The 72089-nt window shown below is 47.6% G+C and overlaps 1 long non-coding RNA gene across 1 annotated transcript; it reads right to left on the bottom strand.

Annotated features, from left to right (window-relative positions):
* Window positions 1-23230: 23230 nt before the first annotated feature.
* LOC144162017 (uncharacterized) lies at window positions 23231-50556 on the bottom strand. The gene is made up of 3 exons (XR_013320572.1): window positions 50358-50556; window positions 31022-31173; window positions 23231-23339 (listed from the first exon to the last, which is right to left on the bottom strand). It is a non-coding gene; the product is annotated as an uncharacterized LOC144162017 (long non-coding RNA).
* Between the last annotated feature and the right edge of the window lie 21533 nt (window positions 50557-72089).

The following is a 72089-nucleotide window of genomic DNA, read 5'->3' as shown; positions in this document are numbered from 1 at the left end:
AGGAGCGGAAACTGAGGTTTGATGCAACAGGTCTGATGGCGGGTGCCCGTACACCTTCTTGGTGCAGGTTTTCGCAAAAAATATTTCATGATTCAAACAATGAAACCCTGTACTGAAGTTTGCAAAGATGGCTAGGGTAAGAAGTTTCGATTCAATATTCTTTCGAATGCATGCTCAGTAGACCTGCTTCCTCTAAAGCCATAAAGGCAGTCAACCACCACACAGTGCTTACGAAAGGAGAATTAATAGTTCATGGGTGAAAAACTACGATTTTGAGAGGAAAGGGAAGCATCAAAATTTCTCTATAGTGTTCAGGTGCATTTTAATCGTCGTTTTTTGTAAATTTCCGCTACTCTTGCAAGTTGCATTCCCACAGAAAAGTGCCCCAAAAATGGGTGCTGAGTAATAGATATACAGAGGCAAGTGCCGGTTAATGGCAGGACATACTTTACCGCTCGGCTTTTAACATTACATAACATCGGCTTTTAACATTACACGTTTCAGACTATTTCAAGCTGCAAATACCTTGACTTGGTTATTAGGTTCAGGAATCAGAAACACGCTGGAATCACCCAATAAATAAACGGGACCGAATTTGGCCCATCAGTGATGGCCCAACACATCCCTCTATGTTCTTCCTCTGCGTAGCGCTTTACCCCCAGATTTATGAAGGTCGGCTTTGATGCTATAGACAAATTCACTCACTGTCTCGAGAAAGCACAAGTTTGGTTAATGCGAGAGATTGCCTCATTATTATCATGCTGTCAACACTTTTAACGAAAATTAGCTGCAATGAGCTCTATAATTACGAAAAAAAATGCAATGGCCATGGGTCTTTCTAGCTGATTTCCGGCCCTGTAACATATGACATGATATACACAGCCGTGTGATTGGCTGAGGCCACCAAAAGCAAATGCAAGTTAGCCAGTGCTTATCCGCCGGCAGAACGAGTGCTTTTCGCCTAAATGTAATGCATTTTCATTTCATAGCAGCACCAATGGAAGCGAAAGCAGTGGAAGTTTCGAAACTTACGAAAGTGTCCTGATAACCGAGACAAACCTGTATTCCCATTGTATAGCTTGCATTTGTATGATTACTTGTTGTTATTGTGATTAATAATCAACCCCCTTACAAAAATGCCCAATGGGCGCTGTGGGTATTTGGTATATAAAAAAAATAATGTACCAGAGCGTACCGCTGTTGGTACAGCGCACACTATGATTGTTCTGGCTGTACAGTAGGGCGGAGCTTTGGGGTTTTCCCACATTCCACTGTCCATTTGGCGTACCGACATTATTTCCCGTGACCCTAGTGCCCAGCAACTCCCATGTTTCACGAAACGATTACTACTTACCGTAAGAAAGACAAGCCAGATGAAAATAATGTCAGAAACAAAGCACATGCGCACAGCGGTGCGGCCCACTACAGTGGCGTCATCTAGGACTGATGGTAAACAAGGTTCCCCAGTCCCCTGTTGACTTAACAGCGTAGTAACGTTCATTTCAAGGCCCTTTCTTGTAACGTCGTCCCATACATCCCGAAACACGATTTGGCTGGAGAACCAAATTTGTAGCTGAAACTGGTTAATTTTTTTAAGTGAATCAAGCATAGTTTTTTTGCCGGACAAGCGCTGGTGACACTACAACACTCCAAATATTTCGAAAACAACAAACTTGTATTCTGTCTGCATGACCTCTTTAAGTCCGCGCTGCTGTTCATGTGTTGCGACTGCCAACAGGAGGCTTACTGCGCTTTGTGATGGCGTTCTTTCGTTTGAAGAACCAAACGCATTCTGGATGTACGGCATCTCAGGTGATTCAGCCGTGCATAGTTACTGGCCCGTAGGGCCATCTTACACTCTTTGTCCTAGTTCTCGTTTTAATTTGTGCGAAGGCGGCAGCCGCCTTTCGGCATTTGTTTCTTTCAGCCTTTGTTTAACGGTTTAGATTTTCACATCGCGGATGACTGTTGTGTTTTAAAGTTATCACGTGCTGGCGTATTGTGATGCCTCTTGTTTAAGTGATTTTCTCCGGGCTACTATTTATGCTTTTGTATATTATACTTAAGTATTTGTCCCACGGATCGACCTTCAAAGTCATCGCTTCGAATTTGATTCGGTCAAATGACCACCAGACGGTGATGGCCTGGCAGCGTGGGGTGTGGTTTTGCGCCTGGGAATGCAAGGCCGGCCTGGACCCGGCCCAAGGGTTGACATTGTCCAAGAATCCTGCTGTCGGCAGCAGACGTGAGGAGGCTGTGGTTTATCTGAACAAAGGAGGTCGACCCATAAAGTTTGAGCCCTTCTGTGCTTCTCGCGGATTTTTGGCCCTTGAGGGAAGGTACTCGTCAGACTTACTTTCATGGTACGGAAACGGGAGTTCATCCATCGTCGTGAAGCCTCCTCTGCGAACGCAAATTTGGGACGAGGTCGTCCAGCGCTCATCCCCACGTAGCACCGGTACCGACCCGCAGCAGGGTTGATCAAGAAGTGGGGCGCCCTTGAGAGGAACGTGGGTGTGTCAAGCAATCTTGCTTCCGGTGTGCCGACAACCTGCTCCAACCACCCCACATACTGTCTACAGTGATTACGCCAGCATACAGTTGCACCTTACACCTGCTGGCCGGGCACCCACAAACGACATCCAGAGGCCTAACCCAAGGTCAAGCAGCCTGGTTCGTCGAAACGCCGGGGTAGACCAAAGAAAGTTTGTGCTGACGGACCTGCACGGTTTCTTGAAGGGTGTGGAAGATGTGGGGACCACTTCAACGACCCTGCTCGTCGGTGACTCTATTCCCTATAGGTTCGACTTGCAGACCACAAGAAGAGCATTGCTCCATGTTGAACGGCCCTTCTACATTGGGGGGGGGGGGGTGTAGGGAACGGGGGGTTCAGTGCGACAAGAAAAAAAAAAGGAGAGTTGTGTGAGCGGGTCGGGGCACTGACGAACACCTCCTCTGTGAATGAGCTGCCTTTGTGTGGATGGACAGGGAGGTAGTCGGTTATTGTTATGAAGTGTACTGTAAAGACAGCGATAATGTAAGTAGAGAGTTTTCTTTCAGGACCGCCACGTGCCTCACTCTTTGGAATGAGGCACGAAGTCCGCAAGTTAAAAAAACTATCTGGTGAAGAGTGCGATAAAAATAAATTGAGCGAACGACAAAAAGTTAACTGGAAGCATAATAAAAAAATTCGACGATGAATACAAAAGAAATGCGTGGTGATCACTATTGCCCAGTTCGAGGATGTTGGGAAAAACCGATGTGCGAGTAGCGTGGAAAATAACATAAACAAATCATATATTCCTCCGTTCAACGATGACGATGGTTGATTGCGAAGCGTTCTCGTGGTGATTTCTTTGGTTGTCCCAGCACAACTTTTCTAGAACTACCACAACAACTCTCGGGTGTGCACTCCGTAAGCCTAACGTTTGGGCTTGAGGTGTACGGCGCTAATTGGTACTTCCCTCATGGCGCTCGCTTCGACCACGCGTTGAAAAGCAGCAATCGGATAGACGCCGGCTTCCTAATTTGGAGGACCCAGGTTCGATTTCGCCACGGAGAGCGTCTTTTAGTTCACTTAACCCACGATCATTCTTCACCGTTCTCAGAGAAAGTTGGATTTTCTGCAGTGCGAATTGGCGTACAACTGCAATACTGACGACACTAAATCTTCGCTTTAAAATGAGCGCAGTGAACGGGCGCTGCAATAAATAAAGGATGTTAGAAGCTCGGTAAGGCTATTGGTGTACGGCTCGAAGACCTTCGTGGAAAGGGTTTCCTGAGAAGTACAGCGATGATTAATACGGCGTAACAAAGAGAAGTGTCTCTGGATGTCGGATGAGTCATAAAGCGGAGTACGAGAGAAATCACAATTTTTATTATTGTATGAACTGGAGTTTTGCCACTGTTGCTACAACGGGCCTGAGCCCACGAGAAGTGGTGCGACTTATATATGGAAACGCTCGTTAATCTCAACTTGTAAAACGAGGTACTTTGCCACTAAACCCTTCAAACAATTGGTAGAGTTATAAGCGACCAATGTAACCTCGCCGACAGCTAACTTGCTTCCGCAGAGCCGGCCGTGAACGAGGACAAATCGGATGACATAGGCTTACCACAAATATTCAAGTCGATTTTTGTTGTCGAAAAACGGTATGCAGGTCACAAGACCGGAAAAAATTTGAGGCAAATCCTGCGCGCAGAACGAATTCAGAGAAAATAACCATGCCACGAATTAACTCGCCCTTGCTTGTTTATACGAGCGTTCCCAAATCTTCTGCGCGAAATGTTAGTGGGTGCACGTACAAGAGTTCAAAACACTTCAAACAGAACATCCATCAGCTAAACTAAAAATCACTAATATAAAAGAATTGCACTAGCACCCCACAAGAACAAATATCATTTGCTTGTTTATTTGTAGAAGGTGGATGATTGTAGTCTTTGCAAGTACTGTTAAAAACGACTTTTAGTTCTTGTTTTGTACCACACATGTCCTCGTACACTTTTAGGCAGCTCTCCGGCATTGTACCATTCACCTTCGGTGTTATAAATACTAGGCATGGCAATCCTGAAACAAGAACATCAGGAAATAAGCAGTGCTTTAATATGGGGAGAAATATTTGGTAATCCAGCATGATGCACTGTTGAACAGAGGCAAGGTAACATGTCGGTATAACTTTTAGCAAGGTGTTGTTCTCAAACAAGCAAAAGTAGCCAGCGCGATGTTCTTATTGGCAGGCCTCCCTCTATACAGGCAATTTTTTTTCGCGCTATTTTACACATAAAGGAAAAATGAAGACAAAACCCTGATAACTTTAGAAGTCGTACCAATTGAAATTTATCGGGTGTAGCGTAGACGTGGCTCATTGACCCATGCTTTGCATTATTAAGTGCAGGGAAAATGACCAAGGCAATAAAAACTGAAGTGAATGAATCAGAGACAACTACCTAGAAAAAGAGGATGGACGCAAAGACGTCCATAGACATTACAGAATCGGGCAGCCGGGGATCACAAAGGAAAAGTTCTGTGATAATACCAAAGAAAGCGCATTGCTTTTTAAGCCCGGGCGGGTTGCTTGCTGACAAATCCACCAGCCGGTGCAGGTAGGGAGCCGCAAACTATGCGACATATTGCAACTGAGTGCAAAGGTATCCGTCCAGTCCTCAGCGAAGAAGACATCCAGCTTCCGGAAGCCCTTGGTTCCAAGGCTAACCGAAAAGTGAATTGAAGAGCAGGAGAGGTAAGTAAAAGAAGGCTGGAATGTTGGTTGGAAAAGAGCAGAAAACAACCTGAGAAGACATGCGAACATAGAAGCCAGACTAGCACCAAATTTTCATAAAGGGACTTTCTTTCTCTTTTTGACAAGGTGATTGTACAGTGGCGTAAGGACTAAAGTCGCTGTGCAACCCCACCATGTTACAACGTGGAAGCCGCTAGGCATCATCATCATTATCGACAAAAGTAATTTTAGAGTAGTGTAGGGTTACGCGATGCACGCTAGTCTTCGTAGTACAACTATCATCTTTCAACGACATTTGCAACAAAGTGAGCAGGTACTAGGGGAATTTTTTTCATTATGAGCGCGTCCGCTCGATGACGTCAGCGGTGCATCTGCGAAATTCTGTAGTAACGTTAGATTAGAAATAAACATCGACTACAGATCGGTTCCCGGTAACTATTTTATTGCTGCTACCTTTCATCCGCATTGTCTGAGTGTGATTAAACTGTCCCAATGTGTTTGCGCACCCCGTTTGCGAAAAGTTTTAAAAATGGCCGGTATGTTTAATTATTGGAGTACCTTGGCGAAGCGTAAGGGTCTTTCCATAACGGACGTGAGGAACTACTACTGCAAATAAACGCGCAATTTTTTATCCGTTAAGCACTGACACCTCAACTGTCTTTAGGACGATACCGCCAACTTGAAATACATTACGAATAGCTTTACCTCGGCTGGACGAGACTCTAAGTGGCCTTCACTATTACCGTTACACATCTTTAGTTCTGATAACCTTAAGGATCTTGAAATATTACTTAAAAACACTGCGCATTCCAGCTAATGGTAAATGGTACGTAACAAAATGGGGCCCAGATATTTATCGGGACTTGTTGATTGCATCATTTTATCGAGTTGAAGCGTTACTCGGCTAGGTCTGTGAAAGTGTGCACCTGGCTCGTGTCCACACTAGGTACAGTCTTTGTCGACATTTTCTAGGCCAAACGAAAGCATTCTGGAACACAAAGACCTCAAAGAATAAACCTAAGTTTTAACTCTCACCACAAAATTTTATAACTGTAATGGAGAGACGTTTTTGTGCAGCTTTACGGCATAAAACGTTTCAGCCTCGCTCAAGGCGTAATCTCGTTAAATAATGTTTGTGCGGCCTTTGCACTTTCGGAATGGCCTAGAAAATTTTGACAAAGAGTGTGCATCGGTCAGGCGTCCACAAAACCCGCATTTGGCTGCCGTTCCATAAAAACGCCCACAAAGCGCCTATGCCCCGCCGTGCGCTCGTTTCTCATTTGCTGCGACACCGGAGATAGAGGCCCACGCATGCGAAATGGTAAAGCACAAAGCCCAACTGCGTGTGGTGAACAGTAGTGTACCTTAGGAAAAAACAAATCTCCAGAATTTCAGAGAATCGTCAACTAATGCGTATCATTGTTATGCCGCTTCTCTTCAGTGTTAGTTTTTTACAGCCAATGTTTTCGTTTTTTTCTAAATTCTAACCAACTAATTATCGCTCTTGACGCTATTATAACGATTGCAGGTGAAAATTTCGCGAAATCTGCGTTTTTGTGTAAATGAAGAGCGTTGTACGGTTCGCCATTTGCCCTATTTAAGGCATTTTTTTCTATTTTTTGGTTTTTCTAAATTATGTCCGACCAATTATCTCCGTTTACGCTATTATAACAATTAAAGGTCGAACTTCTGCCAAATCTCCATTACTGGACAAATTCAGGGCATTACATGTGTCATGTGTCAGGGCACCGCCCCTGAAGGGGATGCATTAAAACCATGGAAAACGAGGAAAAACAACTAAGGAACGGCCATTTGAAGTGCGCGCCAGAAGCACGCCTATCAGCAATCGCCAGCGCCGACGCACCGAGGAATCATGGGCAAAGGTGTCAGCGCACTGGTCGGCCAATCAGGGAAGGCCACGCATGGGACAAGTGGCGAGATGGCCATATAAGGACAGGGAGGAAGCAAGAAGCCAATGGGAGTGCGCCACGGGAGAGCCCAGAGGGTATAAAAGCGGGGCGCATAAAGAGCACGGGGAAGCAAGAAATAGAAGAAACCAGGAGGCGGCCGGAGCACGTGCGCTTCAACGAACGAGCCAGGGGGACGCGGTCAGGCCATCGACCACGCCATCCGAGCCTGGGCGGGAGCGGGCCGACTTCGCATCGGCACCGTCATCCTAGGTGTACCACGAACCTGTGTCTTCATGGCCCCAGCGGCATCGGTCGGGCACCAGCGGCCAGCGTCCCCGCTCCGTCGACGTTCGTCTCGACGGCCCCGAAAGGCTACGTTCGGGCCGAGCCTACCTGGAACCTCCAGCGCCAGCGGCTACCAGGGGGTAGCAAGCGAGGAAGCACGCCGCCGAAGGGATGACCGCGCGCGTCGAACGCCGGCATCAAGGACATCCAGCGAGAGCGGCTACGAGGGGGTAGCCACAGAGGAAAGAAGTGACACGGCCGCTGGATGAGGGCGCTGCGCCTTTCATCCAGCGGCCGTGGAAGTGAGCACGCGCGGAGCCCACGCCGTCCAAGGAGTGACCGCGCGCATCGAACGCCGGCACCGAAGCGAGAAGACGGCTACCACCGAGTCGCGGCCACGCAAGGGTGCGACACGTCAGCGCCGACGACAGCGGGGTAGGCCAGTCCAGTAGGGACGCAGTTGTAAAGGTCACAACTAGGGAGTTGTGGTACAAGAGAAATTAACTAGAACTTGGTTAAGGAGTGTATTTAGAGTGTACTTAGTGTAGGACGTTATTGTAGAGACTTTTGAGCTTTGATTTGAATTGTATATTGAGCTGTTAAGTAGGGGTTCGTATGTGAGTTGTGTTTTGGGATTGTAGAGGTTTGAGTGTTTATCGTTTGTGTGTAGTTTAAATATTGAGTGCTTTGCCTGAGGGTTTTTTGTGTGTGTATTAAATGTATGTTGTTAAACTCGTCAACGGCTTCCCTGCGTCCATTTCTCCGAGCTGGTAAAGACAACCTCACCATCGGTTCACGTGACAAATAATTGGCGAGCCTGCCAGGATATTGGCATATCAACTGCCAGGATTGGCCCAGTCACGTGTCTTACCAGATGGGAGAATGGATTGGGAAAGGTTGTTTACGTTGGTTCAGACGTGAGGTTTGAGCAAAGAACAATTCGTCGAATTGTACAATGAAGAGAGCCGCAAAGTCAATCAGAGATTGGATGCAAAGATTGAAGAATCTCGCAAAGCAAGGCAAAGGCTTGAGGCCGAGGAAAGAGAGTTGCAGATTCAAATGGTAGAGCTGGAAAAGGAACATGCAGAATTAACGCGGTGCCTGGAAGAAAAAGAACGCAAAAAGAACCGTGAACGCGCTGCACGTGAGACAGAAGGATTCCGCGTCGCTGACCTCTACGAGGCACGTGAGGAAGAAAGCACGCAGATCGGCGGCAGCGAAGGAGCACGTGCGTTTGACAGAACGCAGGTCGCGGATCACGATGAGGCCGCGAGTAAAAATAAACACAAAAAAAAACGATTGTTTGTTCGGACAACCTGCTGAGAAAGTAGCGTTCGAAGCGCAAGACAGTGAACTGGGCGGGAGTGGTTCGACCGCAGGCCAGGCGCTTGGCAATGAGCGCACCGAGAACACGCGAGTCGAGGACAGCTTTCTGCCGCCTTATAGCTCTGATAACTCAGTTGATTTCAAGGTTCCCGAACAAATATTGGTTGAGACTGAGGTTCCCGCCACTCAGTGCGCGGGAAGGGATAGCATTCCTACAGAAGGTTTTAGTTCGGGTTCGTTAGAAGTGCGCATGAGTAGTTAGAGTAGCCTCACCCTCGAAACGGCTAGTGCGACGCTGTTAGACAGGGAAGCTGGTAGCTCAGCATCTGAAGTGTTCAATGCAGTCACTAGGGCGCAGCCGAGTACGGTGGTTGTAGACCAGCTAGGACAGCACCTTCAGACCGGGCTATTGGCGGTCGATGGAAAGCGAGAACTAGAGCAGTGTGAAAGAGATGCAGTGCAGGGGCTAGTGGTTCCAAGCAAAAATGGCTTGGGCGCTCGAAATACACAGGTCAATTCGGCACGGACAAAAATAAAGGAAGCACAGGAATGCAGAACCGTTCAGCGGTAGTACGGGCGCGAAATGCGTGAAGGATAGCCAAATGAAATTCTGTCTGGCTGAAAAAACGGCCCGGTTCGGACACAGTGTGGGGCTAATGAGTAGACGGAGGGCCAAGGGGAGAGTAGGCGAAAAGAAGGCTCAGGCTGAACATGGTGAGCAAGGCAGCTCACGTCATAGAAGAAATGACGGGCTCAGCGGCTGGCGAGCTAGTATGGTGCCAAGAGTAGCGTGCAAGCGCAGAGAGGCAGGTGAAATTGTAAGGCGTTGCTTGCCAGCAAAACCATTCAGGCAGGCTATGTGCTACTGGCACGGAAGTGGTGGAACTAAAGTCGGTTGTCATAGCCGAACTGATTGTGTAGCGAAAGGTGCTGAGTGGTTGAGGCGGAAGAAGGTTAAGATGAAGCCATAGGTCAACGAACCTGATGGAAACCACGGAGTTGACTCGGAAAGGAATTGGACCCATAACGGTGACGAATGATTGTGTGTTGTGGTAGAGCCTCAATAGTGGAGTAAAGTGAAAAGGCAAGCTTAGTGTAAATGTATATAATGAGAATAGTGGTGTTTAATATTAGATTATCGAAGTGTCTGATTTTTTTATGTTAGAGCAAATTGTATGAGTAGTTCGGTGTATGTGCATAAAGCGTAGATATGAAGTAGTAGTTGCAAAGTGCGGTTGAGGAGTAGCAGGAGGAAAAACGTTAGTTTGTGCCGCTTGATAGAGTGTTGTCCAATAAGAGTTCACTGAAGTGTTTGATTGCTGTGATGTGCTAGAGGAGTGTGTTTGAGTAGATTGGTGTTTAAGAGTATTGGTGATAAAACGGGAACGTTGTGTAAACCAAGCGTGTGTGTTCAGGACACAAGTGAACTTGCAGACAAGGGTGAAAAAATTGCTGTAGTGAAGTGTGTAGTGAAAAGGGCGATGAGAGAAGTGAGCAGTTGTGGTGAACTGTGGACTTATGAGAAGTGACCAAGGGTTGTGGAAGAAGAGGACATCGGCGGCAGAGACGCAGCAGTTTTTTTAGAAAAAACTCTTAAAGCGGGGGGTAATTGTCATGTGTCAGGGCACCCCCCCTGAAGGGGATGCATTACAACCATGGAAAACGAGGAAAAACGACTAGGGAACGGCCATTTGAAGTGCGCGCCAGGAGCACGCCAATCAGCAATCGCCAGCGCCGACGCACCCAGGAATCATAGGCAAAGGTGTCAGAGCACTGGTCGGCCAATCAGGGAAGGCCACGCATGGGACAAGGGGCGAGATGGCCATATAAGGACAGGGAGGAAGCAAGAAGCCAATGGGAGTGCGCCACGGGAGAGCCCAGAGGGTATAAAACCGGGGCGCACAAAGAGCACGGGGAAGCAAGAAACAGAAGAAACCAGGAGGCGGCCGGAGCACGTGCGTTTCAACGAACGACCCAGGGGGACGCGGCCAGGCCATCGACCACGCCATCCGAGCCTGGGCGGGAGCGGGCCGACTTCGCATCGGCACCGTCATCCTAAGTGTACCACAAACCTGTGTCTTCGTGGCCCCAGCGGCATCGGTCGGGCACCAGCGGCCAGCGTTCACGCTCCGCCGACGTTCGTCTCGACGGCCCCGAAAGGCTACGTTCGGGCCGAGCCTACCTGGAACCTCCAGCGGCAGCGGCTACCAGGGGGTAGGTAGCCAGCGAGGAAGCACGCCGCCAAAGGGATGACCACGCGCGTCGAACGCCGGCATCAAGGACATCCAGCGAGAGCGGCTACCAGGGGGTAGCCACAGAGGAAAGAAGTGAGGACGCGCGGAGCCCACGCCGTCCAAGGAGTGACCGCGCGCATCGAACGCCGGCACCGAAGCGAGAAGACGGCTACCACCGAGTCGCGGCCACGCAAGGGTGCGACACGTCAGCGCCGACGACAGCGGGGTAGGCCAGTCCAGTAGGGACGCAGTTGTAATGGTCACAAGTAGGGAGTTGTAACTTGGTTAAGGAGTGTATTTAGAATGTACTTAATGTAGGACGTTATTGTCGAGACTTTTGAGTTTTGATTTGAATTGTATATTGAGCTGTTAAGTAGGGGTTCGTATGTGAGTTGTGTTTTGGGATTGTAGAGGTTTGAGTGTTTATCGTTTGTGTGTAGTTTAAATATTGAGTGCTTTGCCTGAGGGTTTTTTGTGTGTGTATTAAATGTATGTTGTTAAACTCGTCCACGGCTTCCCTGCGTCCATTTCTCCGAGCTGGTAAAGACAACCTCACCATCGGTTCACGTGACAACATGGTCCTGGCTGGGGGGGGGGGGGGGGTACTCAGCCACGAATGCTACGCATTAAAATGGCTCCGGTTTAACACTTTTAAACCTAGCTATCAGATCCGAACGCACCGACTGTGCGCCCAGTGTTTCGTGAAAGTTTGCCTTTGCTTGAGTGCAATTGTAGCCTGCCATGTAGTTGTCTATACTGTACCATTCCATTCATACTTTCGCTTGCGCTGAAGGGCACACACCTACAGCCCACCCGCGCGCCATCGAGGGCGAGACTCACGAACCATGCGCCAGCGAAGCAGCGGGCAAATCTTTCCAGGGCGTGCATCGCCTGCTTCTCTAGCTCCTGTAAACTCAGTCGGCGCACTGTATTCATACCACTGCGTACCCTCGCCTAGTAATGTGGATCGTTGGCCCTCAACCTCGCGCACAAATGGCGCAGCCGCCGCTGGGCCATTAGACAGAGGAAAAGTAGCCAATTTAGCATCGCTTATTCACGTGGTTCCGCAGTGGAAAAGTTCCAAGCAAGCGAAGCGATAAGAAAGCAAGGCACAGCTTGCGTTCAGGTGGCTGAAGGTCATTGCGACGCGATGAATGACCTTGAAAGATGTAGCAATACTGAGCTCCCGCTCTAAATTACAAGAAAACACTGCGATCCGACTTATAAATAGCCCCTCATTCTTCATTAATTGTAGGTCTTCTGGCCATCCAGAATGGTTTATCCGTCTTAGAGCCCCGCCGTGCGTTTACCTCTACCCAGACAATACACATTAAGGTCCGGAAACCTGACGCGCCGACAAGTCTCTCTACTGGATCTGCTATGTGCACCGTATCGTCAACTCCCTCCCATGCCTTGTTCGACTTCTGTGGAATGTATGCTGAAAATCTCGAAGCGGTCAAAATTAATCCCGATCCCGGCACTGCGATGCCCTTCATAGCCCAGGAGCCGCTTCGGCACATTAAACGGACCAAAAATTTAATTTATACGTTTGAGTGGAATCGACGATCGACACGTGCCCACACCGATGCTGACGCAGGCTGCCACCCCTCAATGGATGCTCGTCCAATACCATTGCTTCAGTTTTCAAGGAGCGACACATTCTTCTTCCACAAGGAGTCTCTCCATCACTCGACGCATTCTCTAGCTCCTCAATGTGGGTCGCACCTACCGAACGGTTTAACCCGCAGAGACAAAGTGGCACAGATTCCTCCGGACACATCTCTTTTTTGTACAGCCGCTGCCCCTGAGGTGACTACGGACGACCTCTTGAGAACATTTGCGGATCTTTAGTCAGCGCGACTTCGCCACAGGCGGTACGTCGGCTATTACCCAAGACGGCTGCCTGATCTCCGCAGCGGGTTGCACGCGTTCCCATACCGGTTTCTTGTGAAATTCGTTCTGGAGACAAGGCTAGTCAATTTCATTCAGGTTATTCCTTAGGGTGTGCCAGGGTAATAATAAAAATGCGTCCATTCACTTCGTACGGGATTGATGGTTGACCAGCGAACCTGTAACAGGCTGCAGAGTTTGCAAGGCCTACCTGAGCTCGTTTCCGTTCCTGCTGGCGGAGTCGCTCATCATTACCTGCTGACTCCTCGGGAGTTCATATGACGCGTGGCCGATCCATTTCCAAGCAACGTGCGGCCGGTAATGGCCATTACCAGCCACGTTAACGCAGCTCTTCCGCCCCGCCGCTGCCTTTACCCTTGTTGCCGCTTTATCTATGCTTCACGCAGTAGCTCACAGCGCACGCTTTGCTGCCAGAGAGATAAACCTAGCTCACTATCTACCCTTACCTCTAACTCACCTCATTTTGTGTTTTAGGGGCGAAGCTCCTCTTGCTCGGGACTAATCCCTCGTGTTCACTAGTTCTCGAGGCGACCTCTAGAGGCGCAGCTGTGCAATAGTTCATAGGTCGCCCGCTAGATGGCGCGCCTACTCCTGCGTCTCCGCTGCTACGCTGCACACTCGGGCGTGCGCGCTACTCATCATGAAAACTTTGCAAGCGAAAGCAGCGGCGTGGAGAGCTCGCAACGCGGCTGCAATGCGGGCCCGCTGTCAAGACCCCGCGGTGAGAGCTCGCGAGGCAGAGGTGGCACGCAAGCGGCGGCAAGAGAACCGCGAATCGGATCGGGCGCGGGAAGCAGGTGTCAATCGCCGAAAGCGGTCGCTACCTGATTTGTGGCCGAATGTTGCATGGTTTTACCCATAAGTATGGGAGCTTCGCTCCACTCATCATCATTCACTTCGTGGAGATGGCGGGATTTTTTTTTCTCGTCATACTGATTGGGTTGCGGGGGATAAGCAGGACCGGCGGATTTTTAAGCAAAGCGTTAGTGTTCTCATTGATGGCGTCTGTAAGGCGGAAACGCCGAAGTGGCAGACAAAAACGCTTCCCGTGGCCAGAATGGAACCTGGGTCTCTTGTGTTACGAGGCCAGCGTCTATTCGATTGCTTCATTTCGATATGGTCGAAGGGGAGTTGAAAATATAGACGACAACCAAAGAATACTTCAAGAAGAATACTTCAACCAAAAAATCCGTCACGAGAAAGCTTCGTGTTCGACCGTCGTGTTCGACCATTTTTCCTTCACCTAGCTATATAAAGCTTTGCTTTAAGTAACTGCCCACGTACTGTTAACCTTCCCTTGAAATTGTGCACTCTAGGAAATAGCACGAAGCTTTCTCTTCTTCTTCTGGGAATATTTTTGCACTTCGCAATGCATAAGTGCAGACGAAAATTTTGTCCTGCGAGGGAGGCGCGACATGGCACTGCGTTTTATTTATGCTTGCGTGTCTGGGGGCCGCTGCATATCTTCCATATCACCACGTTCCGTTTCCACGGTTACGATAGTGGTTACATTTATAAAAGCTATGGCCCGATTTGTACGCGTTTATTCCTTTAAAAACTGCTTGTGCATCCGGCTGCTGGCGGACTAACCTCATAAAGTCATGTAGGGTAGGTGTAATAAGCACGTCAGATATGTGCCAATTGATACTCCGTCTGAAAAAACACCTAGCTATGCTCCTAACGGCAGGGCCGTGAGAACCGTTGTTGAAAAAACCTAAGTATGACATCTAGTTGCTTATTTGTTTAAATTCACTGGTTTGTCAGATGTCAACAAAGAAGCAGCTAGATGAAAGCAATCGACTGAAAGAATGAGCGGACCGAGGTTTTTAACATTTGGACAAAAACGACTAATATATAGCGGAGATATTAAAAGAGAAATATCGGTGCCGCGAAATAGGTAGAGGTTTTTCTTTTCCTATGACTTGGTTCGACATCTATATGCTGATGAAGTTGTGGCGGCGCCCCAGCAGCTTGCGTCGTCTGCTGCCGCAAACGGGCACGCTCCAGGAACGATGACGCTGGGGCTGAGCCACGAGTGGCGAGTGCTGACCACGCGCTTGCGGTGCGCGCTGGGCACGAGCGTGGAATAAAGCGGGGCCTCCAGTTTGGGTCCACGGCGCTGTGGCGTGCAGACGTGTGTCTTCTCATCTCTCTGTCGCCGTCGCGACATTGGTGACCCGGACTGTGCAGCAGAGCCACGTACTCAGAATGGACCCTCCCCGCGACGCCAGCGGTCCTTCTGTGTCCTCCGCTGCCTCTTCACCTGGCATCTCCGCCGTCGCTTGCCGTTTGCCCCCCTTCAGCGCTAAGAACCCCGACGTGTGGTTCCTTCAGGCCGAGGCAAGCTTCCGAGTGAGTCACATCACGTCGCAAGAGACCCGCTTCAACCATCTACAACAGTCATTGCCTATTGTGATCGCGGTTGAGGTTCGTGACATCCTTGCCAACCCGCCTACCACGAACCCTTAAGACACGTTGAAGGCTGCCATCTTGAGCCGCACGAGCCCTTCGGAACGGCAGCGTTTCCAGGGGCTGCTTCTGCAGAGGAGTTGGGTGACCGTCGACCTTCGCAGCTCCTTCACGAACTGCAAACCCTCCTCGGCGATGCACCTTCTGCCACGGACTCCCGTTTGTTGAAGGAACTTTTCCTGCGACGGCTCCCCTCTTCTGTGCAGATGATCCTCGCGACTGCTTCTGACCTTCCCTTATCCGCGTTGGCCGCGCATGCTGACAAGATAATGGAAGTCGCCACGTTGCATCCGCCTTTGTCCACGGTGGCATCCGCTTAATCTTCAGACCATACCACCGTGGCGGCGCCTGCTACTCTTTTGCCCTCACCGCTATCCGACGACCTCGCCGCTCTCCGAGAGCGCATGCAAAACTTGGAGGAGCTTGTCGCCTCGGCTGGTTACAGCTCGCCGCCGCCTCGCAACCCTCGAGCTCGCCGGTTTTGCCCTTCTCGCCGTACCCCGTCTCCGCAAGTATTTCGCCAGGAAGGCACAACGCGCCAGCCACCTCAACACCCTGATTCGTTGTGCTGGTACCATCGCCGCTTCGGTGCAGCGGCGCAACGTTGCACCCGTCCTTGCGGCTGCCCGGGAAACGGGACGAGGGATCGTTAGCGGCGGCGACCGATTCCCAAGCCAGCGACAGTCGCCTCTTCTACATCACAGATGCAACCAGTGGTCAACGTTTCCTAGTTGACACTGGTGCTGAAGTGAGTGTGCTCCCCGCTAATTCCTGTGACCGCACTCAAGCACCACTGTGCCATCTCCAAGCTATTAACAAGTCCAGCATTCCCGTGTACCGAAAAAAATCCCTGATGGTAAACATCGGCCTACGCCGTGCGTTCCGCTGGATTTTCCTCGTGGCCAACGTGAGTCACGCCATTCTAGGAGCCGATTTCCTTTCGCACTTCGGCCTCCTGGTTGACATGGCCCGAAAAAGAATCTTGGACGCCACAACCGGCCTTTCTGTCATCGGCAAATCGTCTCCAGTCCATCCGTTCGCATTCACGCTTCTTTGCGACCTACCTTCTCCGTACCGGGAATTGCTGAACGAGTTTCTTTCCCTGACTGCCCCTCCAGACTGGACAAAGCCAGTGAAGCATGACGTCGTTCATCAGATCATCACCACCGGTCCACCTACGCACGCCGTGGCGCGTCGACTGGCTCCAGAGAAACATAAAATCGCGGAACAGGAATTTCACCACATCATTGAAATCGGCATTGCTCGCCCGTCATCGAGCAACTGGTCCTCGTCGTTACACATGGTCCCGAAGAAATCAGGAGACTGGCGACCCTGTGGTGATTACCGCTCCCTGAACGTGGCCACTGTACCCGACAGGTACCCCCTACCTAATATACAGGACTTCACCAATAACCTCAGTGGATGTACCATCTTTTCAAAGCTTGACCTCCAAAAAGCCTACCACCAAATCCCCGTAGCCCCGGATGACGTCAAGAAAACTGCCATCATTACACCGTTTGGCCTCTTCGAATTCACTCGGATGCCTTTCGGGTTACGCAACGCAGCTCAGACTTTTCAGCGCTTCATAGACGTCGTCCTCCGTGGTCTACCTTTTGTTTTCGCCTACATAGATGACGTTCTTGTCGCCAGTTCATCGCTATCTGAGCACCTGCACCATCTGCGGAAATGTTTTCGAACGCCTAGCAGAGCATGGCCTCATCCTTAATAGCGACAAGTGTGCGTTCGGGTTGCCGTCGTTGGAGTTTCTCGGTCATTTCGTTGACTGCAATGGAATTCGCCCTCTGCCAGACAAAGTGAAGGCCATAATCGACTTTCCCCGACCTGAGTCCTTGCGCCAACTGCGCCGTTTCCTAGGGCTGGTGAATTATTATCGACGGTTCATCCCGGAATGTGCGGCCATTGTTCAACCTCTCGAAACTTTCCTTCAAACTCCCGAGTCTCCTGAGTGCAGTCTTGAATGGTCTGAAGCCGCTGATCGCGCATTCACTACCATCAAGGAGCGCCTGGCCTCTTCTACCCTCCTCGTGCACCCGCGCCACAACGCTCCCACAAGCCTGATGGTAGATGCTTCCCACTGTGCGATTGGAGGTGTACTTCAGCAGCACATCCGCGGCAGCTGGCACCCGCTCGGTTTCTTTTTGAAGAAGCTTTCTCCCACTGAGCAACGCTACAGCACTTTCGGACGGGAACTCCTGGCGGCATACCTCGCTGTGAAGCATTTCCGCTTTTTCCTCGAAGGCCGCAGCTTCGCGATCTTCACCGATCACAAGCCTCTTACGAACGCCTTCAAGTCATCGAATACTACATATTCTCCCCGAGAGACGCGACATTTGGCTTATCTTGCAGAGTTTACGACGGACATTCGGCATGTCAAGGGAGTTAACAACATTCCAGCCGACGCCCTTAGCCGTATTTCCGCCATACAGGGCCCGGTTTCAGTTCTCAGGAGTTGGCCCAAGCCCAAAGCGATGACGACGAGCTCCGAACTCTACGTTCTTCAAACAGCTCCTCTCTGCAACTCGAGGACATTCTATGCCCTGATTCGGGAATCAGCATCGTTTGCGACATTGACCCGGTCTCAGGCCGCAGACGGCCGTACCTTCCTGCGTCTCTCAGGCGCATTGCCTTCAACTCTATTCACCGTCTCTCTCATCCTGGAGTTCGTGCCTCACGGCGTTTGATTGCCGAGAGATACGTCTGGCCGGGCATGAATACTGACGTACGCGCCTGGGCCCGTTCCTGCCTCACCTGCCAACAATGCAAGGTCTCTCGGCATACCACATCGCCTCTGGCTACTTTCCCACTACCGGACTCAAGGTTCTCCACAATTCACGTGGACCTTGTTGGCCCACTACCACCATCTAAGGGCTGCCGCTACATCTTGACAGTGATCGACCGTTTTACCAGCTGGCCGGAGGCTTCTCCAATCGACGATATTACGGCTGAGACTGTTGCTTCCACGCTAATGTCGACGTGGATCGCCCGTTTTGGCGTGCCGCCAGAGATTATCACAGACCGTGGCCGCCAATTTGAGTCCGCTCTCTTTCGCCACTTAACATGCCTACTCGGTGTTACTCACCTAAAAACAACGGCCTATCATCCTCAAACCAACGGCATGGTCGAGAGGTTTCATCGTCAGCTCAAGGCCTCGCTGATGGCTCACGAATCACCTGAGCAGTGGGCAGTTCACCTTCCTCTTGTGCTGCTAGGATTGCGCACTGTCATCAAAGATGATCTTGGTTGTGCCGCATCCCAAATGGTCTACGGCACGTCTTTGCGATTAGCGGCAGACTTCCTGGTCCCTCCACAGCCTCAAGATAACCCTTCCTCTCCTGGCCCATCCTACGTGAAGGATTTAACCCTGTTTTTCAGCTATATCCGTCCTCAACCGCCACGGCCGTGTTCCACAAAACCCACTTTTATTCACCCAAGTCTTTCTGTCAGCCAATACGTTTTCATCTGTGTCGACAGTGCCCGCCGGCCACTTCAACCGCCCTACACCGGCCCTCATCTCGTCATTTCACGCGGCGAAAAGACGTTTACAGTTCGCGTTAACGGCCGCGACACTGTCGTTTCAATCGATCGCCTCAAGCCCGCTTTCACCGAGGCTGAACCGCCTGCTTTCGACACCACCATCCACCACTCCACCCTGAACACCACCACTCTCCCCTCCGTTCGCAGCCCCACCCGCGAACATCCCAGCGCAAAGACACTCCGTCTGAAGAGGGGGGGGGCTATGTGGCGGCGCCCCAGCAGCTTGCGTCGTCTGCTGCCGCAAACGGGCACGCTCCAGGAACGATGACGCTGGGGCTGAGCCACGAGTGGCGAGTGCTGACGACGCGCTTGCGGTGCGCGCTGGGCCCGAGCGTGGAATAAAGCGGGGCCTCCAGTTTGGGTCCACGGCGCTGTAGCGTGCAGACGTGTGTCTTCTCATCTCTCTGTCACCGTCGCGACAAAGTCAATGTTCTACATGAGAACACGGGATGTCTTGGGCCATAGGTGAAGTGGTTAGAAAGGCCTGATGTAAAAAGGGTATTACCTGTTGGTATTTTCAAATTTCACGCCTGTGAAAACATCAGGTTTCGTCCCTTCGTCATCGTTAGGTGTACAATACACGACGTTGTAAGGCCAGGGTATCCTCATGCGGCTACAGAATAGCGGCAGTGGATGAAATTAGAGTAATAAGTGTACAATTTTCCTTAAATTATGTTTTCAAAGTCATGGCTCATAATGTAGCAAGATGCTTACGAGTGGTAGGATGTGGTTGCTCATGGAGCGACAGGTAAAACGAGCACGTTTCGTAATCCGAGTAAAGTTGTTGGTATTCTTTATCGCCCTCTTCACCTGAAAGGATAAAAAATGGTACCAATCACTGGACTAGTTCTTGGCAATGTTATACCAAGACGGAGACCAACTCCAAATAAAAGCATTAGAAATAGTAAGCCAGAAGTTGATTGATTAATTATGAGGTTTAACGCGACGCTTAAACTGCGATGAGTAGCCCTCAATTACGGCGCGCCGTAGTGGAGGGTTCCAGATTAATTTTCACCACCTGGGGATCTTTTTCGTGCGCCGAAATCTCGAACACATGGGTGTTTTCGCACTAATGTGGTAGCCGCAGACGGGAATCAAACCGGAAGTTCCAAACATTTGTGCACGATCACGTAATGGTGAAATAAAATCTTCAGAACTTCAGATAATTTTGTACTAATGCATGGCATTCTAACGCCGCTTGTCTACATTGTGCTTTCCTTAGAGCCACATTTGGCTATGAGCAGCCGAAGATTTGTGGGGTTTTTTATTGTTTTTAGGTGTTCGTTTGTTGCCTTTCGCCAGTGATATACATTTACACCATTGCAGCAATTGGTGTCTTTACTTCCAGACATGTATTTTCCGCAAAAGCAAGGCGTACTGCAGTTTTGGTCCATTTTCCGATTTTTATTCGTGTTCACAGTGTTTTTTTTGCGGGCTTTTTCAGTTTATTCTTGGTTTAATGGAGGAAACCTATAAGAAGCATATTTTTATTTCGTCAGGTGTATGTTGTAGACGTACTATTTGCACTATATTTTGCATTTTAATTCCACCAATTATCTTCATTTCGCTATTACAAGGACTACATGCAGTAGTTCCGCGGTTATAAACTTTGCTGAAATTTCCGGATTTTCATGATCCCAGAAGAACAATTTTCTTACAAACGATGTTGAATTAGCATAACTTGTAAAAGTGTACGTGTTTGTGATCTACATTGTCTTAAAGGTTGCAAAGTGGAACACTTCCATTCTGTAGCAGCCGTTCTTCTCGGGAGACTCCTGGCAAAAGCAATCGGAGCATACTTCAGAAAACGTTTCGGCCAAAACTAACAATTGGGGAATTGTCGTCTGATGCGTACCATCCATCATTGCATGTTTTCGCCACGTTTTTATTTCAGGCTATTCTTTCCTACCGCATTGCAGCGCTTCCAGTTGGAGGCGGGAGAACAAAAATTTCAGTGGTCTTCCACTCCGTGAAGAATGACGAGGGAAGCTTTGGTGTGTAATCTTAGAATCGTCTTATCGGCTAATTCTCATTTAATTTGTCTCCGGATAGTTCCGCTAAAGCAACAGTTGCAGCCGTTTTCTCTAACTATATTCTCTCTGTAGGCAGCCGGTCATGTATGTACAGAAGGCGATAATTCAGCATCGTTGTAACTTCACCGTGAACTACTTATTACAAGGAAATGTAACTCCGCATAGTGGTCGAATGGTCTTAGCGGCTAATTGGGGTATAATTTATTTCGGCGTAATTTATATATCACAACAGTTACAGACGCTGCTGTAACCATACTTTCTCTAAAAATTATCATGCTTCAATATGCAACAGGCAATGTGGGAAACTCAGCTTGCAAGAAATTCACCCCGTATCTGCTCCTTTCGTTGCAAATGTCGACCAAAGACGGATAGTCTTTGTCACAGAAACGCCTCCCTTTGCTTTCCCGCAAACCTCTCATGCTATTCCTCTTCCGTCGCGCTCCTCTCAAGGTAAAACGCTGAGGTTTGCTGGAGTAAATTTAAATTCACTGCTCGAGGCCGAGTGCCTCGATGCCAGAGCTGCTCTAACGGGGAAGACGCGCGTGAATCGAGGCGCCCTACTTCAACGTTGATCAACTCTGTTGTCCTACTCCACCTGCGTTCCAAGCAGAATGTGGAACCTATCTAGAACCACCTTCTGTAACTGCTGCAGGTTGATTTCTTAAAAGGCCGCCAGGAGCTATCGCGGCGCGAGCGACGACGGGCTACCGAAGTAATTTTTTTCTGGAGTGGATGTAGTATTTCATTTCGCAAAAATCAAGCATTCATAATTTTTGTTATGAAAAAAGACACTGTAAATATCCCTTATGTATTTATTTTCTCCCTTACATTTGCGTAATGTCTTGTTCTCGTTCAACAATGTTGACGAGTATGAGCATTGACACCGGACTTACACGTTTACATTTGGCTGTGAGTATGTAAGACGATTACACAGCTTTTGTTTCGCTTTGACCGGGTGGCTGAATCGAGTCAGCCAGACGGACAGACAGACAGAAATTTCCGCGTTTAAGTAGCCCAAGAAACACTATCTCCTTTAAAACCTCCCACCTCCCCTCGCGGGAACCCCTGTGTAGGTGCGACGCATAGGCGGAGCGGCGAAGGGACCGCGTTTTATAGCGCGCATAACATTGAGGGGACTGCGTAAGCCGGTCCCAGTCGATGACGACGTTGGCGTACTTGTAAAGCGGCGTGGACTCTAGGAGGTGTTTGAGCCAAGCGTGGATGTTGCTTCGCCAGAGAACGGCACACCGATTATATGCGCAGCGCGCCCGAAGGAGAGGAAACCGCGGAAGAGAGAGTACTGCACATGCGCCGGCCCCAGCGCGTCTGCCGCGGCTATGACGCAACGTGCCGCGGCTATGACGCAACACAATCCAACACAATCCACTTTAATCCAATCCAATCCGAGCCAAGCCAAGCCAATCCAATCCAATCCAATCCAATTCAATGCCCCTCGCCAGAGAGTGTTCGCTATCGGAGAGGAGAGGGGGTGAGCGGCGGAGAGCGCAGCTGGCGCGGCGAGGAGAATGGGGGAGGGGCGGACAACACCGACGACGACGACGACGACGACGACGACGACGCCGGAGGGACAAGGCGAGTGAATCAGATGCTCTGCATCTAAAAACACGCTTAGATCGATCTCCCTAAAGTCAACTTCCTTTAGAGAGATCAGTCTAAGCGTGGGGAGATCGACTGTGCCCGCACGAGAAGCTTGTCTGTCCGACGCTTTGAGAAAACGTGTGTGTGTGGGGAGGCGAGGAGGGTGCAGACGTGCGCGGGACGATGATGTGCGTTCACCTCCTATGACGCGCACGGTCCCTTCCTGAGACGCAGTTCGCGCCGCCTACGCAGAGGCTCACCATCGCTGCCGTTGCGACAACTTAGGAGTGAGTGCTGTCTCGACAATGATGTGTGTTGCCTTCCTAAGACGCAGTACATCTGCGCACAAAGTTCGCATTAGGGATTATTGTAATCGCCAGCCACACGTTTTGCTAGAAACATTCAACCATATATCGACAATGCTCCTGATCAGAATACGTTTCCAAAAGAGGTACACTGTATGACACATATACGCTTACTCAGCGTCTTGGCATTCAATTTCCCGCTACTCGATGGCGTGCGTTATGGAGTTTTACTGCTGCCTATACTTCATTTTTATACCTTCCTTCGAACCAGAAGTTGGTTCTTACTTTCCTCTCATAATTAGGGTATAGGTTAAAATCACGTCTTGCTTCTGACTGCTTCAGTTTTTAAGAAGAGCTGGGCTTACCAGGTATTTTGCTGACTGGAATGGCATTGTATTCAACTCGTTCTTTTTCGCCGTCATAACTGCAATTGCTTGTTTTAAAGAAAGTTCCGTACTTGTGCTCGATTCCGCTGTTTAACGAAGAAAAGATGAAGATATGGCAGGACTTTCAGAAAATTCAAACATTGTTTTTCAAAATTTACGTAACTTTAAAATAGCAATGGCTCGCAGTAAAATTAGCAGACAAGAATTTGAAAAAATAAACTTAAAGTAGTCATTCCAACTCACTACCACACATACACCTACCAACTCTGGGACATAGGGACTATTTTAATAAATCACAAAGTAACACCGATCACATTAAAAATTTCAACCATTCAAACACCATTGAAACGCGGTGTGAAAAGTATGTTATGTACAATGAAGTCCTGGTAAACACCACCTCCCAAGCTTGACAAATGGAGGCTGACGCAGACGCCGGACCCTTTCAGACTTGAGGTACTGCTAATGCTGTCACTTTTAATCAAAACGCTTTCTAAACTATAAGATACATGAAAAGAATATCAGACCAAGAAATTTTTGCATGCCAAAGCATTAGTTGCCCTTTAGGCGAAAATACGCGTCTGTCTGTTTGTCTGTCTGTCTGTCTGTCTGCCTGCCTGCGTGTGGCCGTGCGGGTTTGCGTGTATGCGTGTGTGGGGTCGTGTGCGTGCGAGCGAGCGAGCGAGCGTGTGTGTGTGTGTGTGTGTGTGTGTGTGTGTGTGTGTGTGTGTGTGTGTGTGTGTGTGTGTGTGTGTGTGTGTGTGTGTGTGTGTGTGTGTGTGTGTGTGCGTGCGTGCGTGCGTGCGTGTGTGTGTGTGTGTGTGTGTGTGTGTGTGTGTGTGTGTGTGTGTGTGTGTGTGTGTGTGTGTGTGTGTGTGTGTGTGTGTGTGTGTGTGTGTGTGTGTGTGTGTGTGTGTGTGTATGCTTACGCGCCCCCAGGTATGCTTGCGCGCCCCCATGCATGCCTGCGTATGTGTGCGTGTGCGTGCGTTTGTGCGTGTGAGTATGTGTTTGGAGACATTTTATGGTGCGACCCACCACTGAACGACGAGGGAAGTGCAGCACAAGGCGCCAACGAGGCGCCTACACGTAGAGCCATTATAGTTGTTTTCCTCAAGAAAACAAAAGCTGGTTTATGATCCAAGAAATAAATTGTTTAGATATATCAATAACCCAACACGAATTAAATGTCAATTTGCAGCAAAAAACAACACTGCCTTCACATTAAACCATGTAAGCAGCTTTCAGTGTCCCTGCGAACCACATATTTCGCTTCAGTAAGATTTGTAATCGTTTTCCCACCTTTTGAAGCATTTTACAATAGATTGTACCGTTACGTTGGCCATTTCATATTAACAAAGAACACTTCATGATGAATTCGTTTTCATACTGACGTGGCAGAGAGACAGAACAGGAAGAGCTTTTATTTCTTCAGTATTGTTTTAAAGGAAAGGAGCCGCAGAGCCTCTTAACCCCTCTCAGACAGCGGCCCGAACAGCTTGGGCTCGTGCGGCGTCTTCGGCCATTTGTACAGCCCGTATGCGAACGTCCTGTTCGGAATTGCGCAGAACAGTGTACTAGCGCTCCCCGGTCTTATTTAATAATGATGCACCTAAAAAATTATTTTCTGTTGGCAAGTCTCAAATAATATGGCGTAGTTCTCCCCTGGACGTAGATAGCTTACATTCGCTCGGCGTAACAGTAGATTGTTTTAGCTGATCGTTTTCGACGGTCCGCTCCGTTATCGGCCGCGCGCTTGGAGAATTCGGAGCCAATGCCGTTCGTGGCCAAGCGCCCCACTCATGCGCCGCGGCGCTCCCGTTGGCTGTCGGAGCGGAGCGGACCGAAAAAAACGATCAACTAAAACTCGCTAGTGTCTGTACATGACCGGACTAGGGAATTTATTTGGCTGTAGGATGCGCCAGGCTACAGACTGCTATTTGTTGAGAGTGCAGTGAGCGCGGATATTTACCTGCTCCAATCTGTAGTGGTTATGTCCCTGTCGAATTCATTGCGGTCCCTCCATATCAAGGCACGCGAGAAGTGCTGAGATGTTTCCTCGACGTGACCAGCTCGGTTAGCAAAACCTCGAGCTGCTTCGTGAGCGTTCTCGTTACCAGAAAGAGAAGACTGTGCAGGAGTACATACGATTGGGACCATTCTGCCGTCTTTGAAGCCTACCAAAATTCTCAGCCATCGGGCGAGGTCCATCGCTTCCAAAAACCGCGAATTGCAGTTTTTGAGTCGCTGACAATAAATTAGCTTTCGCGGAAGCCAACGACATGGCAATGGCCGCCTTTCCTGCCGCTTCGGGCGAATACGTCAGTAGCGCGCCCATAGTTAAGGAATTGCCGTTTGCGGTCCATAGCTGCCACGGTCATGGCATCCCGGGCCGCCTATTACGCGCCGTACACGTAGAACACGTCCTCGGTGTTTTTCAATCTCTTTTTTAAGGCTTTCACACTTTCTCGCCTTTTTCTTTGTTGCGTTCTGGATGCGTATACCTCGGTATAGGAGGGACGTGTATACATTCAGATTCTTCACGGGGAGCCTCGCGTTTGGCGCCGAAGTGACTTCGTCGCGAATGCCTCGAGTCGTTAAAATATGAAGGTTAGTAGCGCTCCTTGACAGCCTCTCTAGCTGGACAGATCTTTGCGGCTCTATCAAGTATTCCAAGGTATTATGAATTTCTAACACCTCAAAACGTTAGTTACGCCTGGTAGCCGCTATCACGCGAGCTTGCTTATATGCCTTCCTAGTCATAGTTGTAATTTTTATCTTTTCGTCCGCCCTTAGTCCCAAAGAAAGGTGTTACGTTCCATACGCGGCTCCGGACAATCGCTTGTGCTGGTCTGATCAAATTGGACTCCATTCCGTGATGTCTGTTTGGTGTCCTGGCAATCAGCCTGGTGGTTTCATGGACGCTTTTTTCTACGGCATTAATGGATTCAAAAGCTCCTCCTTTGGCCTAAATTCTCTAACCGAGGATCCTGATATTCCTCACAACTAGTATGACATTACCAACGGTTGCGTCATCTCGTTGTGGGTTGATAAAGTATCAATTCTGACATCTGCAGACAGCCCCTTAGACCTCTCGGCTTCCCGTTGTTTTCGACTGCGTCGGTCACTGCCTGTAGAATTTCCCAATTCGACCATGAGTACCTCTGTTTACCGAGAGAATGTCATCAACGCAGAGGCTGATTCAGGACTTCTATCCGATGTAGTATTTCAGGGAGCCCAATCACGGCGGCATTAAAAAGCAAGTGTGACAGGACGAATCCTTGCAGTGTTCCCCTGCTACCCAACTCAATGTCCTTTGATCTTACTCCCGAATAGTTACCTCAGCTTTCTGGTGTAATTCGTAAGGTCTACGACCCACCTCCAGTTATAAGTTTTGGAGAACGGCTTCCGGAACGATGTTATCAACGCCTTTGTTAAGACTAATACAAAAATTGCTTTGCTGTCTAAGGACGATCTCTTGCCTCCTTATCTTATGTTTGAGGATCTTATGTTTGAGGCATAGCATTACGTTCTGAGTTGGCAAGCCAGGTATAAAACATGTCATCGTGGGAGGCAAGAGCCCTCGGTCCTGCATGTAGGCATTTATACTATTGACGATGACGTGCTCCATCAGTTTATCGACGAACGACGTCAGTGAGATTGGTCTCACGTTTTTCAATTGTAATTTCTTTTCTGGCTATGGAATCGTGACACTTGGGCAGTCTTCCACGCTGCGGGAGGCTGCCTCTTCGTCTGCATACTATAATGTATTTATTTAAGGCTCCTACAGATTCATCGTCTAGATTTTTTAGAATTTTGCTCGATAAAGCGCCGGGGGCAGAAGCGGACAAGGCAGGCCGTCCAAACCTGTCCGAACCTCGGCTACCGTAACAGGCCGCCCAAGGTCAGTGTTCTCTTCCGGCGTACCGTTTCATAGCTTTCTTGTGGTTAGATCCAATGCATCTATATTCAGTTTCTTCGAGCAATTAGTGCTTCGTTTCCTGGTAAGTCAGAGCGATCTTATTTAGTGCTTCTGAGTAGTTTTGCTACCTGCAAAATTGAATAGGTACTTAAGGTTGTGCCAAGTTTTAGTGAGACCCATCTGTAGCTCCATGCCATCGCACGTAGAGTGCCAGTTCTGGCGGGTGAGTTGATTCGCGTACTCTTCCAATTCTTTGTTTACAAAGATACTCCTCTGCGCAGGTTATGATTATGTTTATGCTTGCTGAGCCGTCTCTGCAGGCTATTCTTGGCTTCCCACAGGTTCAGGAGCCTTGTGTCAACCGTTTTTAGGGCAGCTTCCTAGTAAGTGGTTTTATTAGCCTTTTCTACTCTTTTATGTATATCATTAGTCCGCGACTCGATGTCTGCAGTTTCACTAGTCGAGTTCTCAGCTTTTTCTGATATCACAGGACGTATCCCATTCCGTTATTCTTATCTTGCGGCCCTTGAGATTCGAACGACTGGCTTTTACAGCGGTGGCTACAATGAATCGATCGCCTGCCGGAGAAATGAAAACGCGGCAATAGCAGAGTAAAACAAAAACCAATCATGTGTTCTTTTTGTCCGACCCCCTTTGAACTGGTTAGAGCCGGAACGATATCGTGTTCGGCAACCGACATTGGAACCTAACCTGGAAGGCTTGAACCTTTTCCGTACCGAACCCGATAAAATTACAGTTCGACTCCCGGCTTGTTAAAGCGAACACATGAGGTGCCGCAGTTTTAGATTTTTTTGCTACTTCAAAGCTGTCACATAAGATTATTATCTGAGGTTAGCGATGGTATTACAGTTTATAGGGCCGCATTTTTTTCATTTCCTGGCCGGTTATTATCAATCGTTGTGTGGTTTCGTATTTTGGCGACCCGATGACGAATCTATTATGGATTTTTTAAGCGATTCCGTTGATAGAACCGAGGAGCTGAACGTATCTGACCATCGATTTTACTGCGAAGCAGTATATGGTTAGCCCCCCCCCCCCCCTCCCCTGGTTTGCTGCGGTTAGTGATGCAAGAATTGAGATCAACAGCCGGTCGCCCGTTCGCTGCGCTGATCAGGGCCCAAATGTCACAAGTGCGAGGCGCGAGCTACTCCCGTTCCCCGTGCTCCCGTCCGAGCCTCTTCTCTATTACATTCATGAACACAGTTTTCAGTCAGGTGAAGCCGCCTTACTCGGGGTCCTCTTCGGGGCTTCCGCTCGCCACCACAGACCCCCCTTTCGGAACTGCGACGTGTTTTATTCAATACTACCGGGCAAGCGTTTGCGAGCGCTTGTTTGGATAGCCGTAAAATGTTCAGGCACTCCGGCAGTCCGCTCGCCGATCAGCTGGCGAGGCAATTCGCAAAATATTCGACAGATGACGCCGTAAGCATTAGCGTATGGCTACGCAAAACTGATGAGACGTTCTACTAAAACTCCCCTCGCTGTATTTACGTAGCGTGCCGCAGAAAATAAATTGCGTTTAGCGTATGCAAAGGCAATAAATGATGTTCTAGAACTCCCTATTCAAACGCCGGCGCCTAAACAAACGCAATGTGACTCTCCACTCAAGAATCGTAGCACTAGAGCAGGAATACCAGGAATACGCCGAGAAACTGGCCACACAGCACTGGCTTGACTTTTGCAATGTCATGAATAGTCCCCTTCACATCTCCCGTGTCTCCAACGCATTCAGATCCCTCCTTTGAGGGAGAAAACCTCGACACACCCTTCAAAAACTACTTTTGGCACAGCACCTCGATCAAACCGCCCTCATAAAAGAAATTCCAAACACTTTCTACCCACCATGTCCCCATCGAACACTCACTGTCGAGTATATATCTGATCAACCAGAAGATGTGGATACCAAAATGAACACTGAATTTTCTATGGCAAAACTCAGGGTATCTCTCTTTCAACTAAACCGATGCACAGCCCCTGTACCGGATGCCGTAACGTATGAAATGCTCTGTAACATTCCTGGCTCTAAATTAGAAGAGATTCTGACGAATATCAATTGAGTGTGGCTTTCTGGAAGTCTGCCGCCAGAATGGAAGGGGGCCCACGTTACCCTTATCCCCAAACCCGGCAAACCAGCAAGTTCAACGACGAACCTCCGCCCTATATCGATGACCTCCTGCATCGGAATATTAATAGGGAAAATGGTTCTCACTCGCCTCGAATGGCATCTAGATGCCGGAAACCACTTCCCCCTTACACTGGTTGGGTTCCGAAAGCATGTCAGCACCCAAGACATAGCACTGCGGATGAAGCAAGACGTGTCTGAAATCCCGAGCACCGCCCAACTCCACACTATCGTCGGCTTAGATCTAAAAAATGCTTTCGATAACGTTGCCGATGACGCCATCCTCCAAAGCCTTCAAGAAACTCGGCCTGGCACACGCCTTTTCAATTATATCAAAGATTTTCTATTCAATCGCACTGCCGGCATTATTGGAACCGACAACCAACCGTATGCCCCCTTCTCCATACGCCGTGGTACGCCTCAAGGCTCCATCCTATCGCCCATTCTGTTTACTTTAACCATGAAAAACCTGCCCACTAAATTATTTTCGGTTCCGTATCTCCGCCATACCATTTATGCCGACGATATCACAATTTGGAGTTTCCAACGCAGTCCGGTTGCCAGGGCCGTACCCTACAGATGGCTTGGATATTATTATTATTATATTATTCAAGCTCATGCAAAATCCGTGGGCTTGCAATGCTCCCCAGAAAAATCAGAATACGTCGTTGTTCTTAATCAGCGTAATAGAAAATCAGACATCCATCGTGGTTAGAAGCCTTATATAAGACCAGTCCGTGCCTGTACACACAGTAGGTTATTTGGAAATCAACCTACATCTTTTGCGGACCATAGTGCATGTCGGCACACTTTCCTGCCGTGACTACGTACAGTGGCGTAATACAAGAGTTTCGAGAGTTAGGCAAAGTTGCCAAATCTGTTTTACCTTACATACGATCAGCTGTTATCGTAATGTCTTCTGCCAAAGCCGAAAGCCCTGAAGGCCTCGAATTTGTTTTGGTCTTGCATTTTCGTTGTTGTCGGTTGTTAGACTCTGGCTGTTACCTTTGCTTGAAAGATTGCTGAATACAGAAGCTTACGCCTAGCTCCGACTCTGCGCTCCACACAGGAGCAGCTTCGCAGTAATTGGGCGACGCCAGCAATGTTTCGTCCGGAGTGGTATCAAAAACTATTCTTAAAATCACGCGTTGATCTAGTTTATGCGATTTCAAGTCTTTTGTTACGAAAAAGAGGTGCGCATACGCGAGATCTGGTGCGGAGAAGCACGAAAAGTCAACCGCGCGCAAAGAAACAACAGAGAGAGTGAGCCCGAGTGAAGCAGACGACAAATGCGAGAATCTCTAAGCTGACGTCACGGAGGCTCGCTTCGCAGCGTAGCCCGTGCTTGCTCTCACCGCCAATAGCGGGGTTCGCAATACATTATATCCTATGGGCGCTAAGCCGGGACCAATGGCACAAAACGTAAAAGCCAGGAAAACGCAACAGTGGGGAACGTAACAGCCTGGTTCTACTGTATGTCTTACGCTGCACAGCGAAAGTTTTCTTAAACATACAGTTGGCGGTTCACGCCATCAAAAAACAAATTTAATTTCCAGTTCCCCGCTCTTTTCCGCTGCGTTTACACAGTGAGTGTTTATTCCGCATTTCACACAACACTTCCTCAAACCAAAGTTACATTGGTTTATTTAAAAACCAGTACGCATCGTTCCTCCTTTCATATGTGTTTCGCTAATTGAGTTACTTACCTTACGCTGTTGTTCACGTAGTGCATGGTAAAATTTACTTTGTTACCGACCACTTTGTCTGTTGTAAAATAAAGACATGTCTCTTGGATGACGTGTTTCTCGGGTTTATAATTGAGCCCGTATACCCAGCGTTGGTGTGTCAGGTTGTACTCCTGAAAAAAGACAGAAAAAGGCAAAAAAGCAACAGCACAAAGGAAAAATAAATAATTTGCCAAAAAGTCTATAACGGTGAAGCATAACAGACAAACTTTTCTACCTTCAATAAACAGGTTATTTGGTTTGTTCCTTGAACACCCGCTGCGGTGTCTTAGTGGCTAAGGCTTCGTGCTGCTTAGTTTAAGGAAGCCGTTTCGATTCCCGACCGCGGTGGCTGCTTTTCTGCTGAAGGCAAAATGAGAAAACACCCATGTGGAGGAGATTCCGGCGCACGTTAAAGATCCCCAGGTGGTCAAAATTAATCCGGAGCCTTCCACTACAGCGCGCCTCATCGCCTGCATTCCGTCGGCGCGCTAAACCTAATGATCAATAAAATTCAGATCAATTGTTCCTTGCTCACACCGAAAAACGCAATATTAGGTAGAAGGACGCGCTAAGCCCGCTGATAAAATACGACTAAAATTATTTTATTGGAACGATCCTCTGCAAACAATCTTACGAACGAACGGCAAGATTATGCCATAATCACACATGTGCGGTAAACCACTTTGCTAGGACGGAGCTGCACATCTAAAAACAGGGCATAATCAACAAAAAAAGCCCGTTGCGAATCCCACTTGGTGGAGGGGAAGCCGAGTTGATAAAATAAAAATTAACTGCTTCTGCTAAAGGTCTGAGTGAATATTTTTTTTTTAAAGTGGCTAGTCTAGCATAATATTTTCAACCGCGAAGTACCAGAGGGGGCAAGCTAATAAATAATGCAGAATTGGGGGAATTTGGTTCGGGAGAAGGTGACTAGTTTCTCGGAAATAAACATGGCGAAGCCTGAGCACAACGGTACGGGGGAGACATTTCCGCACTCGTAAGTTAGGTGGCGGGCCTGTATAGATACTTTCATGTTACTAAGATAAACGTGAAACACAACTCAGTGGACACGGAAGCATGAAAAAAAGAAAAGTTGTCTGCATTCATCGGTGCCGTCGTACGTCCCCGGCGTAACGGAAAGTATCAGCTGATGCATTTTGCTTCCTGTGAGAACCGACAATAACTTCAGAACCATGATAGTCAGCCAAAAATATTACATTTTGGGTTTAATGGCTAGAATAAGAAAATGCCTAGTCTTGTGTAGTGCAAAGTCCAATATGATGTCTAGAGCTCCGCAACTTAACCGCTTTTAACATAAGCGCTCTGTGTCTGGCAGAACGGTGATCTTTTGTCTTTTCATCAGTCAGCAGTTAACCATGGCGCAACCAATGCCTCACACTCCTAGCTAATTACAAACGCGGCGGGTAATCTCTAATCGGTTGGTTGTAGCATATCATTCTTAACTGAGGCTTTATTTGGCATTCGTATTACAAGCGTTTCGGGCGCCTTAGGCCCTGTATATCGGATCATAAGGATCATAAGGTATATCGGATCATAAGGCGGTTACCGTGACCCTGTCTTATCCTTTGTTCAAAACCTTGTATTCGTTTACAACATTCCCGGATTTTAATCGTGCTAACGATACTTCGATCTTCGATGCCCTTGCTGATGCTTTTTCTCTGTTCGGATCCATGAGCACCAACTGTGACGTAGATACTCTTGTGACGTACTTTGAAAGTGTTGTAATATCTTGCATTCATCATTTTGTTCCAATAAAAACTTAAAACGAATAAGAAACTTCCTTGGATGAACAGAGATATTCCTTACCTATCTCGTCGTGTACGCAGGCTGAGGCGTAGAAAGAACGTTGATAAACCTGATTGTGTGAACGAGTTCCAGAAAGCTAAAAAACAACTTGCCGCAATGATGGCTTCTGCAAAAGATTTTTTCTTTGGCACACAATTACACTCTTTACTCATAAGTAATCCTCGTAAATTCTGGACATCAGTTCTGCCTAGCAGCTGCTCTTCCTCCTCCATCTTGATTAACGGTGAAACTATTACTGATGACCAGAAAATCTCCCATGCGTTTAATACTTACTTCCACTGTATTTTCCGTTTATAATCATGTTACCCCTGCCGTTAACTCTTCTTCCGATATCGGCCCAATTTCTGATGTAACTATTAGTCATGCTGCTTTGTTCAATCTCATTCTGAATCTAGACGCAAAAAAGGGAGACGGTCCCGATGGTATTCCAAACTCCTTTTTAATTCGGTATGCGTTATGGACATCTCCTTACCTTACCATTATATTTCAGAAGTGTTTGTCCTCAGGTATTTTTCCCGGTGCCTGGAAATTGGCCAAGGTTCGGCCGATTTATAGGTCTGTTGATAAGCACCTTTTGCCAAACTATTGTCTCATCTCGCTGACATCACATTCCGGCAAGTTGTTGGAGCACATCATTTTTAAACATATAATCAACTTTCTTGAGACTAACAATGTTTTATCCAATCTGCAGCATGGCTTCCGAAGGGGATTCAGCACTTTAACTCAATTGACAGAATTTACCCATGACATTTCTTCAAGTCTTGATTGCGGCCACAATGTCGACGTAATATTTATTGACTTCGCAAAAGCTTTCGACTCCGTTCCGCATTCTAAGTTGCTTAATAAACTCGGTGCCATCCTAAAAAAATCCAGTCTAGCAAACCTAATTGCCAATTTTCTGTTTAATCGCTCCCAATACGTTAGCTTTAACTCTGGCAATTCACCTCCAATTAAAGTCACATCAGGGGTACCACAAGGGTCCGTTCTTGATCCTTTGTTATTTTTTATTTTTATTAATGACTTGCCACAATTACCTGTAAATTACGTCTCTACGCCGATGACTGTGTTCTGTACAATACCATTAACTCCGTTCAAGATCACCATCTTCTTAATGACTCGTTTAGTGCCTTTTGCTCTTGGTGTGATACATGGCAAATGAATATCAATTTCCGTTAAACTGTCTCAATGTCCTTCACCACCAGAACGCAGACTCCCGTTTTCAACTACTCTTTCAATGACCTAATGCTCCAAAGGGTTTCAGATTATAAATACCTTGGCGTGATTTTCACTACTAACCTCTCCTGGTCTAAACATGTGAATTCAGTCTGCACCAAATCTCTTAAAAAACTTGGTTACCTAAGACGTACTCTCAGAACATCCCCACAGGAGGCTAAATTACTAATGTACAAAATGCTAATTCGTCCTGTTCTTGATTATGCGTCTATCGTTTGGTGTCCGTACAAAAAAGGAGAAATAAAACAAGTTGAATCCGTGCAAAAAAAAGCAATCCGTTTCATTTGTCACCGCTATGACCGCAATTTTTCGCCTACATCAGCCCTTACAACTTTAAATCTTACCTCACTCTCTACGCGACGCGATATCGATTCGCTCAAATTCTTGCATGGTATCGTTCACTCAGTTAACCGCCTTTCCGATGACAGCTATCTCACGTATGCAATGCCAACCTTAACTCGAAATAATCATGCCGTAAACCTCACTCCATTTCATGCTCACACCCATGTATTCAAATTTAGTTGTTTTCCAAGAACGACAGAACAGTGGAATTTACTGCCGGGTGAGATTAGGAGTGCATCGATAAATCAATTTCTGCCTTTTCTTGAAAGTCGTCGCTAATCAATAGTTCCTTGCTTTGTTGTGTTGGTATGTGCGCCCCATTTTGCATTGCCCACTCATTGGATGTATAACGATTTTTCTGTGCACATTGGTATCGGGATTTTGTTCTGAATGGAATTGCCATGTGTATAGGTGTGTATATTGTATTTTTGTGTTCCCTGAAGTGATGCATTTGTAATCACCCCTCTGTATTTCAACCACTCCTGCTATAGGCCTTAAAGGGCTGCAGTATGTGAAAATACATAAATTAATAAATAAATTTAGTAAGCCGCAGCGTATTGAGGACTGGCTACCTTCAGACAGTCGGTTAACAGTAAAAGTTTGTTCCCCTATTTCATAGACTTCATAAATTACTTTCGGCACACAACAAATACGCGCTACCGAACTGGCGGTATATATTGTCACCTGATGTTTATCTGCGACTGTACGATCTTTGGTGGATTTCTTGTTTTAAGCGTGTTCTAAAGCTGCCTTGTACAACTTGATACCCGGTTCCCGTTCATGCCATCGCACAATAAGGCCGCATGGCGGTAACTATACAGGTTTGTATTGAGCTTTGCAATCAGTTGTGGGTTGTTCGGGTGTAGTTAGTAACGTCGTTTATCCTTGAAGAAACTGGCGCTGGCATCCAAGAGGATGACTACGTGATATTTCTGGAAGCAGTGTCTCAATATGCAGCTTGCAATACCTGGCTAAGTGTGAGCTTGAATTGGGGTCAAAATATAGAGGACTGGGGCCCACCCCCAGTGAGCTCCAGCAATTCTTGTAAGCACATTTAAGTGGGCACGGAGAACGTGATGCGAAATTCCACAGCCTGCGGCCAGGATAGCCCATGGCCAATGGTGACTGAAAAAAATGGGCATGACTATCTTGCCGAAATCGCAATCCGCCTAAAGTTAGTTAGGGGCGTGTAGCTTTCTGGAGGACATTCAGGAAAAAAGCCAAACAAACTTTTTCAGCGTAGAGCGATAATTACAGCAACGCAAGATAGGTTTCTGCGAAACACAAAAATATTTGAGAAGTCAGGGCAAATAACTCCTGTTGATATCTGGATAACCAAATCAATATATCATCTGCACATATCGATAAATCCACTGTTGTACAGTTCCTTTTATTACTTGAAAGAGTACTGCAAAAGCCGCATTCAAAAATACGGCAGAAAACACTTCCCATAGGCACAGCTAGCGAGATAATTTTCATTTTACTTAAAACATCCCCTAATAGCGCCTGTGTGGATCGGACCGTGATAAAAGCGTGCACCAAGCGAGGTGATTTCTCGTGACACATTTCCGGTAATTTTAGAATATAGGCGACTTGTAAGATTTTGTCACAAGCACGTCATACACCAAAAAAAAATTAAAGGTGTTCCGCTCAATGTGTAAGCTGTGACACCCCCTTACCCCCTTCGTCTCTGCCTAAAGCCACCACCTTACCTACAACCCTCGTATGGCAACGGAATTGTCGCTCACACCGTAGCAAGAAATCATCACTCCTTCATTTCACTGAACCTCACTGACTCGATATCATCGTTCTACAAGAAACAGACACCACCAACGTCACCCTCAAAGATTATACGACATGCACTTCAGACATCCTTGTCCACACCGCCATCCTTGTCCGCACCGATCAGACGTCCCCACAACACACCTTCCCCACCGGCACCGATTACACCTTCGTGGAGATCTGCCCCAGAAAAAAGACGCACTAAATTCTATTGGTCCTAAACATCTACAGCCCACCCGCTGCTCCCCTGTCAGCAATGGACAGGCTCCTAAGAGAAGTGAAACTGCGCACTAAGAGCCATAAATTATTAATGTTAGGGGATTTTAATGCCCATCACATGATGTGGGGCTACCATCGCAGCGATCTAAAAGGCACTAAATTCATGACGCATTCCAACACTGTTGTCTTCATCTATGCAACAACCGAGACACACTCATCCGCATTGTAAACAGCGTCTCCCGCGATACTCCACGCGACCTTATCCTAACCGATAACGTCAAGAGTGACGACTGGACCTGCTTAGACAAAACACAAGGAAGCGAAAATCACATTATAATACTCCGAATACCTCATCACAAAAACGCCAAGCAAATAATTTTTATAGCCGCAGTGACTGATTGGAAGGCCTTCAAAGAAGAATCGCCCACGGAGTCAATTAAAATAATGGTTCCAATCCACGCTGTGAAGGTGGTTGGAAAGCAAAGCTTTAAACGAAACACCCAATGAAGGCCCATGCGACGTCAATTGAATTCACACACGTGGCTCTACAAAGAGTGAAACCAGAGATTCTGCCAGCCGTTACCGGGAATTCGCGGGCGCGGCGTCCCGAACGCTGCATCAGCATCGGCCACAGCCGGGCTAGAGAGGCGAACGCCACCGCTGTAGCCCGGCCGTGAGTCGGCGGAAACAAAACGGAGAGGAGCGTCTTTCGAAGGGTGAGACCGCAGAACCTAGCCATCCTGATGTTAGCTTGGGGTTACACCGCCACGCGACACAAGCGCAGACGCCGAAACAATTCGGGCTGTGAGCTTAGTGATTCCAATTTATACCGATTTAAACTAGTTAGTTTAGCAATTTTGAAAATTGCGAGAAAGTTGAGGGAACTTTTACAATGGCTGTTTATCAGAACTAGTTGCTGCTTACGTCTTTTGTAATACCTCTTAAAAGACAACGGAATCGCTACTCACCAATTTAAAAAACGGAGTCCTATTCGTGGCAAGCAGTGCGCAAAAGATAGCGTTTCTCTAGTGGCCAAATGTCTGTATGGGGTTTGTACATTTCGTTTTCCCACCTTGAAAACAATCATTAAGATATGTTTGCCGTACGACCTCTTAATTCCATCAGAGTGCGGGTTGCAGTGGAGGTGCTGTCGAAGAAGTTCATCAAACCGTGCGGGAACAGCGCCCACTGGACTCAAAGCTGCACTAAAACAGGCCCAAAACAACCGTTGCTAAAGCAGACGACAAAGCCGTACCGCCGATGCCGCCGCCGGCGAGCAGGCACTTCCGCGCGGGGAACGCAGGGTAAAGTCGCCGAGCCATCTACAGTGTGCTCCATGAGTGAAACCCTCCACCTCCTCTTTCCCCCACCGCCGCCTCCGCCGCGTAGGGAGTTTCTTGTCCGGCACCGCACGAAAGGACCGTTGGCTGGTAGAGCTAGAAAGCTTTGCTTTAATCTTGGGGATTGGGGTGCTGAGCCTATCACGACAATCACCAAACACACAAAAGACCTTCCTGTAACCGAAGACAATCCAGCCATAGACAACCATCTCAAACACTTATGGGAAATTTCAAGAGGAAATTTCAACAAAAGAAAATTTCAAGAGGAAATTTCAAGAAGAAACCGAAAACTACGCACCCGTATAGCCTTGCTCACACAAGAAGCAGAAGAATATGTTCGTCAACTCAGCCAGCAAAATTGGAGCCAATTCTGCAATACGCTCCAGGGAACCCTCGGCACCCGGAGAACTTGGCAACTTCTTCTTTCCATTATGGGCTCAAAAAATCAAAACTGACGACTGCGCACGAGCTTAAAAGATTGATCCATAACCACCCAGGAAGAGATGAAGACCTGCTTCAAGAGCTGCAGACGTCGTTCGAAGCTCAGCCCACGACACAGGCACAGCCGCCACTGCAGCACACTGGTCAACCGAACCCACAACTGGTTATGCCTTTTACCATTAAATAAATTGAAGCCGCGATACACGGCCTAACAAGGAACACCACTCCTGCACTATCTGGATGCGCAATCCGGATCCCATCACCGTCTAAAATCTGCTCAAATATATGAATAAACCTGAATATGTATAAACGCGTAGCCCCCCTACCCCTAAATACGCACCCGGTTTTCAACAAACAATGGGGCAAGGCAAGAGCTCGCTTAATTCATCAGGACAATCACCATTTACCATGCACTCCATACCCAGGTGCATCGCCCTACCCTCATCAGAAAGCACATGCAGCTTGTGTCGTTAACACGCAAGGCAGAGAACTGGCAGCAGCGACCATTCTCACCACTTCCATAGAGACGGCTGAGGAGTTTGCCATCGCCCTTTCTACCACAACAGGCGAGGAATTTCGAATTCCTTACTGTTTACCGATTCACAGACTGCCTGCAGAAACTTTCCAATTGGTCGCATCTCTCAACTCGCACTGTACTTTCCTCGTCAAGTAAAAATACTACCAAAACCTAATATCATCTGATAACCCGGCCACCAGTCCCTCTGAGGAAACCAGGTAGCACAAGCCGCTGCCCGTGCTCATACACACCGGGCTGTTACCTCAGTGGGAGAAACCAACGACCGAACTGTCTGAATGCCAGCACCACTTCACACATGCACCGAAATCTTATCCCACTACAAACACGATTGCCGTCGCTTTCGGCCACCTCATTCGCAACTAACACGCAACAAATACACCGCTTTCTGGTGCCTACAAACCAATTCGTATCCCCACCACAACCTACTAAACACTATGTACCCCACCCAATCCCCTGCCACCAGTAACTTCTCCCCTGTTTCTGGCATCCTATACACCGTGGTATGTAAGTGCCAACGGACCTCCACTCTAACCCCGAATCCCAACCCTACCTGTCCGCAGTGGGTGGGGCAGCTGGCCAGCTCCGAGCTCTTGGATCAGCGCTGAATGGTGGAACGGGCCCGGACGGCCAGCCAGATCCAAGGCATTTTGGAATAAGGATACCTCTCACTGGGCGGAGGCCCTAAGAACATCCTCCTGCTCGTTAGTACAATAATTGTCTGTATCTCTTTCCATATGTGGTGCTCGCGACCCAGCGGTTTCCACACGTCGATGACTACATGGCCAGCCTTTGTTGTCGCTCAGCGCGGTTGATGTTAGCGCACGACGGGTTAAAAATTAAGAAATTTAGGCAGTGCTGAGCACAATATTAAGTGGGCATGGTATGAACAAACTTTCAAACGAGCAGCCCAAGGGTCGATGGTCAGCGCTCAGAGTTTACTTTTATTTCGCCTACGAGAAAAGGAAAGCCCACAAACGGTGAAGACACGAAGTAAACACAACTGAATTTCGAGGCTGGTTTAAATTCTCATTTAGCATATGCCAGGCTTGCCACTATTGCATCCTGCTTTAACCTCAATCCGCCATCCCATATTGCTTCGAGCACTTGTCCCGATGGCAAGCAGACTGAAGCTTGGTAGTATGCACCCTCAAAATATTTGCTGATAAAAAGAATAAAGACACCTACCAAACTGCGTAATTAAAACAAGCTACCTGACTACAAAGAGGTATGTTAATACAACGAGCTACAGGTCAGCACAATAGGCTAACTAGATACGTTTCTAGACCTAGCACATTTAGAAAAATTTGTACATGTATACGTTCACCGATGTAAACAACCTTAGAGAATCTCATCATCACGGACTCACTATGGACGAGCAGCTGCTAAACATCGATTTCCCGGTGCGCTAAATTATTTTTACAGGCAGGACATTCACATCAAGGCTGTAAATGATGACCCCACGTGGGATGTGTTTATTTAGGTCTTGCATTTGTCATTTTTGTTCTTATACCTAATCCTGTATAATCATTTTCTCAATGTACATCTTAAGTTTGAAGCCTGTGATTGCTGCATCGGCACATGGTGCTCTTTCACGCAGCATGGTTCCAGCCTTTTTTCCGTCCGCTTTTCAACAGCGATGCTGTTTAGCATATCGTAAGTTTTAGTGTCATCAGTTAAAAAATTTCCCCGCATTTCCCCGAGGGGAAGAATGTGAAAGTGCGAATGCACGAGTTGAATTTGCGCGGTTCGGTAATGTTCGCGAAAGAGAGATCACACACACACACACAACTACAAAGAAAGAAAGATGCATTTATTCACAGACACCTATTTGTGTTGTCGTTGTACTTGATTGCTAGAGCGGATCTCAGCTTTGAAATTTCGTGTCAGTACTCCTTTAAGCGGGTGCATTAGCCCTTCTCACGCCCGATTCCTGGCCAATCCCCCACGTGGGTATGTGCCATATCAGCGGCCAGGCAGCGCGCGCCCATCTCCCCCCGTTGCCAAGGAAGACGAGGAGATTCCTGGCCAATCCCCCACGTGGGTATGTGCCATGTCAGCGGCCAGGCTGCGCGCGCCCATCTCCACGTGCGCGGACATCGCCGGTGGACGCAGGTTCAGTGTCGCTTAAGAAGTGCATTCGCACTTAAAATACCAAGAAATTTCCGAGGGCTCGCACATGCGCGCGGGCCTGGTGGCAGTTCCCAGCAGTTCCCAAACCAAGAAAATGCGTAGCGCTCGTGTGTGCGTGCGTCGCGACGACCGCCCAGCGTCCCCTGAGCTTGTTTGTTAGCCAAGCATGCCCACTGGGGAAATTGGCGAAGATTGCGCCGAACACCCGCCAGTTTAAAAAAACAAGAAAATGCCGAGCGCTCGTGTGTGCGCGCACCACTGCGACCACCCTACGTCCCCGGTCAAATTAATCAGACTGCCCAAGTCTGGCAAAAAAAAAAGAAAAACAAAAACACTCCAACGTTCCCCATAATCATGGCAACACTTCCTCGGAACGAGAAAGACTCCAGCGTTCACCGTAATCTTGACAACACTTGCTCTGAACGAGATAGACACGACTTAGCATTGGCCCCTCCTAGGGGATGTCCTATGATTATCACTTCCAAAACAACTAAATAGCCCAATACTTATTTCAAGAATGCTGGGCTATAGGTCGTTGAGGCAGCCAAGAAGAAGCAGATCGGCTGCAATAGTAGACTTAAACCATCGTGATGGTCGTATAGTCGCGTACAGCTTCGCAACCTTCAAGTCTTACGCGTTAGTGTGAGCTTCCGTAATTTTTTCATCTCTGTAGAAACATTGCTGTAAATAAAACTTTTGATTGATTGATTGATTGATTGATTGATTGATTGATTGATTGATTGATTGATTGATTGATTGATTGATTGATTGATTGATTGATTGATTGATTGATTGATTGATTGATTGATTGATTGATTGATTGATTGATTGATTGATTGATTGATTGATTGATTGAAAAACGGAACGGTTCTTGCACGTGAGCTTTGTTCACAATGACATTGTGAGTACATGAAGGCAAGTTTTTGCGCTGCGGGGAATGTGGCGCAGGCAACGCGAGTAAACTCAAGGGAGATCGCCTTGCATTGGATTAAAGGTTGCCTGTTTTTATATTATTAAGAATTTCAGATGACGCCACCGCATCAGTTTCTTTTCTTTTACAAGTTTGCGTGCCGTGTGCAAATTTATCTTATGGGCGGAGTTTTCTCAGAGAGAGAGAGAGAGAAACAACCTTTATTAGAGCCTGCTGTGAAGACGCGGCTAGTACGTCGCAATAGCTGAGCCCCTGCCAGGCTTGCTCACACAACCTCCGTGGAGGCGGCGCTGGCAGGCCGTTGGCGTTCGAGGCCAGCCATTGCCAGCTGGACAGCCTGGAGTTGGTCTTCGTAGTTTCCATTCTTCATGGCGCCCATGAATCTTGGCGGAATTGTAGTGTTTCTGGCTTCTTGCGGGTGATTTTCACAATCCCATAGGATATGGGTCATGGTGGCTCTCTCTCTGTTGCATAGTGTACACATATCACTAAAATACACCTCTGGGCAGATGTGTTTGGCTACCACTGGAGTCATTAATCAACAATTCTGTAATTGTCTATAAATCACTGCTTCTTGTCTAGTTAGGTTAGGGTGTGGTGGTGGGAAAGTTCGGCGATTGATGCGGTACAACTCGAGAATGTCTCTATATGCAGTGAGTGGCTCCGTTTCTTCGGGCACTTGCGTCGCAAATCGGGGGCTTGGACTCTCAGGAGCGCCGCGGCTGGTGAGCGCGTGCGCTGCGCGGTCCGCCTCCTCATTGCGGTTGCCGTGTCCATCGCGCGAGTCCAGTGGACCCACGTGTGCCGGAAACCATCTTAAAGTCACTGGTGTCGTTCTGGGGGGTAGGGCCCCGCACACCCTCACAACACTGGGGGAGACACAGTTTGTAGCGTAATGCATGATCGCCGTCTTCGAGTCACTAAGCACAGTGGTGCATCTTGGATTGGTGATGGCAAGTGCAATGGCCATTTCTTCGGCGTGGTGTGCGCTTCTGGCTTTCATGCTGCTCGCAGTGTATACGTCACCAGAGACGGCGGCTATTACAACTGCGACGTACGCATTTGGTCGGTCCGGGTATTGGGCTACATCGACGTAGAAAGCGCCCTTATCCGTGGCGTGCGTTGCTGTGAGTGTCTTTGCTCTTGCGAGTCTCCTTTCCTGGTTGTGTTCTGGGTTCATGTGCCGGGGAACTGGAGGCACGTGGAGGCTGTGCAGCAGATCTTGTGGGAGCGATGTTAGGACCTTGTTGTCCTGCATCTTCTGTCTTCGGAGGCCGAGTCGTCGTAGAATGTAGCATCCCGTTCTTGTTTGTGACAATCTTTTAAGCTGCGCCGTACGTTGGGCCTCAGCTATTTCGTCCAGCGTGTTGTGGACGCCAAGTTCGAAAAGCCTGTCCGTATTAGTGTGCACGTACAGTCCAAGTGCTGCCTTGTATGTCCTGCGGATGATGGCATCAATCTTCTGTCGTTCGGCTGCTTTCCAATTATGGAATGCCGCGACGTACGCAATGTGGCTTATCGCGAAAGATTGTACAAGTCGGAGGAGGCTCGTCTCTTTCATGCCCGCGTGGCGGTTGGAAACTCTTCGGGTGAGTCGGGTAGCTGCAGACACCTTAGCGTCCAGCTTGCTGATGGTGAGACCATTTTGCGTGAGCGCGTCTTGGTGGAGGCCAAGGACACGCAGGGTTTTGACGTGCGGGATTGTAGTTCCGTCCTTCGTCCGAAGGGTGATGCTTGGGGTGGTAGAGGTACTTGTGCGTCTTCCACGAGGTGGTAGGATGAGCAGCTCCGACTTTGTAGGAGAGCAGATTAGTCCTGTTCCCTGCAGTTGGTCCTCTATTACCTCGATCGCTTGCTGTAACGTGGTCTCAATGTAGCCGTCGCTGCCTCCCGTCATCCACAGGGTAATGTCGTCAGCGTAGATGGTGTGCTTGACGTCCGGAAGGTTGGCGAGCTTGTTGGCCACATCGAACATTACCAAGTTGAATAGCATGGGAGATATCACCGACCCCTGTGGCGTCCCAGTGCTGCCCAGTGATTTTGTGGGGAGTTGTGTCCCCAACATTGATCGTTGTCGATCGGTCGGTTAGGAAGTCTTTGATGTATGTAAAGGTTCTCTGTCCCATATTGAGGCGGGATACTTGCTTGAGAATGGCCGAGTGATGGATTCGGTCGAATGCACTCTGTAGATCTAGGCCCAGAACCGCTCTATTGTCAAGGGCAGGGGGGTAAAGCGAGCTCGGAGACCGTACGAATCGTGGGCGCTGACATGATACAATTCCCATGGTTGCCAGATCAATTGTATTCAGTTTTGTAAAGAGTTGTTCGTTAATTATTTAACTAAAACAAAGAACTGAAGCAAAACAGTTGCAAATAATTGACTCAGTAATTAAAACTAGCTCTAAAAAAACTTTTAGTGTAATTAAGCGCTAATTTGCGAACAAAAAGTAAGTGCGTAGCTCAGTTTTGGTTTCGATTTCTTGGAGTGTGCTAGGAAGTGGCGAGGCCCTTGCGCCTGACTCGCGCAGTGTGTGTGCGTGTGCAGTATCCAGCTCAGATCTGCGTGCGTGCAAAACGCGTACAACTGGTGCAACTCGGATGCACGCGCTGAGCAAGTGCCTCCCCGCGCGCTTGCAAGGCTGTCATTCGTTTCTTCACGTTAAACACCCTGTCTATTGCCCCTGAACTGACGCCGGAACAGCGATTCCGATCTGACCTTGACGACCGCAAGTTCACTACAGGCTACGGAGTGGCAGCCAGCGATTGTTCCCGTTGGAAGAGAAATAAAAGGAACTTTTATAATTGTTCGGTTCCAGTTGTTTTATTCATGGAACTTCTTACAGCTCTCCGTGCTTCGAACTTTCGCGCAAACGTTCGTGAAGGTAGAACGAAAAAATAGGTAACGAAATGCGGTTTCTTTTTTAATCATCAATCTTTTAATTAATCTTTTTTAGTCAACAAGTCAATGTTCTCTCCTCGCACGCTCTGTGCGGCAAATTACTGCCCATTCAATACTGCCCATTCAGTCCCGCAAGCTTTCCCTTTGAAGTGGTGGAAAGCAGCTAGAACGTGACGAATACAGACGGAAAGGAAAACGGGACACGACGCTGACTGTATTTCGCATACTCCCTTGGCATGCATTCTGCCACTCCGTTGGCCTGCGATCGACCGCGCTCTTTCGTTCCTGTGCTTCAAAGGGCCGCGACTCACCGGCAATATCAGCGTTGGCCCATGCGATAACGTTTTTCTTTTTGTGTGTGTGTCAACAAAGGTTTTACATTCAGCGACAAAGCCACAGTTCTTCACTTCACTTCATTTGAAAAGCATTGAGCGACTCGCAAAATGTCACAGAATTGCAAACAAAGCAGCAAAAATGCACGGAGATCATGACGGAGATTCATTTTTTCTGTGCGCCCCAGTACGGATCAGCTGATTCCTTGACGTCCTCGCGCATGCGATCAGCCGCATTCGAGCTTGCGCGTAAGTGTTGTGTGAGCGTTGCCACATCTTGCTCAAATAGTCTCAGTACATATAAGTCACACGCTAAACTGAAAACACGTCGGTTACCTACCAACAGGAGATAAACTACGCAATGCTGTCGACGCCGCCTACACAAAATCCGCCTGGCCAGCGGTCCGCCATGTTACAATTAATCCCGGCATGCTTCGCTAGCCGGACGCGGAAACGCCACAGTAGCCCGTTGTCAGATTACAACCCATCGCTTTCGCCGTTTTTAGTAAACAAAAACTCAGCTGGCAACCTTCAAATCGTTGTATCATGTCTGCCACTGTGTGTCGTACGGTTCCAATGCATTGGCTCAGCGGCGCGCTTTCCCTCTAGAGTCAGTATATTATATCTATGGTCAAGGGAGTGAGTTGTCTGGTCTATTACTTCCTGTTTGAGTAGCAGCATGGCGTCTTGAGTGCTTAGCTTTGCTCGGAAGCCAAGGATCGTGTTCGGATATAGCTCCTCGCTTTCCAGGTATGATTGCCACCGGTTGAGCAGTACATGCTCAAGGATTTTGCCTACGCAAGATGTGAGTGAGATCGGGCGTAAATTGTCGATATGGGGAGGCTTGCCCGGCTTAGGGATAAGTACCGTTTTCGCCTCCTTCCATCGTTTGGGTAGACGACCGCAGCGCCAGCACTCGTTGTAGAAACGTGTGAGGGCGGAGATGGCCGCGTCATTCAAGTTGCGAAGAGCTTTGTTCGTCGTTCTGTCGGGTCCTGCCGCCGATCTACAGTTGACCGTCTGCAGCACTGCCTTAACCTCCCATTCCTGAATGTCTCTATCGAGGTGGGTATTGACCGCACCTGTATAGCTTGGGAGGGGTTCAGGGGGGCTGGAGGGCAGGTATATTTCGTTCAGGCGTCGACGGACTTCGAGCCCGCCAAGTTCTTGCTGGGCTTTGTGAAGGGTGCGGGCAAGGGCGTGGCGTTGCGTTCCCTTAGCTTTGGTTTCGTCTAGCAGGTGGCGGAGGAGCTGCCAGGTGCGACTCTTATGCATCTGTCCATCAGCTTCTTGGCATACCGCATGCCATTGTTGGCGGACGAGGACAGCGCAGTGCTTCTCTATCTCTCTATTAAGGAACGCCACTTTCTTGCGGAGCTTCCGGTTGTGCCTTTGTTTCTTCCATCTATTCTGTATGGATTTCCTTGCTTCGAGGAGATGTGCGAGTCGGCTGTCGGCTTGGGGAGCGGAGTCGTATAGCTCGACTTCGGTAGTGGCTGTTTGGGTTGCCTCATTGAGGGCTTGCGTCCATTTCTCGATGTCTTCTATGTGCTCTGGGATCTCTTCCAGAGCTCTGCGATAGGCATTCCAGTCTGTTATGCCTTGTGTTTTAGGTGTTGTCGCCTTAGATCGTAGCGGTATGGTGATTTCCAAGATGCAGTGGTCACTGCCGAGAGTTTCGCCGGTATTTTGCCATCGTATCCCCGCCTCATTGCCGGCCGTTTTGCAGAAGGTTAGGTCGGGGTTTGTATCACGTTGTACGGACGAGCCGAGACGAGTGTTTTCTGCAGGATCGTTGAGCAGTTGGTAACCGGCGTCCATGGCGTTCTCGAGCAGGCTGCGACCTTTGGCGTTTGTCTTGGGGTATCCCCAGTCTGTGTGGGGCGCGTTGAAGTCGCCACACAGAAGTGCTGTGCTGCCTTTGGCTAGTTGGTTCGTCTTGTGTATAAGGGTTCTGAATTTCTGTTGGTAGTGCTTGGGGTTGCTTATATATTGACTACGAAGGTGCTCTCCTGCTTCCTTCTGCCAGTGACGATTTCCACTGCACAGTGTTCGATGGCGCTGTTATTTAGAAGTGCATGTTCAATGTAAGTGATTCCCTTCCTCACCAGAGTGCACACTCCTTGGCCGGCTCCTTTCCCGACGGTTCTTGCGCTAGGTGGGCTGGCGTGGGAGCGGTATCCCGGCAGGGTTGGGGGGGTTTCACTATGCGTCTCCTGTAGTAGGATGACATCCGGTTGGCGAGGGAGTTGTCTGATGTATTGTTGTAGCGAGGCTCGCTTGCGTTGAAATCCGTTTGAGTTCCACTGCCAGACCACTAGTTCTCGGTTAGGGGCTGGCCATGTTGGGCGTTGGTTAGATTGCAGGTGGTGCGATCCAGGGCCGAGTCTTGCGATGGCCGCTTGCATTTGCACTAGTGTTTCTTGTATTGCCTGGATGCTATTCTGCATGGCTTGACACGTCTGTTCAAGTTTCGTGAGGCGGGCGTTGATGTTTGCCGTGGTAGCTTCGAGTGCTGCTAGGCGTCTGTTGGTTGATTCTTCATGTCTATTGAAGCGCTCTTCGAGTCGTTGGAGGGCCGTCTTCCGCTTGTTGTCTTTAGGTGCATCAGTGGCCCGTCTTTTTACTTGGGGTTCAGGCTCGTCCGTTACCGATTCCTCCTCTGCCATCTCTTCGGCGAGTGCTTCTTGCGCGGATGGTTGTGGTCGTTGTTGGAGAGCAATCAATTGGTCCAGCTTTCTGTTCATTTCGATGATACGTGCGTCCTGCTCGGCGACTCGTTGTTTCAATCGTTCGTTTTCAGTCTGTAGTGCAATCATTTCTGGGCTTGGCTGTGGCTTAGTTGGCGCTTGCTTAGGTGTGACAGGTTGCTTGGGAGCTTGCGGTTTGGCTACATCAGCCCACGCCACGCGTTCTTTCGAGCGCGCCGCTTGACCTTTCCGACTAGCGCTGCGGCTGGCGCTGCGGCGTTGGCTGGCGGAGCGTCGGCGGCTGCTGCTGCGATGACGTGAGCGACTGCGTCTGCCCGCAGCTGGTTCCCGCGCCTGCGCTTGCGTCTGCACTTGCGCGCGCGCGTGCTCCCGCGTTTGCGGTTGCAGCTGCGGGAAGTCCGCTAAGCCTGATGGCGGCTGTTGCTGTTCCACGTGTATTCGCTCCCACCGGCAGCGCGTGACGACGTATGGGATCTTGTACCGGTTCTTGCATCCCGTCACACCGGTGGGATGAGGGCCGTTGCATAGCTTACAGCGTGGCTTACATTCATTTTCGTGGTCGGGGCCTGGATTTGGCGCATTGCATGCGTAGCACACTTTAGCGTCAGGGGAGGGGCATACGTCCGTGCGGTGACCTATCTTGCCGCAACATCGGCACACTTCATAGTGTTGGCGGTACAGACTGCATTTCACTAGAATTGTGCCGTACTTAATGTAGTTCGGTACTCTGGTTCCTTCGAACACTACGATTACGGTGGTCGTATTGCCAATTCTGTGCGCGTCCAGCGCCAGTGGGTTGGCCTCGTTCACAATATTCGCTTGTAGGTCTTGGTGCGTGTCTGTTAGTGCAATGCCACGAATGATTCCCTTGGCTGTGCCGTTTGGTGCCGACAGATAGGCACTCACCTCGTGTTCCCTTTCGCCGACGCAAAGGCGTCGTATGCCAGAGTATTTGTTGGCCCTGGTTTCATCTCGGGTGCTGACCACGATGATATTTTGAGCCGCGTTAGTGCAGATAGTGTCTTCTTTGGATTCGTGTAGCGTTGTTCCTGCCGCCGCGAAAACGGCCGCCATAATTCTCGATGCTTCGGTGCGGGCGACATTGATACCGCCACGTGGTCGCAACACTATCTTGCTCTCTTCTCTCGGCAGTGATCGGGGCATGCGGGCCGCTTTACTAATACGTGCAGCTATTCTCTTCACGTATGCAGCGCGATTGGTTGTGGGTTCCTCGCGGATGGTAGTGGGCTCACCGTTGGTCGTGGTGGAGGCTCGCTGACGAAGGCGTCTGTTGGCGGCTTGCCAATCTTCGGTGTCCGTCGGTAGGAGTTCGGTGCCTCGGACTACAACGGTCGTGCGCCCGGTGTTGTGGTCAACTTGCACGTTCAAGGTTTGAGGGTCTTCTCCGTTGATTGGGATACTACCGGTGTCCATGGCAGCCGTTTCGATGGTAGCGTCGGGTGCTTGGTTCATCGTGGGGTAGTGGAAGCTTGCGTCAGCGACGAGGAGCTGCGGCTGGACCGGCTCGTGGAGCTCTTGGGCGGCCGCAGCTTGCCGAGGAGAGCTCGCGCCGCTGCTCATGCACGTGGTGCGAGCATGGGCCACTGGCTCCTCGAGGCGCTCCTCCGCCGGCCTTGGAACGTTCTCTCGTGAGGCTTAGCCTGATGCGATACTTTAACTGCTTGAAATTGTGCCGTAAAATGACTCACCACGGCAAACGTAGCAAAAGGAGATTCCTTGTGACTTGCCGGTGTTCTTGACGCACAACTGAGGAAGGTGAATGGCCTTTTTCCGCATGAAGAGCCGCAAAAGCGAGAGCTCGTGTGAAGCAGGTTATGACTCCATAGCCCCCTGGCGGGCCCGAGTTTTCTCAGAGTTCAGCCACCCCATTTGAGGTCACATGGCGTTTTCCGACATTGTGGTCGCGCTGTTTATTCTTTTTTCGATGTTGCGTGCTCCCCCTGGGTAGCTGTACTCGCCATCTCTTCAATAAATTGTCTCGCTGACACTAGGAACGTGCGGTACACGTGAGCGTTTCAGTCAGGAAATCGTTGGATTAAATACTAGACAACGCAGGTTGCCTCCTACTGATGAAATATAAAGCACTTCGTCTAGTGTTGCACTACAGTGTGGGCAGTGTCCCTGTCAAATTTTTCTTAACATTATTTTCATGTTCAGCTGGTTTCTTCTAAACTTAGTATGAGCGGCCTTCGTTCTGTTTGACGTTAAGCAATTGTGTGACCAGAAGGCGGGCCTCTACACCACATCGCACGAGAGATATTAAAAAGCTAGTAATTTGCTTTCTTGGTTCTTGGGAGCACCTTTAAACAAAATTGGGTTATTCTTGCCAAATTCTTTAGTTTGTTTACAGCTTCCTCCATGAAGGTCTATAAGCTATAGCTATATTTTTGTCTGGTTTGCGACCTGTGGCCAACGAAGTGTTATTTGAAAGTACTCCTGTGACCAAAACGTGTTACCTTCGTAACGTATCGTTCAGTTAGGGCGTAAAATAGAATACGTTTTTTGCCTGCGAAGAAGTAAAAGGGGGCGCAAAGGTTACGTTTGAAGCATCTGTAGACCAAAAACTCACCTTCACGATGTCTTGAACATTAAAGTAATTTTGGTCATTATGCAGTCGTGCTTTCCCATCAGAGCTAGCAGTAATAAGGGTCACAAATGTGTAGGTTAAGAAAACGGCACCAAAACCATAAAATGTCATGACAAGTATCTCAGAACGTTTGCAGCAAACACTTTTTGGAGCACCCAACAGCGTCTTTCTTACGAGCCAAAGCTTGCTTCTTTTGTTGAGGACAAAACCAAAACCTTCTTATAGAGGTTTCACTCGCCTACGTATTACCCGGGAAGCTAAAATTAGCCGACTTCGACGGAAAAGATTGATGACGGCCTTCAGTAGTTCTGAAAACGCTCGCACCCCTGGCCGAACAAAACAACGAAAGTAAATGCATAAAGACCGTCGGTTCTGAAGTCGTCACTTTGATTGCACATCCATCCATCAAAATAAAACGATATTTCCTGAACAATACCACTAAATGAAAAGCCCTTTTGTTTATCTCCCAAAAGATAAAACGCCTCGAAAAAATGCGCCTAAACACAAGCTCAATTAAAAAATATGAGCTAGTGATACCGCCGTCTTGACAAGAAGGAGAAGCTGACAACCAGAGAACCTCAATTTCTTGCGCTACAGATTCAAATGCCAATCTTGTAACGCCACAGCGTCTTTCGGTATTATGTTTCATATCCGTTTGCTATAATGCTCTATTCATGCATTATACGCTACATTTCTCTCTATTTTATGTCTGGAAACCTTTCGCGATATAAATATGTAGGGCTTTTCAACTGACCACGTAGAATGTGACAAAATATGAATGAAACGTAACGAACGGCGCAGCAATCGCAAAGATACGTACCTAATCCCCATGGCGTTACTCGAAGAAAACCTAGTGCGTAATGTTTGCAGTACTGTGGAGATGCAGACAGTAATTTTTTTCGTTAATGGTAGCTAACTAATTAATTGTAATTATTATCTAACCCTAGAATTACTGTCCTAATCACTAAACTGTCAATGAGGCGCTTGTAGGTACCCACGAGGGACATCTAACTGCGGTATTTTCAGCGACGAACTAATTGCGTACTCTTTTATTCTGACTGATGAAGAAACCGCGCGAAATACCAAAAATACCACGTGACGGCGCTCTTGCCCGCATCGTAAAGCAATGCCCTCAAACAGGCTGCTTCTGAGTTAGCCAGAATGAAATAAACAAAAGAAAGAAAGAAGAAATCGCGACCGAGTTTGTACCTTATCGGCACACGCACCCCGCGAACCTTGCTGCTGCTGCTCCTTCCATGCATGCCATTATCAAAGTGATGCGCTGTTTCTTCGTGCGGGTGACAGGCGAAGCAGTTGCTTTCAATCAATTTATTTGGGGCCGCTGCTTCACAATGCGCGCGGCAGCGCCTTCACGTGGTATTTTTCATATTTCGGGGGTATTCTTCATCAGTCACTATAAATGAGTACACAATTAGTTCGTCGCTGAAAATACCGCAGTTAGATGCCCCTCGTGGGTAGCTACAAGTGCCTCATTGACACTTTGGTGATTAGGACAGTGATTTTCGAGTTAGATAATCAATTACAATTATTTATTAGCTATCATTAACAAAAACATCACTGTCCCCTTCTCCACAGTACTGCAAACATTATGCACTAGGTTTTCTTCCAGTAACGACGTTGCTCTTTTTTTATATCTTTGTGCATGATAGCTGGGACACCCTGTATAATGTTACGTGCACATACAAAGGGTAGGGCGTCCTTACTTTCAACATACCCGTATCGGGTATAGAGCAACTGCATGTGCTAATTTTCAACAATACATTTACCTTTAGGGAGACGGAGAGTCTTTTTTACAGAACTATGGTGGTTCTCGGTAAGGCTTGGGGACCCTAAGGGGAACAGTTTCGTAACCGCGGCAAACAGACGTTCGCGTGCTGACATCATCCATCATTTCGCTTCACAACTGCATTGTCTCTGGCTCTGTCCATCTCTACGCAGTTGCTGTACCATAGATAATCGCTATATTAGTTAATTGTCAATAGAAAATAAAAATTATAACGGGAAACCTCTACAGGTCAAATAGGGTAGCAAGAAGAATCGAGATAAAATACTGAGTTCCCGAAAATCATTTAGTAACCATTATTTAAACAATTAATTGTGAAAATATGTAACAAGACATAGGGGAGCCGCAGAAAATTTGTTCTAGTAAGCGGTACTACTATGTAGTCCTGTTGTTATAGAAAAGAGGGCATATCTGAATACATTATTCCTTGTCGTGTGCTCTTAAAGTTTCAACAAATGGTCACTAAAAGGACACAAAAGTATGCTGCTCTACATATTTTTCTTGTAAATACCTGTTGCACTCGCGACAAGGCCAAAAAAGGAACATTCTAATTTCTTTTCAGCGATCATTCAGCAGAGCCCGTTTTAATTTATAACGAACATAGGTTGATCTTACCGTGATTTTAAAATTGCGTGTCACAAAGTGTACTTTCCGCGCATGTAAGCGTTCTAGGGCTTCAATGTACAGTCACAAAACCACTGCCGACGCATTATAATCAGGGCGCACATTGGACATGTATAAACTTTCCTTCAGCTTAGTTGGTGCGTGTCTAAAATTACGCTTCAAGAAGTCTCGATCGTTACCAGCCTTTAGTGTTAAGTAAAAAATATGAGCAATATTGGCAGGTCGCCAGAAATATTATCCTTCGATGGTAATGTTGTGTTGCGACAGGCTAGATAGTCCCGGCCTTGACGAAGTTCAAAATATGGGGCTGTTTGGTTCGTAAATCTTACGAAATTACAGTTCAACAGTTGGAGAGTCATCCTCCGCGATTCACACAAAGAAACAATAGTTCTACCCATTCTGCAAGTTAGCGGTGTCATCTTCACAGGTAAGGGTCATGGTTAATGTACAAATCATCAGCGTGCAGTCGAACGTGCCTGCACGTATGGTGAGAAATACCCATAGTACCCATAGAACTAACAAAAAGCAAGGGCCCAAGCCGATCCTTGCCGAACTCGAAACGATACAGCAACAAATAAGATGTGCATTCGGTATAACGAGACAGCAAAGTTTATGGAGCAACAACACAAGTGACACTGGATCGAAGGCCTTTCGAAAATTCAGAAATACGCGATGAACCTGAATGCTCCAGTTATTAGAAGATGCCCAATCATGTGTACACTCGACCAGTTGTGTATTGCACAAAAATCTCGCTTGAAACCATGTCGCAAAGAGGAAAATAATTTATTACTCTGTGCATAATTATTTAGCTACGTCGAAATCGTACGTTGAATCTTTTGGAATACACGCTTGTCATGGAACTAGACATAAAATGTAAATGGAAGCTTTATTTGCCGAGGCGACAGGAAATGTAGGTAGTCCAGTGTGCGAAAAAAACTTCTACGGCGTGACCACATGCGCTTGTGCGAAAAAAACGAGGTTGGAGAAGAGTTAGAAACCCGAGGAGAGGGACTGGCTGGTTTTATAGGTGACGTAGCTGCCCTCGCCCCTTTACCGACACCACTAAGTGGGAATAGTGGTTCGACGGGAGCGAAAAGGAGTACGTCTGGCAGCATAGTGCGCTTACATCCAGCTACAGCAACATCAAATGGCAGAGGCTGAGGTGGTGCGCGAGGATTCGCATGGTACAGCTTCGCTGGTTACCCATCTGTGCGGAGTGCAAGGGGGAATTTTTGTTTTAAATGCGAATGCATTTCTTAGTCGGGGGTTGTCGTGCGTTGGCCGGCGTGCGCCTAGCAACAGCTGCGGCGCGCCTAGCAACCGGAGCACGTCGTAGCTCGGGCGGGAGTAGCGGAGGGCAAGGGGAGAGGAGGAGCGCGCTGAGCGTGTGAGGGCGCTCGCATCGCGGAGCTCGGGCGGAGTAGCGGAGAGTGAGTGGAGAGGAGGAGCGCGCTCGGGCGTGTGAGGACGCTCGCATCGTGGAGCTCGGCGGAGAGAGCTCGCGCGCGGGGCGGGCGTGTTGCGCGGGTCTCTCTCTCCTCTCCGCGTACCCTCTCTCCGCTCGCTGCGCTCGGAAAAATATATATAAATGCAGTGGAGCGCGCGCCTCTCTCCGTGACTGCTTGCCGCAGCGCACTGATCGGTGCACCCAATGCATTCGCATTTCCGCACGATCCCCTTCGGGGAGGTGGGGGGAGTTTTTTTCCCCACGTTTACATACAGGTGTTACGCTGGCATTTTTTTCTATAAGAAGTTGCATATACAGCAGCACGTAAACCAGTAGCACGTAAACATTTATATTTTAAACAAGCGTACAATGGCCCTTTCGGAAAATATCTCTGTCATGTGCGCAAGTGCACCAACATTAACGTATTACTCGACGCATTACCTGGCTGCGAGAACGCCGACTTAAAGTGTGTATTAATAGCTTAGCCATTGGCTTCGGTGTCATTTCCTTTATTCGTGTCGTTCATGTATAGTTAGGAAATGTGGATTGAGAAATATCTCATTTTTCAGGGATTTATGCACTCCTTTAGGGTTGCCGTTCACTGCTTCGCCTTGATTGCACAGGTACATTTCTTGTGCTCTACGCGGAGCTTTTATCACTATTTTGCTTATCTTCTTCATTTTCAAAAGCAAAGCACGATCATGCAAGCGGTAAGTCCTTCCATCAGGAGGTGAACAGCTGGGCCATTTCCGCCATTTAGCGCCAAACTTGTTTACATGCGCCACCTTGCGCCCAACCGCCCCCTTGCAACAAAATCCTTTATCAGCTCTATCCTGCACCGCAGAGCTAAAATTGAGCAGCCATATACGACCCCCACGGTGCCCCGTGCCTGAATACTTGGCTGAAAGATTGTGTAAGCGGCTTCAATAGAGTTGAGGTTTCGGTTTCATTAAGGATTTATATATATATATATATATATATATATATATATCATGACCACCGAACAGCCCAGCACCAGGTAAGTATATAATATATGATGATGATATCATCATCATATGATGATATATATATATATATATATATCATCACCAGCCTATCTACGCCCACTGCAGGGCAAAGGCCTCTCCCATTATTCTCCAATTACCTCGGTCCTGTGCCAACTGTGACCAATTTATCCCCGGAAACTTCTTGATCTCATCTGCCCATCTAACTTTCTGCCGCCCCCTGCAACGCTTGCCTTCTCTAGGGATCCACTCTGTTACCCTTAATGACCAGCGGTTATCTTGCCTTCGCATTACATGCCCTGTCCACGTCCATTTTTTCTTCATTTCTACTAATATTTTATTAACACCAGTTTGCTCCCTGACCCACTCCGCTCTCTTCTTGTCCCTTAATGTACCCCTATCATTTTCCGCTCCATTGCCCGCTGAATCGTTCTCAATTTAAGTTGAACCCTCTTAGTGAGCCTCCAAGTTTCTGCCCCGTAGGTGAGTACCGGTAAGATGCAGCTGTCATACACTTTCTTCTTCAGCGACAATGGTAGGCTGCTATTCATTATCTGAGAATGTCTGCCATATGCACCCCACCCCATTCTGATCCTTCTAATTATCTCTGCCTCATGGTTGGGATCTGGGGTCACAACTTGGCCTAAGTAGATATATTCACTTACCACTTCCACTGCCTCGCCACCTATCTCAAACTGCTGTGCTGTCCCGAGGTTATTGATAATTACTTTAGTTTTCTGCATATTAATTTTCAGGCCCACGGTTCTACTCTGTTCACCCAGTGCGGAAAGCATGCTTTGCAATTCGTCCCCCGAGTTACTTAGCAAGGCAATGTAATCAGCAAATCTGAGGTTACTGAGGTATTTTCCATTAACCCTTACTCCCACCTGTTCCCAATCCAGCGTTCTGAATACTTCTTGTAAGCATGCTGTGAATAACATTAGAGAGATTGTGTCTCCTTGTCTGACACCCTTCCTTATAGGTATTTTACTGCTCTCCCTATGGAGGATGATGGTAGCTGTAGACCCATTATAGATATCCTCTAGTATTCTTACATAATGCTCATCTACCCCCTGGTTCCGTAATGCCTGAATGACTGCTAGGGTTTCGACTGAGTCAAATGCTTTCTCTCTCTATATATATATATATGCTCTCTCTCTCTCTCTATATATATATATATATATGTGTGTGTGTGTGTGTGTGTGTGCGTGTGCGTGTGCGTGTGCGTGTGCGTGTGTGCGTGTGTGCGTGTGTGTGTGTGTGTGTGTGTGTGTGTGTGTGTGTGTGTGTGTGTGTGTGTGTGTGTGTGTACAAAAAGATAGGTCGGCAGTCTACAACGCCAAAGGAGGCATAGGGGTGTTGTTACGCTCTTTTTTTACTACGGTTAATGAAGTTAACATTTTTTAAATATAAGTAAGAAAGAAAGAACAAAAAGAAAGAAAAACACGCGCCCAGAGGGGGACCAAACCCACGCCTTTCGATTTGATCTCGAATGCCTTACCAATATATATATATATATATATATATATATATATATATATATATATATATATATATATATATATATATATATATATATATATATATATATATATATATATATAAATCTAGAGAAAGATAAACTCACAAAGCGCGCAGAAATAGTATAAGTAAAGAGTCGGATACACAGCAAGAACAATAACAAACAATGTTTACTTACGTAGCGGCAATGGGACTTGCCTTCATCAGAGTAAAGTTACATGATTATGGTGATCATGTAACTTTACTCTGATGAAGGCAAGTCCCATTGCCGCTACGTAAGTAAACATTGTTTGTTATTGTTCTTGCTGTGTATCCGACTCTTTACTTATACTATATATATATATATATATATATATATATATATATATATATATATATATATATATATATATATATATATATATATAAAGACGCCCTTAGAACAATTTATTTTCTTGCGACCTAATGTCATACCTTGATGTTATGTACGGACTGCTTCATGAATTCCAAGCGTGAGAAATATTTCAGCTTTTCTTTGCTGCTAGGTATAGATCAGAAGAGCCACTTGTAGATTCAAAGGCAAGGTGCCCTGGTACCCTTTTCTGACACTGGTACAAGGACAGATGATCAAACCCTCATTGCGAGGTTTCGCCAAGGTTCGAACCATTGACCTTCAAAACAGAAATCCAACACTTAACCTTTTCGCCACATCAAAACACGACCAGTGCAGGGCGACAATTCAGCATACTAAGCTAGGTTGTTAAAGAATATTGTCGGCTGTGTCTCGTTGTGGCCGTGTTTGAGAAATTCGGGCAGTGATAACGCTTGTTTCTTACTGACTGATCTTGGAGGCAACGTCAATTAGGCCAGTACTGCAAGCGAAGCGACACCAACTACCCCCCATCGTCTCACTTGTTGCTTTGCGCCCTTGCCACACTGCTTTTCTCAGGGTCACTCCTCATGAGAAGCACCGCAAAGCGACGGCCCCAACCCCAGAACACATGCATTTCAATGGCGCTAACCCGTTGCTTCAAAACGACGCCCCGTCGTTTTAGAGAACTCGGCCCCGGGACTAACCCGGAAAACGGATCGTCTCTCATAGCGTCATCTGCCTTCAAATTCAGCAAAAGTCAAGCCAGAGCCTTGTGCAAGTTTCATGAAATGAAAGCGTCTTATCGCTCGTTCGTTCCTAGTGGAGGGCCGCGGAGAGGGGATAAGGGAAAGAGTGATATCGCTTGTCATCAGATAATTATACAAGGAGGAGATGTGCTCATCCAAGTTCACTGGGCTGTCGCAGTAAGCTTGGACATGCACACCGGCGACTACTCTGAGCAGCGCCTGAGGAATTGCGCACACAATCGCATACAAATGCACCTTACAGTACAATTGTGCGCGCGTTTACTGCCCGGTCGCGGAGCGAAAACCGAGCTATCGCTCGGCAAGCTTCCTGGGTTCAAACACAGAATAATTTATGGCTATGGCGTCATGCATGTATTTTAGAGATGAATGCGGTCAACGCCCGAACGAAATAAAATTTGCTCATACCTTTCCCCTAAAGTCTCTGTTACTTCTATGTCGCGTGCTTATAAGCTTCGCTGGCCATCCACATTCAGAGATGGGAATGGCTAACAATTTAGTTAAAAGCTTTTATGCTGCAAAGGATATAAGAAAAATTACCTAAAAAAGAGCTATGGGTGTCTGGCGGCCATGCCAGTGCCAGACTCCAAGTTGATTAACTGCAGCAGCCGCTCAAGCAGCCGTGCGGCGAACTGTAGTGTCTCAGGTTACCAGAAAAAATAATAGCCGGAGAGTGTTGGCAGTCCTAGCGCATCCCCGCGGTGAGGAGCAATCCAGGGCCAATTGAGAAGCAAAGCAAACATCGGGATTTCTGATTTCATGGAATATACGACAATTTGTGGCTCCAGAGCCCTAAAGAGCTGGCCAATTTCCGCAACGTGAGGACCAGGGAGCTGTGATTGCCGACCGGTTATGCCATTGCAAGATTCTCTTACCACTGATAAAGAAGGTGTTTAAACAACTTCGAAAGAGAGCCGCCCCGCATGCCTTATTGGGGGCATTCTTCTCCGATCGGGTAATGGATTACTAGGCGGGACATACTACGCCTGGTCCTCCAGTTTTTGAAGGGAACAAACCTATGGGGGTCGTGGTGATTCACAGGAGATAGTTTGTGTTGCTAGGGCGGAGCAATTTCCGACACTCTCTGCAAGGCAAGATCACCCTGTGCACTAACGAAGACACACTCACACGGCGGAAGATAATTAATGTCTGATAGCAGTGATGAAGAAGGTGCCATTTCGAATGCAACCGATCACACATAAAATACGGCATCATCTATCATGACATGCGGACCCTGCACTGGTAGGGTGCAGCTTACTGTTAAAATAATTGCAAATCATTGTTTCCACGCCATGGCCGTTCAATCCATAAAATTGAAAATATACTTTTTAATGGGCAGACATTCAAGCAAGAATACACGCGTTCTTATATGTGCAAGGAATCTGGTAAGACTGTCCCAATTTCTTGAATGATGCATGGGGCATTCAGTCCTTTTGTTCGGCTCCAGAACATGTTTATGTGGTGTATTCTGTCTCCCGATCTGCAGGACATAAAATACAGGTATAAAGTCTTCTGAAGATCCCTCTCACCAGCGAAAGACTGGGTCACAGCGGTCGTTATTTCCGGTTGGCAACCCTGGAGGCTTAGGAATGTACCGCCAGCAGTCAATAGTGTTTTTCAATTTTTATCTGTGCACGCATGCATTACTAAAACGTAAATGTAGATTGGGCACTTAGGTTGAAAAATAGCGAAAACTACAGAAAACTGCGTTCAGTGAACTCTTCAAACATCAGCTGTAAACAATAGGCCGGTACGCAGTTGTCTCCAACACCTTTGGGAACTGCTACCAGAGGCCATGCACACGCTAGAGGGACCCTAAATTGTTAAAGCAAGTTGTCCTATGTCTGTAGATTAGAGTGTCAGGAACACAAACATATTACTCCCCCGCAACAGCAGTTACTTGTTAACACCGCAGATGTCAAAAGCGCGAAAACAGGTGCCATTGCCAAACACAAATTCCCGGACTTCGAACCACAGATTCTGAAGGTATGAAAACTTCTCCAAGCATTTTTCTGAAGAAAACACTGAGGCAGCCGGATTGTGTAACTCTAACACATATGTATCCGGGAACTTTTGCTGGTCATTCGCTCTTCTTGCGTACAAGCGCACTCAAAAGATGCATGGATGCGAATGCACGCGAAAGCCTAGCGTATCCAAAGAGTGCTAGCACGTATAGTATATGAAACAGCCTGGTGCACAAATTGAATCAGAGGAATGGACTTGAAATTAGACGGCCGTCAACATAATCGATCAACTGCGCATGCACTTTCAACCCATGCTTCCAGAAACAGCATGTCTTGGGCATTCCTCCACAACTCAGCTGGTGTCCTCAAGCCACGCCGGAAAAAAGTCCAGCCCGGTGGCGAAAATCGCCTATACGCCACAACATCAAGATGGCACTAAAAATACCCTTTGTTATCGACTGCAAGAAACGTGAAAGCAAATGAGAACAGGCTTCCGGGAAGCAGGCGACAGACGAGAGAAATCTGCTCTGGTCGCTCTGGGCTTGTTTCGGCATGCTCTAAATTGCCACAAAAAATAGGCTACGAATGGCAAAGATAAATGCCACATAAAATTAAATATTTCTTTAGAAACAAAGCATCGTTGGCCGCAGAACAAAAGCTGGAAGCGCTGCAGAGTGCGTGACCTTTCCCACAAAACAAAACGCTTTTTTAGGTACAATTGTCGCAGACACCCTGAACTTTAACCATGGGTGCACGTTTCCGCTATAAACAATGGCTTGGCGATATTTGTGGGATGGGTTTAAAATAGGCATTCCAGCTTTTCCATCGAAACCCTTTTCGCAGAAAAACCTACTATTGATATTATCGGCGTTCCTCTCACCAGTGAACCGCAAACCTAACCGGCAACGAAATTTTATTTGCTATGTCAGTATTATCTACAACCCGTAGAAAAGGGGCTACAATTTGAGACATGTCGAATACCTTGAATGAACATTGTCATTAGGTTCTTTGTCATACCCTGGTAAATAGCACGCTGTTCACATATAAAACTTCCCTAGGACTAGAGGACGCTCGTGAGTGGGCACGTTCTCAAAACAGCTCTAACAAAGGATAGTAGACCCCGTCTGTACCTAGGGAGATAGATACAGACAGGGACTGTTCCTCTTCCCATTTTTTACAGCGATCCCCGAAAGGATTGTTAAGCCAAAAAATGCGCGTGAGGGAAGGGCGATAAAATAGAGAATGCACGATTTTGAATTTGCCAACAAAATGTGGAGAAACTGTGGAACGCCCCGAAGAACAAACGGGAAAACGGCCTAGAGTTTGAAGGCTTGTGGTTCTGAGGAAACAGCTGCGAAATATTACTGTCCAACAGCAGGGAAAAAGTTGGAACACACCTAGGCACAGAAGCGTCGTGAAACACAGATGAATAATTCCCATTTAAGCGCCTTAGAGGTTTTTCCTTCGCCCCGCGTTTTTAGATGGCTCGGTACGTTTGCCGCTTGAGACGAGTGCCTTTCCAATCAACTTCCGACTTACCCTTTCGAAAGAATTCGATCTGTTTCCTATCCCTTTTGCTAATGCTCAGTCCTAGCGTCACGTATTGGGAGACTTGACAATTCTAGATTTCGCTGTCTGCTGCTCGATAGCCGGCCGTTCATTCGTTTTCAAATTTTATCTGCGGTGTACTGGCGTGAACAGCCACCTTTTGTTAGTGCTGAGTCTACTCGCGTTATATAAGGAAGTCACCGCACTATGTCTCCCTTCAAAAAATTCGTATTCCCTCTGTCAGAAACACGAAGCTTTATTGCGTGCGAAAATCGAATGAAGAAGTGCCAGAGTCAAAGCCGCAGCAACTAAAATCCAAGCTTTTATGGTCGAATTGTAAACCACCTGACAGTCAAAGTCAGATCAACTATCAAAAGGCAAACTTCGTTCGACTCAAAGTTCATACTGAGACACCAAATGAACCTTCACAACAAAGCTGAGCCACCCATAGTCGTTATTAAACGGGGCAATTTTAACTTTGAAGAGAGAATGCCCTAAAGGGGTAGTAGTTTGTGGTTGTGTGTAAATGCCAACGCCTGCGCAAGAACCCAAAGGCATTGCTGAGCCACCCGAATGCAATGCCGGCGCAATTGTTCGATGTCAGTTTCATCACGTCACACTTCCCTCTCACCCACCTAGATCGTATGCGCAATAGAATTGATTTTTGTCATTATTGTCTTTTGTAGGACTTTTTAGGGTTACCCCTTCTCCGGCCAAACGCTGAAGCTGGGGATTTCTGTTTACCATCATGGTGCCAGGTCAGCTCCCGATATATATATTTTACGGAAGCATTTGCCCGCCTCTGGCGGGCGACCATTAGGGCTCTCTCTCCTCGCCAGAGTTTTTGGGCACCAACAAGTCCAGTGTGTTTTTAATACTTTATGACGTCCCCACACGAAAATTGTAAACTTTTATGCCACAAAATTAAAAGCTGTTGTATAAATTTGTATAATTATTATTCGACTACTCAGTGTTTAAAACGAGGGAATCTAGTTTTCCAAGGTGTCAGTCAGTATTGCTCTAGTTGCAATCTTAGTACAGTCGTCATTAGTCTACATTCTGTGTTTCAGGACCAGAGAAGCTTGGTCATCATTTGCGTTCTTCGTGCTTGCGAATGGGTTAAAATAGTGGAGGAGCACGATCTGCGGCAGTTTAGTCGTACATGTCACTTAGTCGATAACGACGAATGGTTCTTGCAATATTCAAAGTTTATTAGAGCGAATGACTACTCCGCAATCAACTATAAAAATAGCCCTAACTTCGAAAAGGAAGTCATTGTGACGTGTACAGTCGATTGGACCCATTTGAAGCAGCACGTGCAGTGGACGATAGTGACATGGCGGGAGGGGGGAGTTGTTGGCCCTTGTCAGCATGCCGCTGTCTTTGCGACATTCAGCACGCCACTGGGCCATCACGTCCTTGGTTAGCGCAGCCCCTGCCAGGGCCTTGTACAGAAGCTGTAGAACTTCACGTGCAGGCCTCGGGATAAACTATCCGGTCTGGCGGTATCAACTTTCTAGAGACTTGGTTAATAGCAGCCTTCGCTTCCAGGAAAAAGGATCATACCTTTCCACTAAAACAGATACGTCTGGGTGGATTTCAATGGAGCTTTAATGGCTCGCTTTCCCAAAACAAGAGAGGGCCACCCTGCAGCCGGTGAAATAGTAATTATCATGAGGGCTAAAGCTCGCATGAATATGTCTCGCCACGAGGAAAAGTACTTCAAGATATGGGCTGCATGTCCTCGGCGCCATTGCGAACTCAATCAAGTGAACATTTGACTTCGGGCCCTTTGCAAAAACAGACTAGGAAGCAGGGAAATCTTCCTGAAGATCACAACGTTTACCATGATTCCTTCGCAAAGGGATGCACGTATGGGGGCAGTAGCGCTTTTCTCAGAGTGTGCGGCAGCACATTTTCATTGCACACATATTTAAACACCCTCTAGGGTATATTTCTGAGGAATGTGGCAGTCGGCGGTCGCGCAGCAATCCGTGGAGGTTCTGAACCAGACATAACTTGTACAACAGCTTTTCTACACGGGTGAAAGCCTGGACCACGGCAATTCCTGGGCCATGGCTATGAAGAACCACTGAGGATAAGTCTTGCTCTCTTTGCTGACCTCAAGTGCTTGGAAGTTTTAAATCGTGAATGCAGCGACCCCGTTCCAAGACACCCGCATACCCAGCTTTCTCGCTCAAAATTACAACCTCTCGGGAACCTAGAAAAACCACTTTAGAAAAATGATATTTGGCATAAAGCTAGAAGTTAACGGGAAGATTAAAACGCTAAAAGAAGATTTCAGGTTTCTGACAATTTTTTTGTGTAATTCGCTGTCAAATCTAACTCCCCATGCATTTCTATGGGATAGTTCCCATGGCTCAGGAACCCAGTCGCGCAACGTGCGCGACTTGAAACTGTGCACAAAGCAAGTATTCACCCCAAGTATTAGCTGTGCAAAATAACATTTTCATTTCGCTAAAAAATTGCAGAGTAATCACTGTTGAGAGGACTGCCATGAGCGGGGAAGCTGCACATGGCTTGGCTTACAAGCGGCGCTATCGTGTCTTATATATTAAGACTTAAACGTAAACATCGCCTGCAACGTTTTTTTTTTCGCACAAGCGCTGCAGAGCGTTATTAACCGTTGCGCTGCTTCCATGGCCAGGAAGTATTTCAGCCTGTGCTTTAGTGTTTGCCATTTTTTTTTGTTGACTTTGCATAAACCGGTGATTTGCATTTCTTGTGCGTTGGCATTTTTTCGTTGGGCTTGGTCAAGCTTGCTAATCTTTCACACTTTAAGGCGGTGCCGTCAGCACAACAAGACACGAGACCACTGTGCAGTCACTGCGGTAGTTGGTCTGTGGTTGAGATTAGGAAACACGTTAAATCCTGTTTTAAACTTATCCCATTAGTTCATAGCCTGCCGTTGTTTACTTTCTAGATAAATATTGCGCCTGACGTCAAATTTTGAGTTATGTTTAGGAATTGGCAAGGCGGTCGTTCACTCTGCTATATTTAAAAAGGACCCGCCGCGGTGGCTCAGTGGCTAAGGCGTTGCGCTGCTGAGCACGAGGTCGCGGGTTCGTTTCCTGGCCGCGGCGGCCGCTTTTCTGATGGAGGCGAAAAGCAAAAACGCCCGTGTGTACGAGATTTCGGCGCACGATAAAGATCCCCAGGTGGTCAAAATTAATCCGGAGCCCTCCACTACGGCGCGCCTAATCGCCTGCGTTGCGTCGGCGCGTTAAACCCCACAATCAATCAATCAAATCAATATTTAAAAAGGTTTTTGGAAAGTTACATTCCCGTTAAACAATTTTGTTCAAGCAGAAGAAGCCCAAAATTGGCATCACGATAAACAAGAGAATTCTGAATGCGGTACGGCTACTAAAATGAGGCGATTTATATCGCTTAGAAGAAATTCCACATATTCAGAAATGACAAAATTCTTGTGAACTTGGGCTATAAAACCTTCAGCTGGAAAATCGTCAATTTTAAACATTTGCAACAATTTTAAATTCTGCAAAGCAAATTTGAAAATTTTTATTGCCAGGAATGAAGGCAACTTTTGCGAAGCATCTCAACCAAATAAAAGTGTCATAAATATCGGAGGCAGCGCCATACAGTATGTTTAGCCTGTATTAAAGTTCACAAAAAATTAACACCGTGTAACAGACTTAATGTTCCTTTGTTGGGGGCAAATGTATTAATGAACCATTTGTGCACCGGGGTAACTACAATATGTAAACTTTACATTGTTTACATAGCCCTAATGCGGAGATAAAAATGATCCTTGCCCGTCCTGTGTTAATGAGCAAGGCAAGAGACATCGTAGACATTCAAATCAAATCAAATCAAATCAAATTTTCAACATTGCATTGTTAAGGGTCATCCTGGCATAAAAGCTACTAGATGCAGCTTGACCGGGCCAGGGGGTCCAATATAAACTTCGACGACACACATGGATACAGTGATAATTGAAAATAACGAAATTTATACATCACGTGGTATAAGAAGTCTACTTTTACGAAAAACATCTGTATAACGGCAGCATTAGATTTTCAACAAAAGCGGAGCAGCAATGCCAGACAAAACATATACCGCACTGTACACTTCTTACTAAAAGCATTAAACACAACATACCAACAAAATATGTGAAAAAACACACTCTACACAACATTCGTCTATTAACGTGAGCACCACGAAGGGGATGTCGCGTAAAACTCCGTCCTGAAAATTCGACGCTGTTTCTGTTTAATATGGACGGAACGTTACGTGTCAATATTTGCAAAAAGTAATTCGTTTGGAGAAATGGTACTTAAAACATATCAGGTGTGTGAATTAAGCAATTCTGGATCCGCATTGTTAAGCAAGATAATCGTTTCAAGAACTGCCGATAGACAGCATCCGAAAAGTGGAATTGGGAGAGCAAGCGGTAATCATAAAGATTATCGATTCTTATTATTCTATGCTGTGCAAAAAGTGCTCTACTGGGATGGAGGTAGACTACGTTCTTAATGCAGCGAACGGCATTCTTCTCTATCAACAATAGAATGGTAATACTCTTTTTGTAGCAGTACCCCAAACCCAAATGCAATAGTTTGAATGCGATCTAAAAATACAGTGGGGAATTTGAAATTTGATACTAAGTGGGAAGCAGTCCCGACACCGATACCATGTACCCACAGCAGAAGATAATTGTTTGGTCAACAGTTGAATGTCCGCATCCCAGCTCATGTGATGTGAAAGGACCACCCCCAAAGCTTTGTGTTGCTCTACTAGATCGATCTTAGAATTACCTAGGTAAAGCTTTCCCCTAACGAATACACGTTTATCTTTTTGTTTGAACAAAATATCTTTTGACTTTTTGCGTTAGTTTTTAAAAAGTTTGCTTCGGACCAATCGCGCGGTCTATCTAGAGCAGCATTTGCAGCAGAGAACAAGTCAGTAACGTTTTCTGAGGACAGAAGCAGGCTCGGGTCGTCAGCATATCAGACAAACTGTGCCCGGTTATCGTTACAGACGAGGTCATTCACGTGTACATTGAATAAAAAGGGGCTTAAAACACTTCCGGTTGGTAGGCCGCGCCGTATTTGTTGAAATGACGAACAATGCCGCACATTGTTCACGTCCGTGGATATAAGATTGTATAAGTGAATGCGGCACCCCACGAATTCCGTACTGACCTAATTTCTTAAGTAATATATTGTTATTTAGTGAATCAAAAGCTTTGCTGTAGTCAACAAATATTCCTAGAGTTAGCCTACCAGCCTCAATGTTTTTTAATACTAATTTCTTTTGTACTAATAGGGCGGACTCGGTAGAACAGCCTTTCCGGAAGCCATGCTGGCATTCAAACAAAATTTGGTGTTTTAAAAACAAAGCATTCAGGCGGGACAAAATAACTTTTTCTAAACACTTTAAAAAGCTTGGAAGGACCTACATAGGCCTGTTGTTGTCGGTATCATTTTTGTCTCCTCCTTTAAATATAACCGAAACTTCCGCTCATTTCATATTAGCTGTGAAGCATCCGGTTTTCAGGGAAAGGGTATAAATATGAACCAGGTAATGGCAGATGACTTCGAGGAAATGTTTGACGGGGCGTATTTGTGTATTGTCAACATCGACCCTTTGCTATTTTTGAGGGGCTCAAAGGTGTGTTGCACTTCATAAAAGTCTGTTGGCTGCAAGAACATGGTATTAAGAATGTCGCACTGAATACGGTATGATGAAACACTTGGAGATAAGGTACAAGGAATGGCGTTTATGTAACGAGCATTGAAGTGTTCGGAGAGAGCAGTATCATTCAGGGCCTGGTCGTTAACAATCATTTGAAATTTATCATTTGAGACTGTGCGGGCATTGAGGGCGTCATTGATAATTTGCAGACACGGTCTAAACGCGAACTTTGAGCCTCATAAAATAGCTTTTGGTAATAAAAGGTTTTCGCCTTGCGCAGCTCAGCGGTCATATGGTTGCGAATTTTTTAAAGGAAATGAGGGTAGAAATGATCTGCGTTTTTAATAATGAGCCATACAGATTGTTTTTTTCTTCAATCATTTTGATCAGTTCGACACTGATACAGGGTTTTCTTATACGCTTTGGGGGCTTGAAAGTTTTCATTGAGAAGCAAGTATTGGAGTTCTCAGTAAATATGGTAAGGAAAGAATTGCAGGCATCACCTTAATTGGTGCTGTTCATAACTGATGTGCAGTAGCTGTAGCGGAAGGACGACGCAAGGCATACCTGGGCCATGGCTCCACTTAGTGGGGACAATAACTTTACTCGCACGGGAAATCTACATGATGATGCTGATTATTACTTACGCATACCAACGGGAGATTCAACACAGTCCTGCACGCGCAACGTTCACGTCTGCTATTAAGGGGTAGAAACAGCATTCTTCAATGTTCTGGTAGAAGCGTTTAAGCGCAAATCGATCCCTTCCTGCGTCCTGTAACACGTTCCCTATGGACAATGCTTGCGCAAAGAACCCCGTTGAGTGGCACCTTGAACTCCCCGTTCCATTGCGAGCTGATGCACCGCCTACGTTGATTTGCGGTCCAGCCTTGAACGCAGATTGTTCACCCGTCGGTCGGAACCACACGGGTCACTTTTCTTGCTGAGCCTCGCGACAGCGCTGCTTTTCTTGGCGACCCGTGGCCTCCGCTCAGGCGTCTTCCGAGAAGACCGAGACGGTGTCAAAAGACAGCCTGCTTTATTTTAACAAAAGACACCAGACGACGTGCCTGTGATCTTCAGCTTTACCGTTTAAAGGGCTGGTCGCATCTCCCTTACGTCCTCGCGAAAAAATCGCTGCGAGGATGAATACGCCCACAATTCTAAAAGGTTGGATTCCGGTCCATAAGTTCAATCCTGAATGAGCTGTCGGGAGATGCTGTTCTCTTTTGTCTCCAGCGGTGCATGCGCCATCGCGCAGCTTTGAGCACAGCCTGGCGTGGCCAAAGCGAAGTGGACGTCAACAAAACTCTGTACCCAGCCTTCTGAACGGTTTGATATTCCATAGTCTTACAGCCATTTCCCGAAAGGCGTTGTCGCGCAACTGTCAGTGTCTTGGTGGTGCGGTAGCTCGTGCGAAGACAGCCGAGCCGGGTTTTTAGAAAATTTATTGATTGATCGCTTGTAGGGTTTAATGCGCCGACGCAACGCAGGCGATGAGGCGCGCCGTGGTGGAGGGCTCCGGAATAATTTTGACCACCTGGGGATCTTTAACGTGCGCCGAAATCTGGTACACGCGGGCGTTTTTGCTTTTCGCCTCCATCAGAAAAGCGACCTCCACGGCAGGGAATGGAACCCGCGGCCTCGTACTCAGCAGCGCAACGGTTCTTAGAAAATTCTTGTAGCTTCATCAGATGAATCTCTCGGTAGTTTATTCTCTTGACGAGCGCGATTTCGTGCTCGTTGTCGCCTCACTGTATGGTTCTCGTGGTTCTTGACCAGTCCTCTGGGTCTCCTCGCAGTTCAGAGAAGTAAACACGAGTGGTGCAGATTTTCTATGTTCAGGAATACGAAAGCACACATATCTGTGTTGGTGTGAAACCCCCAGGAGTACTAACATTGGTTCTAGTCGGCCTTTGCGAAGGTGCGGTAACGATTCAGTCTTTATGAAGTCGGGAACAAAGGTGTACTCGACCTCAAAATCACACCGTGGCGGCTCTATCTTTGTGTTCACGTCCTTAAATTCACGTGTTTCTTCGTCTACTTGAACGGGACCCACTAAATCGTCCTTCTCTGCGGCACGCGTAGCCTTGTGTTCTTCAAGCTTAATTTTCTCTGGGACACTCGAAGCTAACTTGGTGTTGGCTTCCACCGGCGTGTCTTTCCGCTGAGGATCATCTTCGGCCTTTTGAAACCTTGAATCGTGCATTGCAACGATGGCTTGTTCCTGCACGGCTACTTGCGGGACGTTTCCGGACAAATCAGTCTTGACTATCATCTCTTGTTGTGTTTGGGGCAATAACCCCTTCTCCACGTCCCGCGTCGCGTTAAACTAAATTGGTTCTTGCATCACCATCGCCGAGCAGTTGTAGCTCGATGGACCGGCTGGCCTCACGATATCCCGAGTCGATGTTCCATACGTCGTCATGGGCACAACGCGGTGTGCACTCTCCCTACGTTTTCTCGGCGTGATAGACGTGGACAACCGCGTATCTGTGAGCTCCATCTTGGACAAGTCCCTGCGCTCGCGTGTAGTCCTCTCGAAAATGCTCCCAAGCCTCGGAAGTTTAAGAGGCTCAACCTTAACTTGGGACCTGGAACGTTGGCAAGGTAACCTTCAAGGTCGATGTAGGTGAGCGCACTTTAGAGGGGTCGCTTCGATGCGTGGCCGGCCGAACACCGTTGAACACAGAAGTCAATGAGCGAGGGCAAATTGGAGTGCCTGATGTCCCGTTGGTAGAGGCTGTCGTATCGGGCGGCTTTGGGACCTTCAAAGCACCGCGCAGCCACATGAGGGTACGGCATATCTCTCCGCGGCACGACAACGCGTCGAAGTAGTCCCGGTCCATTTCGTCACGTTCAGGCAGTTCTACGATTCTCCTTTTGATCTCATACAGTGCGACATCTTTGCTTGCAAGCGCATCAATGGTCGCTTGCAAGTCATTCGGAGATGGGGACGGGGCTTCCAGAAGCTCATTCGCTGTCTTGAGCAATCTTGCAGTAGCTACGAGAAAGATGCGTTTCTGCCGGCGCTGCTTATCCATTCGACACGTACTATCGGTCGTCACTGGGCGGTCTGGGCCAGCATGGCCGACCTCCGGCTGGGGCCAGTGCTGATCAGCGGAAACAGTCAAAATAGGGGGGGGGGGGGGTGTCTAGGAACCGCCAGCCGCAGGGGACGTCGGTAGTCTCCTCGGGAGCGTGCGGTCATCCTCACGGGTTTAACGGTACCGACAAATGTAGTGGAAGAACAACGCAAGGCAGACCTTGGCCACGGCTGCCCTTAGCGAGGACAAGTTCAGTTCAGTAAAACTTTATTGAGGTAGGAGAAGGGAGTAAATGAGAAACTTGGGTGGAGTCCTCTTTCCAGGGCCCCAGAAGCTTGTGCCCCGGCCCAGGCCCTGTTGATCAGCTGGCGCTGGTCTTCCAACGCCTCGCTGGCCAGAGTCGCCTCCCACGTTTCTAGTGAACGAGGTGTATTGTTCTCTGTTTGCCATATAACAGGGCAATTCCACATAGTGTGGAAAAGGGTGGCTTTTCCATTGCATTGAAAACAGTCCTCACTAAATCTGTCTGGGAACATAAGCGCCAGCCTTGATTTGTGTGGGAATGTGTTTGTATTCTTCTCAGTGTTTGTGCATCGTTGGCGTTTAGTGCCATGTGAGGAGCGGGTAGCGTTCTCCTTTTAAGTCTTTTTCTTTTAAGACGTTCTCCGTAGGATGCGTATGGTGGAAGGGCGTAGGAGTGGTCCTCGTCGCTGCGGTTCGTAAGACTTCTCGCAAGCGAGTCAGCGCTCTCGTTTCTTTCCAAGACTTCGTGCGCAGGGCACCATGTAATGTTGTGTACACGGTTCAGCTCCCGTGGGATGATATGTTTAGAGCCAATGGGTATTACTCCGGCAGTGATGTTTTTGCTGGCTCTTGTCGAGTCCGTGATGATGTTTAAGCTCCTGTCATTTGCTTCTCCCCATCTGATAGCCATCAGAACAGCACTGGTTTCGGCTTCATCAGTGTCCTGTTTTCTAAGGGTGGCGTAGTCTACGGGGGAGCCTTTGAAGTCGACAACTGCTGCAATGGAAGAGCCGTGTGGAACCTTACTTGCGTCAGTGCAGACAGTGTTTACATGATTTCCGAACTTTCTTCTTAGAAAATTATTTCTTGCTATTCTCCTTTCCTTGTTGAAGGTTTTGTCCATGTGTTTGGGTATAGGTAGGGTTTTTATTCCCTTCCTTTGGTCTGGTGATAGTTCTGTCGTTCTATTCAAGAATTCTTTTTCTGCCGGAGAGGCAATGTTGGATAGGATTGCTCGGCCTGTGCGAGTTTTGAGTAGTCGTTCTTTTTGGTTAGCGAGCACTGCATCCCTTATTTCTTCGAATGTGTTGCACACTCCGAGATCGTACAGCGTTTGATTAGCTGTGTAGGTGGGGAGGCCAAGTGCTGTTTTATAGGCTGTTCTAATTGTCGCGTTGATCTTATTGAGGTGGGTACCCTTTAGAATGTGGAAGGGTAGGCTGTAAGCTACTCTGCTAATTATTAGGGCTTTGGTAATCCTCAGCGTGTCCTCTTCTCTCATTCCGTTTGGGGTTTTGGTGATTCTTATAATTTTGGCCAATTGTTGGGTAGTTTTGACGACTCTTTTTAGAGTTTCGTCGGCTCCGTTGTTGCGTTGGATTACCATGCCCAAGATTCTTATTTGGCTTCTCTCAGGGATTGGTTTCGAGTCGATGCAGAGTAACGTTTGCTTTTCATGGCCTAAGGGGAATACTCTGACTACCTCTGATTTTTCAGGGGCGCATTGCAACCCGTTGTTGGCCGCAAGTTCTCTGATTTCATTGATTGCGTTTTGCAGCGTTTGGATTTTTTTATTTCTTTTGCCGTGTTTCGTCCGTAGGGTGATATTGTCCGCGTAAATTGCAGCTCCGAGTTGGTCGTATTCTGTGATTCTTTTTGCTATCTCTATCATAGTGATATTGAAGACAAGCGGTGAGATGATAGATCCCTGTGGTGT

The sequence above is a fragment of the Haemaphysalis longicornis genome, unplaced genomic scaffold, assembly GCF_048455015.1.
Source record: "Haemaphysalis longicornis isolate Haplotype H1 unplaced genomic scaffold, Haemaphysalis longicornis Haplotype H1 scaffold_12, whole genome shotgun sequence".
Taxonomy (NCBI): Eukaryota; Metazoa; Arthropoda; class Arachnida; order Ixodida; family Ixodidae; genus Haemaphysalis; species Haemaphysalis longicornis.
The sequence above is the reverse complement of the archived record's forward strand: the minus strand, read 5'-3'. Positions and strand labels throughout refer to the sequence as shown.